The sequence below is a fragment of the Odontesthes bonariensis genome, chromosome 9 (assembly GCF_027942865.1).
Source record: "Odontesthes bonariensis isolate fOdoBon6 chromosome 9, fOdoBon6.hap1, whole genome shotgun sequence".
Classification (NCBI taxonomy): domain Eukaryota; kingdom Metazoa; phylum Chordata; class Actinopteri; order Atheriniformes; family Atherinopsidae; genus Odontesthes; species Odontesthes bonariensis.
In genome coordinates, this window is record NC_134514.1 from 23,030,331 (window position 1) to 23,102,419 (window position 72,089).

Below are 72,089 nucleotides of genomic sequence, written 5' to 3' on the forward strand. Positions count from 1 at the left end.
TGTCACAGCTAATATGTCCCTGGACTGCTCGGGGTAAGTCAGGAGAAATGGCACTGCGTGTGCACGTATGTGTGTGTGTGTGTGTGAGTGTGTGTGATGAAGTCAGATTTTGCGTGAATGTGTGAGGCAGGTGAGGGTCATCGTCATGGAGCAGTCTGAGTATTGTTGGATGTTAAGGGGGGGAAAAAAGGAGGGGGAGAAACTGACAAAGATACTCAGACTAACTCACTTATGAGGAGATGACCCTGAAGAAGTGTCTCTCCACAAACTGCAGGAAACATTGGAGGGGAAACACTGATAAGACTTTCCTACATTCTTACTAGGGATGGGTAATGATTTTCAATTTTTTGAATACTCATTGAACCATAAGAAATTGAATAGTTCATGCAACTACCATATTGCCGTGGACCTATTCTGATTTAACCGGCAGCTAGTAGTAACGTGTCCCTACGACCACAAGGTGACAGTATTGCACAGAGCTGTTTGCCAACAGAACTGAAAACAACAGAAGAGTGCTTCACCATTGCCAGACTACGGTGCATCGTATCTGGCACTGTAAGCTAAGATGCTAGTGGTGCATTAACAACAGAAACATGGAAAGCCATGGACCAAAGCCATCAAGCACTTCTGTGTGGAACAAATGGATGTCGTTCAGTATAAACGCTTCCAGCTGGCATGCCGAGTTTAACACGAGTATTCACTGTTATTTAAGTGCGAAGCGGCCAGCGCACTTTTTTCTTCATTTTTTTACTGGTGTATGAAACAGTTTGTGATAAGTATGACATTATGTGACACATTTAGCATGATATGAATTATACCACTGCATTTTGTAATAAGGTTGACTGGCGCATTTTTAAATAGTGTTTCATTTGAAATGCGCATAAAATGTACCCATCATATGCACAGTTAACTTGCGTTCTAACTAGTGTTTAGAAGCCATCCATCCCCCTGCATGAGATCTGGAGGCCTTAAAAGGATAAAACCTCCACGGCTTAAAGTTCTTCAGTTTAAGTATCTTTTCTTTTGTTAGTGTGTTGTTGGTTTTAAGGGGAGAGAAACATTTGGAGCATTAAGATGATAGATTGGTACATTTTCATCTGCCAGTTGCACCATTGGCTCTCTACTCTGGATTTTTTTATCCACTTGCTTCCATTCTGCTAACATGGGTGCATAGCAGGTATTGTTTCTCACAAAAGAGCCAGTTATGGCACAATGACAAAACCTGCACGACACCTCAACCTGTGTTTTTAGCAATGTGGGTGCTGTGGGAGAATTAGCGTGGAGACATATGGTCTGACACTGGCTAATCTTTTAAAGAGACACACAGGGGAGATGTTAAATGTAGCCTGTGTGAAAATCATCTCAGCATGCAGCATGTAGGGGGGTCAGCAGCTATTCAGTTAGAGTGCCACGGGAGAAATACTCAGAGCAGAGTTATCTGGGAAGCTGGGAGTCACGCTGCAAACATATGTTGTGTATCTTGTAGTTCTTTGCGTTATTTGGCTTGGATTGACATTATCCTTCGATGCGGTTTGCGTCAAAAAATACCAAAATTTGAGATCACTGGGTCGGTGCAGCTCTATCCAACTGACCAGACCCAATCTGTGTGACACAAACAGAGCAGCAAAACGATGTACTCCCTCTTAGTCAACCCCTCCAGCAACAGACATTGATACTGTTCAGTTATATGTACCTAATGTTAAAGCATTCAGGTGTTTTCACCCAAAAAAAAACAGAATTGGTAGGATACAAAAAAATTGCTTCCCAGCTGTAACTAAAGAGATAATAAACATAATACATGAGAAAAAAAAGTATTCTCCTAGCTCACAGTGATCAGAGTACATGCAACAAACTTCACAAATAAGTAACACATTGTGGATTATCGTGTTTCCACTTCAAAGTAATAATTCTAATATCTCCGGCTAAATTTAGATCAATTTTAGTCCTTATTACTTAATTCATATATCAAACAAATAGGAGTGAACATTTAAAATACATAACTGAAGTCTCTAAATCATATCAAAATCCACAAAAACACTAATCAGGTTGTCAGTGTTGAGATTTGTTTGAAAAAATGTTGGGTTCACTTTATAGACATATAAGAATTCTTTTTAAACACTTTTCAGTCACTGGTAGTGGGGTTATGGCATTATGTGTGTCAAATGCACACAATAACAAAAACCAAATCCATTGTTAAGATGATTTTGGAAGTACACCTCCAACTACTCCTCAAGCAGAATGTCCCACATCATCAGAAATATGATAGCCTTGCTGTACCTGATTGTTTCACAGTTATGGGAAGGATTAGTAAGGTCTTGAGTTCAGATACCGAATAGACAAGATGTCTATAGACATCTATTAAATTGTAACTTGTGAACTAAATTTAGCTCAGTTTGAGCATCGATGTCCGTGGGTCAATTAAATGTCTTTTAGACATCTTGTGTTTGAGAAAGGAGTGATCGAGGAGTTTATTCCTACAGCAGGGAGAGAATGTAGAGTAAGCTGCACAAGCAAGAGAGCAGGGAATTTACTTCACTCTCTTACAATGATGAATGCCAAAAGTGGACATGAGGGGCCAAAATGTCAACTGAACAATAACATTTTAATTCTTTCAAGCTGTTTGCTTGTGTGTGAAAATGGTTAATGGTAACAGTGGTAATAGTAGTAGCTCATATTAGAGGTAGAAAAAAAAAGCAATACATTTTTCCATCTATGAAAAATCCTAAATGCTTAGGCTTGGGAGACCCCCTGGCTTTCCCTACGCTGGTGGAAACTGCTTGTATCATTTCGAGAATGTTTTTGAATTCAAATCTTAGGGACCTTGTCTTGTGGTTGAGATCAATATCAATATCTAGCCATGCCCAACCAAGGTTGCATTTCAACCCCTTTGCCACAAGATTTGTCTTGGTGTGTGTGCTCACGCTGGTGCATTCGTCTCATTAAAATCGGAGTGCAATACTTGGGAGGGCCTGAGTGATTTATCATACTAATGAATATTTTTCAGAGGGGAGGGTGACACAGTTTCAGACCTAGGGAGGGAACATGTGTGTGAGCAAAGTGAGAGAAAACGTCAGAGGAACTAGGAAGAGTGTTTAATCGTTTACTTTAAGCAAAACCAAACAACAATGAACTTTGAGAGTAAGAGCCACAGTCCACGTTGCCATTGTACATTAACATATTTAACATTGTTATTCCTTGGTGATGAAACTTTCTCTTTGCTCATTTTTTTATAAAACATCTCTCTATAGATAACACCTTTTCTCACCTTGTTTTTCCTCGTGTTGATATAGTGAAACACAGACTCGATTTCTCTTGTTTCTGTTGTGAACTTGAAAGCAAGATGTGAATAAAATAAGGATGAAAAGTTGTTGGGAGGTCTAATCACTGCAACTGCCTTATTCTGACTGACTTCTATGTTGTCACAATTGTTCAGAGATGCAGACGTTTTTGCGCACAGTGCAGTATAAAAGAACTGCTCATACCCCGGTGAACACGTGTACACTTGAGATACAATACTTGCAGCACATGTGTGCATATTGTTTGTGACACTTAAGGGCTTTGGTGCTCATCACAAAATGAGTTCAACAGAAAAGAGCACGAGCAAGGCATTAAAAGATGACTGCCTCTGAAAAATAGAATTATTCAGTGAAGCAGACAAAAGGGCATCTTGGGACTGATAACATATTGCTGACCTTGCTGTAACTCCAGGTTCTGGTGTCACTGCAGTGGTGCAGGAAGTTCTGAAAGCGAGGTATTCTTCAAAAGCAGTATAACAAGTTATTTTTCTTTTTTGAAGGCAGTGGCAGAATGGAGTGTTGGTTACAAGACACCTCTGAGTTTAAGTTCAATCCCCACAACCAACTATGCTTCCTGAGAACACAGTGGCTGTATCTTAGATTGAATAAAAACTTTCCACTATATATAGCATGTGCCATAAAGTTTTATGTGAGAAGCAAACCTCATACACAATACATAAAACATCACGCCTTTAAAAAGGATAACAGAAGTACCTTTACTAGCAGATATAGAACTGGAAACCACTTGACTTTTAGTGTTCAAGTTTAAGTGCTTAAAAGTTAGACTATTGATTCAGTGGAACTATTTTTCCCTCTTGGCATCTTTACTATGACTTAAAGGTGGGGTCTGAGATCTTGGAAAAACGGTTCCTGCAAGCTATATTTTTGAAAATACACAACCTTGCCTCTCCCTTCAGCCCACCCCTCGAAACCACGCCTTCAAAACACATGAACGAGTCACGAGTCTGTGAACGCGCAGGGGGGAGGGGGGCTGACGGTTGATTGGCGTGTCAGAATCCAATAGAAGTAACTCTCATCATTACTTCTATTGCTCAGACATTTCCTCTTGCTACACTCTCTACAATGGACTAAAAGATTTTGTTTTTTTTCCAAACATTCTATTTTAGTGGGTGCAATGGGGTCGTGAGGAGGTTTTCAGACAATATGATAAAAAATGCTCCAGAAAACATCACAGACCCCACCTTTAAGAAGGGAAAGTTGTATTCAAACGTTCAAAATTGACTGTTGGGTTCTTAAATGCACTTCGTAAAATTTGATTTAGAAAAAAAAAAAAACTGCATTTTTTTTATCCAGTGTCAATGTGTATTGTGCAGCAAATCAGCTTAGTTTCATTTGACTGAATCAGAAGGTTCATCCCTAAATCACAGAATTCTTTCACTGCTTCAGTCTTTTGTCACTATAATCAATACACATTTGTGAACAGTAAAAGCAAGTCAGCCCATACCCTCACATGCCCTCAATGTTTCTCTTTACACATGATGTTGTATGCCTCAGATCCCGAGCTGCTCCTTCTTCATAATTTTAGTTTTAACTGTCCAAAGAATGCTATTCCAAATAAGCTCTGGCTTTTTACAAATACCTTCGACCAAATCCAGTCTAGCTTTCTATTGTTGAGGCTGAAATTATTGCATTCTGTCGTGCTCTTGTTGTATCCATTCTCGTAAACTCTTTATGGTAGATTCGGATAATTATATTTCCACCTCCTGGAGAGTGTTCTTCACACTGCTGGATGTCGTGGGGATTGTTTATCTTTACTATGAAAAAGATCCTGCAGTCATCTGCTGCTGTTGTCTTTCATCGACATCCACATTTTTTCATCCTGCAGAGCTCACTAGTACTTACAATTTTCCGCTGAATTTATCAAGCCCTTGCTTTAGTCACTCCTAATGTTTCTGCTATCCTGATGACAGATTTGTTTAGCTTTTGTAGCAGAAGGATGCTGTTTCATGTCCGCTGAGAGCTCCTTTAACCATATGTTTTGGGTTAAAGGAGAAAATGAAACCTTTTATTTGTCTGAATAATGAAGACCTAATGGGAAAATAGCCAAAACCTGTCCAGGAAAAAGCTTTTCAGTCAGCTGTCCAACTTCTTTTGGTGCGTTAAAAGAGATGTAACAAAAAAACTGTGCCGAGATTATATAGTCTAATTCATACACACTTTTCCAAGTCTGTAATTTAAGCCTGTATACTTCATTTCTAACAAATTTCATGGCTTTTTTTTTTTCAAATTTGTGCTTTTCTCCATCCAGATTTCAGGTTAACATTCCTGTAGCCTTCAAAGCTGTTGTTCCATCCACCTTGACCTGTTATGATATTGCCATCTAACCATCCAGTTAGCACCTATGCTTTCATAACCCTGTTTTTCTGCATTCATCCTCACTTTATTCTTAACTTCATTTGCCAAAACTGCCTACCCTATCATCCATCTTGGTAATTAGGTTCTGTGTCATTTTTCTGAACATCATCAGTCAAGGATGTTTAATTATCTTCATCCATTTTTGTTATTAAATTAATACACATGCAGCACATTAACTGCCCATTACAGTTTTCCTGCATGCACTGAATTGAAAGCATAAGACAAGCACTGTAAACATGATATGATATTTTTTTAAGGATTTTTTTTTTAATAGAATATGTGTTGCCAACTATAACTGTACCACCAAGTTTCAATGGACACGTTATTTCTCAAATATATGTTTAACCGCCTGAGGTTACATTTAATTCCATCTCACTGCTGAATAATGCTCCCGTCTAGTTCTCCATAGAAATGTACATCCTATCACTGCAATTGAAACAGCCTTCACCTTTATGTAAAAAAGAAGCTCTGCAAGCTGTTTAAAATTGAATCAATCAATGCCAACCTTTTACCAGTTACCTTTGGAGAAGAATAATTTTCAAAAACTTCACCATGACTTTCACTGTCTGTATTGCTTACCTCCCATGTTTGTCCTAGCTTTGTCCTGGAACATTACGTTGTGTTTACCATTGAGCATTTCACACAAAAAACCCAAAAGATACAAATCCACTTACAGGTACATAAGCACAGATCTGTTTTTATATGTGCCTTAAGCACTCAGCGGCAGATGCCTCTGGCCCTGGAGCATCAGGAATGGTAATCTTGGTGTGTAAACCAGCTTTCTGATGCTTCCTGAGATTAATCCCTGTCCTCTTCGTCACTCTAGGTCTCTCTTTGAAGCTCTAAGGGAAAATTGAATGTGAACGTGCATATATACTTTGTCTTTGAGATTTAGGGAAACAGAGGAAGAAAGAGAATGATAAGTGTGTGTCTATGCTTTAAGGGCAATGTAGATATGCATTATCTATCAATCTACTTGATCCACAGAGACAATTGCATTCACAAAGGGCTTTGATGTGAATGTGCCCTTTCATTGACTGTGGGCATCCACTTTTAAAGTTTCATTTTCTTGTACTTTATATTGCTTTGTTGAGAGCAGATAAAAGAGAGTGTTGCTCAAACATGTTGTGGCAACAAGGATGAGCCACTGTCACAGATGGGAAATGCTAAATGAAGGAAAGAGTTAATTATGTGTTATGAAAGGAGGCTTTAAAAAATCAATTTCAGAACTTGTCTTGGTCCTTATCATGCATGAATTAATCTGCCTCCTTCAGGGATCCGAAAAGTCTTGCCCAGAACCCTTCAAAGAGAAACTAATGGGTTTCATACTTACTGGTATTTAAACCTAAGTAGGGGATACTTTACTCTACTGATATAGGTAGGTGCATTGGTTGTATGGTACTCAAAAACTCATCCCAGAGGAAAAACCTAATCTTGATCCAATTTAGCCACAGTCTCACCCTTTGATTTCTTACTTGGGGCTGTACATATATGATTGAAGATAGCTGGAATTAAAATTGAACAGCTTTGTTTTATACCCTCGGTCTATTTTTTTATTTTAGCACGACAGTCTAATGCAAAGCAATACTGCAGCAACACCCCTAAGTTTCACTCAAAACTACGGTGCTACTTATCACCAGTCAATAATACCCCATTCACTCATTTTCTATACCTGCTTAATCCAACTCATGGGCATGGGGTGGTTGGCTGTAGCCTATCCCAGCTGTCATTAGGCGAGAGGCAGGGTACACCCTGGACAGGTTACCAGTCCATCACAGGGCCACAAGAAGACAAACGAGACACTCACCCCTAGGGTCAATTTAGAGTCACCAATTCGTACTAGGAACCCTCTTGCTGTGAGGTGACGGTGCTAACCACCAGCGACCCCTAATAGGATCTCAAGATACCTGAATCTATTCAAGATGTCTCCCTCACATTTGTTGAGCGGTATGGTCTCAGACTTTCAGGTGGGTGGCATTACAGTCAGCAGTAATCATCATGTCTTGTGCATATCGGTAGTTCTTGTGTCATCTTTGAAACTACAACCCTGTGATTCTACTTTATGTAATAACGCACACATGAAGTAGAGTTTGATATATTTGTAGATGGCTTTGGCAGTTTTAATGGCTCAATTTACTTCCAATGTCTTTGGATCAATCATCTTAAATTAAAGTTAGATGTACCTCAGTGGCCTCTTCTATGACATGTACATGTAGAATGGATCCAAGCATACTTGGATGTTGTCTTTAGCACATCTGCTTTAATTTAGACAAGATGTAAATGGTCCACATGGCATGAACAGTCCTGTTTTTCCACTGAGGAAAACAATGTAATGAACAGTGATAAAGTCGTCAAAAACCCAATTATAAGCATTTCACACAGGAGTCACCAATAGAGGTGAACATCCTTTAACATTGGCCATACCAGATTTTGCCTCAACAAAGTCTTCATAGTTCGTAGTCAAATCCGTTTTAATTTCTTAACAACTAAGTTGACCTTACACCTTTTTATGTTCTATGTTTTTGTCGACATGCCATCAAGGTATTCATGTTTTGTAATGGAACAGTTATTCCGTGCAAATATGAGCAGTTGTCCTCAATACAACCTCAGATGGACAACAGCTAATAACATTGTACAGTAAGTCAATATGTATTTAACAAGAACTCAGACAAAATACAGAAGCAGTGTGTGGAAAATACAATTACACCTCTATTGCTTTCATAGGAATTAAAAGCGTAAATAGCAGGATCGTGCTGCTAATCAAATAAACTTGATTAATTTATAATCAGCAAGTGTGAGCACCTCAATAAGAGCAGAAGTTTTTGCTGTTTGCTGGTCTGGATCATTCACGTGTGTGTTCATGCAATGCCTGGGAGGCAAGGCCAAAACCAAACCAAGCCAACTTTATATATAAAGCACAGCTGAAACAAAGTGCTGCACATATCTCAATATTAAATACTAAAAAAAATAAAGCATATAAAAACATCAGACATCCATATAAAAATGAGAATTCAAACATAAGAATAACTCAAATTCAACACAAGAATATAAACATAAGAATAACTCAAATTCAACCCAAAGAGACCAATTAAAACAAATAAGATTAAACAAAGAAACTAGGTCTCTCATTGCTAACGGTCTGTTTAAAATATGTTGTTAGGGGTCCCAAATCAACAGGTGGACTCACAGGGGCCATTTGGTCCAAACAGTATCACCTGTTTTCTTTTCATTAAAATTTAAAAAGTATCCACAGTTATATTACATAGGATTGCTGCTGCTTGTGCTTTTTTTTGTTTTTTCGTTTGCTTGTGTGTTTGTTCTCTGCTTGTCTGCCTACAGGTGCTCGTGGTGGCTCTAAGGCTGGATTCCCCACAAAAGCCGTGGATTGTCTTCAGTTTTGTTTTTACAGGTGTAGCAGCTGGTTGTCTGATTTTTCATTGTGTTCTATGTTTGTCTCTTCATATTTCTTTTCCTTTTTTTTGTGGTTCGGCACTATCACATGTTAAGTATTGTAACAAAAATAAATAAATAAATAAGGAGTTGATGGGCATCAAGGGGAGCTTTACATTCATAAAGCTTCCCTTGGCATAGCAAATGTGTTTGGCATAAACGGTATTCAGATTACAATTCTGCTGCCATAATGCTGGACAGGACAAGGGGTAAAAAAAATATATTAAAAAGTTTAGGGCCAACCAAGCTTTAAAGCTGCGGTCGGCAACTTTTTTTTAGTCATATTAGCTTGAACTGTCATGGGATTCTGGAAGTAGAATATTAAATAGGCTGTTTAGGAAAAATAACGAAATCTGCACCTCCCTCTGAAGCCTGTAATCATGCTTGCAAAAATCGAGCCCGCCCGGCTGTTTTTAACCAATCAAGTTAGGGTGGAAGAATCCTACCTGTCAATCACAGCTTGTGCACACGCTGCTGAGCATGAGTCTGCCCCAGTTTGTGTGCGCTCGCACTGGTGTGAACTCACGTGCACAACCTCGTCCACAGAGGAGGAGGGGTTTGGGGGGCGATTCGGAGCTTGTTAGAGGTTGGGGGAGGGACCTGAAAGTTGTATCAGTTCGAATTTTCCGACTTTAGACTCGGAAATTTGAAAACCTGCCGACGGCAGCTTTAATATCCTCCAAACAACTCAAGAGTGGTTTATTTGACAAATGGTCCTTTAGCTTTACAGCCAAGTAAACCTGACAATCAGCATAGCAGTAAAATGCAATTCCATGCCTTCCAAGGATTGAACCCAGAGGCAATAAATCCAGGGAAAACAGTGGTGGCCCTAGACCTGAGCCATGTGGGACCATACATTACAGAGGAGTGCAGGATGATTCTGAGCCTAAAATGTTGAAATAGAAGGACCAGCCAGATAAGACCTAAACCATTCAAGTGCTGTGTCACTGGCCACTAGGTGGTTTAAGAGGGATTTTACAATTTTGTGGTTCACTGTGCCAATACAACATGGTCTCCAGAATCACATGCCAAGAGGATATCATTAATTACCCTTAATAACAGTGAATATGTGCTATGGAGGGCTTTAAAACCTAATTTAAAGATCTCAGTGTGCCATTATCATCCATAAATGATTGTAGTTGACAGAATACAATCTTTTCTAAAAAAAAATTGAAACAAACGGCAGCTTTGAAATTGGCCTATGATTAGCCAACACGGAGTAGTCAAGACCAGGTTTCTTAAGAAGAGGTTGATACTGCATGTTTAAGTTTAGCAGGGACTTATTATCTTTCCTTAATAAGTAATATACTCGCTATACTTGGAAAAATCTCTTTAAAAAATTTTGGAGGAACAGGATCATGTGGAAAGCCTGAGGGCTTAAGACGTCACGCTGCACCATCTTAAAGAGAGAGTCAAAGGCTCAAACTGATTAAAGACAGCGGAGCAAGGTGCTGAGACAGAAGGGTCAGAGTCAGGAGATGTAATAAGAGCCCTTGTGGTGGCAACCTTTTCAATAAAAAATATAAAGAACTCATTGGACATTTCAGAAGATGCTTCCAAGCAGGTTCCAGAGAGTCTCCCGGCGCAAGTTGAGTAAGTGAGAAAGATTATTCACAAGTGATATAAACATTCAAGACCGTTGCAGATCCCAAAAGATTAAACAGATGAAATTCATCCCAAGGAGTATGAGTTTGCTTGTCTTTGTGTTGGCCCTGAGATGGACAGGTCGTCTATCCAGGGTGTACTTCACCCAATTAATCCGATCTACATTTGCCCTTGTCTAGGAGTATCATGCTGATCACGGTTTGGAACAGGGTTAACAAATTCCCACCAAAAAGGACTAGCACGGAACAGCCCTCGGAACTGATGGTTACAAACTTGGATTGCTAAATAAACTGCTAAACCTAACTTCTGTCAGGAAAAAGTAATTTTTTACTCATTAGTTACTCATACCTACCTAGGCAACAATATGAAGGTCAGGAGGGTAGGAATAGACTTTCCAGGATACGATGATGCTAGTCAGTGAGATGCATGATAACAGAAATCCAACACATGTATATAGAGCACCAGGAAAACCTTTGGCCGTAGAAATATGGTGTGGATTTTGATCTGGCTTGTACAATGATGAATTAACTAAATTATAAAGCTCCTCTGCCAATTTTATCTCTACTCACATCATAATATGGTCATATGAAACTGCAAAATTTGGAAGATTTTGCATTGTAAGCCATCAAGATTGAAACATTAAAATCTTCATTTTCGAAAAGTACTGATAAAAAACAGGCAGTGACACACAAGACTGATAAGCTACTGTCATCAGAAATAGACCATATAAAACGTAGAAGTCCTCTTGGCTCAGGGTAATGTGTGTAGTATTGAATGGGCTGAGTTTTTAGGAACCAGATGCCATTAATTTATCGTGGTGTACGTAATGGCAGCTATAAAATGGAAGCAAAAACCTTTTATACAAAATTTCTAGAACTATGCAGACTGCCTCATAAACACAATACGGCTGTAGTGATATGTGATTTAAAAAAAAGAAAAAAGACTATCTCAAAAAATATCACTATTCATTATTACTGCATCAGCTCCTGTGACCCCTATAAGATTGGAAACGGAAAACAACCATCTTCTTTTCTTTCTACGCCCCGTCTTCCAGCTCAAATCTCAAACCATAATTTTTTTCCCATACCAAGGTAAATAGTGTTGCACACGATCATACATTCATTATAGCTGTTTTCATCACTACGTTATAAATTACAATACACTCTGACTTAACTTTTCACAATAAATTAGGTGGCACTTTGAATTTCCTATTTTGAGGTTTGAAAAATGTTTAATTTATTTGCTGTCACCGTGTGTCTGCTGAGTTAATGAATTCTAATTGCTCCTCAAGGATACTGAGAGGTGTACTCTATCAGTCATTTCTCGTGCAAGGCGTCATCAGCTCGCAAAATAAAGCAATGGATCTTCTCTGAACATGTTGAATGCTATCTCACTTTTATGTGCTACCTGTGAGACTCATTCTGCTTAAAATGGTATAGATGCATAGATGCAACTGTGCTGCTCTTCACACAGAATTCTTACAGAATAAGTTTTCTTTGATTTTATCCTAAAAGCTTTTGTGGGATTCACAGTTTTCTTATTTCTTAACTATAGGTTAAAGAGCTTTCTAGGATTACGAAAAGCATATGTCAAGCTTGGGATGTTTGAAACAGTCACTAATTTGTCTTTTGTCTTACAGTGTCTTCGCAGATACAGTTCTGGCATTAAACAAGCTGCTTCTGCAGCAGACAGTGTAATGCAAGTTCACACTTCATAAGAACTAGTTCAAAGTTCACTTTAAACAGATTAAAACTGAATTAGTTGAAATTCATAATTCATAATTTGAAATTCTGAACCAAGCTCACAGTCCTAAAATGATGTAGTTAATTTTTTATGATCTCCCCTGATTTTCCCTCTTTGGTATAACGTAAAGCTTTAAAGCTTTGGAACATGGACTTCACGGCCATCTCAGCAGATGCATGTACACCTCTTCATTTATATATTTTATCATAACTGTAATCGAAAAAGAAAGATGCTTTTAGGGTGTAGCCCTCTGTATTTGATCGAGGTTAACGCAGAGTATTTGAGTCCTGAGAGTCAATATTGCAGGTTTCAATAAAAAAAAAATTGCTCTCAGATATCACATTTATTATACCATTCTTAACACGCAAATTCTGCTTCTGTCAAGTTAAATAAAACGTACTTATCATAAGCTGTAGAACTCAATCAGTGTACATTTGCCATGCATGAATTAGATTAAAACATTTTTAAAACACTCCATACTCTGGAATGCCAAAGAGATAAGGAATCTGCACTTTGCTCCCCTAAGATCGTCAGAGTTTGGATGCATACAAAGTATACAACCTTTCAAGTTGGCAGATAGCCTTCCTGTTGTCCCGCATCCTACTATCTTCGAAGTTGACATGTTGGCACACTGATTAAGGCTATGTACACACGTAGCCGGGTATTTTTAAAACCGAATATTTCCCCCCTCTGTTTATAAAATAATTTGTATCCACATTACCTCATTTTCGAAAAAAAAAACTTCCACACGTAACCGAACATCTGCGTTTTCAATCACATTCATAAGCATCCAAACCTGTAGATGGCATTATTTCATGCGGAAATTGTCACGCCATTCCTCTGGGAGTACGACTTGCATCTCAAAGTTTTCCCACCAGCTGGCAGTGCGTCCCGGTCTGATCCAAAACCGGCGTAGACGATTTTGGCGAAGAACGTGCCTACGTGCAGTTGTTATGAGGGGGTAAATCACCGACCGCAATGTTGCCCGTCGCCTGTGCTCTTGGAGCAGTAGTTGGGCGTGTAAAATCAAGACAGTAAACAGCGCCTGCACAATAATAACCACCACAGTTCTCAAGGCATCCATGCTTCTTCAGTAAACAAAGGTCGCACGTTTGACGTCAGAGCAGATTTGTTGTTGTTTTGGCGCATATTGTGATGTTCGAAAAGGCGAAACTCCGGTTATCTCTGTCTACACGCAAATGCATAAACTGAGTTTTCAAAATTCTTCACTTTGCCCGGAGTTTTTAAAAATATTCGTTTATGATGCGTTTTCATGTGGATGACAGGTCCAAACGTAGAAAAATATATTCGTTTTAGCAGATACCCGGCTACGTGTGGATGGGGCCTAAAGGAGATAAGCTAGTAGAGGCCTGTGACAAGCGCTTGAGTCGCACTAATAACATCACACAAACATAGGCTGAGGTAACTTAAGCAGCAGGTGAAAAATTCCAACTTAAAAAAAATCTGCATAAATGAAACAAAGAAAACAGACTAGCAGCTGTGTGACAAAATTTGTTGTGGGAACGCCACCTCAGACAAAATCATATGCAGTGATAGTGCATGACACATGAGGACAGCGTCGTTGTGCAGCTGTTTGAGCCAAGGCCAAATTAAAAAAATCTATTTTCATCTATCTGGCTTTCAGATTTCTATCTGTTCTATTTGTGGTATCTGCCGCAGCATCTTTTTTTGCGTAGTTCTGCGCATGTCAGTGGCCGCACGTCTGTATTGTCCTAAATCAGTTGCACTAGTTATATATATCGGTATCACCCACAGTGCTGCATGCAAATAAGCAAACATTTGCCCATGCAGAAAAAACCTGCAGCACTTTAACTATGCAGCTTCATATTTATTTTTCCTCCTATTTCCTTCATTTTCTGCAATTTTTCTGTCCTTTCCTCTCTCTGTGTCGTCATGTATCTTCGGGTGTCTGAGCTTGATGAAAAGGGACTGTGATGTCTCCAGGTGTCATTGACGGAAACAGGGTGATGACTCTCCTTAATGGACAGCCTGCAGCAACTTTCATCCAGACGCTCATTTGCATTCAAATTCATAACTTGTTTGTCTATGTATGTGTGTGTGTGTGTGTATAAATGTGCATACAGACTACATTTCAGCAGGTCCTACACATATCCTATGTATTGTGTCCTATACGGCATCAACATATTTCTTTGGCTGTGCATATCCTTGTCTAAATACATATGTGTATTGGTAGTACATGGCTGTGAAAATGCTAAGAGGTGAAAAGTTGTGTGCATTTTTCATGCTCATGCAAAATGCACAAAAACACACACACACACACACACACACACACACACATACACATGTCACAAGGTGTCAGCCTGCAAATTGGTTTCTCTCCTCTGGGCTGCCAGAGCTGACAAGCCCTTTATGAGAGGCATAAACAAGGCTGCCCCACCCCCCTCCCCAACTCACTTTCTTTTCAACTTAAAGCCTCAAATCTGCCTTCAAACTGATGAACCTCATGCTACTCTGCTCTGAGTGCCCACTTATCTGTGACACTCATACTTCAAATTAATCAGATTACACTTCCAAATAGTTTGTACTTGTTATCACACTGGAACATGAAATCAGTCGGATTCTATGCAGACATACAAATAATGTGCTCGTTGAGTAGTTGGTGATGAAAGCTGATAGCAGTGTATGACACTGTGGGTTGTCTCGATGTGATGGCGAGGCTTAGTCTGTGAATGTGTACCTTTAAGAAAGCAAGAATGAATTTACCAAAAAATTTTAATATGTCCTTTAAACTGAAAGTAAAACACAAATGGCTCAACTTTGTTTTAATTATATAACCCTAGCTCTGACCTGAGAAGATATTCCTCTTCATTTAATGGGATAAGAAAATGACATATTCTTCATATTTTTCATGTTTGAAACACATAATCAGCATTCCAGACTTGCTGTTCATCTAAAAAGAATATTTTATGGCTGATTTAATAGTTGCAGAGCAGCATGAGGTGAGCCTTCGTGTGTAATTGTAAGTGTGTGTGCTTGCGAACTCCTGCACATGTGTAGCCATCCCTCTATCCATCAGTAATGAACAGCCAGTTAATGAAGGAGCCCTTGCTCTTTCTATTCCACCAGCCAGGAAATAATTACCTTGTGTCTGAAGCCATTCTCCATTTGTTCCACACTCTGTGGCTTCATTTAGCTGCCATATCTCCAAAAATCAAATTCTTTCCTTTCTTCTCTTTTCTTACTGTTTTGTTACACTTTCTCACACTAACTACCCGTCTCTCTTGTTTCAAATATGGTAAATCAATTCACAAGTGGCAGATGATTGCAAGATGGATCTGACTTTTGATGGTTTGATAAAGCCTTTTAACAAAGTTTTCCATCAGTGGACACTTGTAACACACTGTGTGTGTACTGGCGCGCGTTTGCTTTCGCAAGAACATATTCATCACAGAATAAAAGAGATCTCCCCTTTACACCCCAGAGGCTCAACATGACTCTATTCAGTCACCTTCTCTGTCTGTTTACCATTTTCTCCACTCTTTAAATATACCTCCTGCATAAACACTTGATCTGTTAATACCTCTCACTCGTATTTTATGTGCTCCTCTTTTGTCAACTCATTGTCTTTGTTCAAAGCCATCACTTCACTTTGTCTTGCTTTTAACACCTCATCCTGTATTTTTCACAAGTGATGAAATAAGTATCTGTGTGAAAAGGAACAGCTGTGTGTACATTTGGGTGCAGGTATGTTGCGTTTCTTGCTTTTCAGTATGAATTTTTAGGATTTTGTTTTAAAGGCTGTCTTGTGTTTTTTTGTGGTTTTATGAGAATAGATAAATAAATACGAATAGAAGTCAATTAAAACCAAACTGATGATGAGAATGGGCTGTTCATTTTCATATCTGTTTAGTTAGTTGTAAATATTATTATCATATGCCAAAGTATAATAAGGGGGAAGTGTCCTTATCTATTCATAGCTAAAAAATGGCAATTTTTGTGCATGTGCATATACTGTAATTTATGCATTGCTTTATGAATATGAAGAAAAGAGAGTGGTTGCTATATTTCAATGAGTGGGGTTACATGGCACTGAAAGGATCAGATAATTGGCTAAATTACAATAAGAATGAGTTGAGCAAGGGTAATTATCCTTGGATATATGGCGGTGAATGAATCGGATCAGAGGCACAAAGCATGTCATACTCCGATACGATCGGTGGCGCTCTACCCATTTCAACTATTGCTAATAGAGCCACTTCCGGTTGATCGCTTCAACACCAAACTCAGGCATTCGAGAAAATGGCGAATGAAGAGCAAGACGAAGGTACGTACCTCTATATTTCGTTTGTGATGAGCTGCTTACTGCACAAACGCGATGCACAATGGCACATTCTCCATCGCGGTGTTTTTCTTTCCGATGGCGACTACAACAGTAATATCGTCTCTTCCAACTTCCGGTTCCCAACCCCGGGAAAACATCCATAGGATGCGCATCGTCTACAAGCAGGTTTATTTTGACTTTCAACCCCGAGTTATCTCGGGGTCTTAATCCGATCGCGAGTAACTCGATTCGACCCAATTTCTTGTCAGATTAAGGTGTCTACATGCACTTAATAACTCAATCTTATTGTAATTTAGCCAATTATATGATCCTTTCAGTGCCATGTAACCCCACTGAGTGTTTGTAATCAGGGCAGTAATGGTATGATTATACTCTTTATTTTGATAATGTAGGTACATGTGTATATACTGTTGGTCACATTACAGTAAACTGAATGAATACGTCATGCAGAGTGGTTTTGGGTGCATTGCTAACTAAACAGCTTTTTTTCTTCTTTGAATGAAGTGAACACTATGGAAAGATTTGGCGGCAGGCGGATTTGCCTCACTCTTGCTTTTACACAGAACTGGGCTGTCCTGTCCTGGGCTCACTAAAGTGCTCTGTGCCTTATCACCGACTCATACTTTTCAGTTCTACTTTGTTTTCATGTTTTATTGAAATTTATGCTGTTTTCTTTGGGCTTCCTTATGTTTCATCTGCCTTTTATATGCCAAGTCATGCTTCCTGGTGTCCTCTCTCATCACATACGTTGGGAATCATTTCCTTTCACCCATCTTGCAGAATTGTCCCACCCCTCAGATCCACCGCAAGGTTCCGAAGAGAAATGAGGTTTATGGGGAAAATTTTAGAGAGGACCACAGGTGAAACTTTTCTTGCATCCATCTCTCATATCCTCACTGGTGGGACCTATGAAGGAAGAGAGGAGAGCTAGGGAGTTGAGGGACCATCTTAATATAATGAAAACAACCCACGTGTTCCCTTTTTTTCCCCCTCCAGATTGTATTTGTTGTACCTCGTGTATTCATCACTTTAAATCATGTACCAGGTGTCAGTCTTCTTTGTTTCTTTTTTTTGCCTTGTTTTTTCAGTTTTAGATGTTTGCCTGCTCTCTACCAGGATGTTTTTGCATGGTTATGACTAATTGTGTATGCGTGACTGCTTAGACTCTTTGAAATTTACCTTGTGTCCCAAGTCTGTCTCTGCATACGTCCCTCTGATTTGCCCACAATGACTGCAGTAGCACTGTCATTAACCAGACAGAAAATATCAAAGAATAAAGATGCCTCTGTGGATAAACCTCTCAGTCACAGGGCTCATCTCTTTTTTCTTTCGTTCCACCTCATCTCCTCTCTCCTCCATCATCCTACCTGTGACCTGGAAGTCATCGTTGGCGCACCACGTTGAAGGATGTTGCAGATCCTAAAATGCATCTGGAGGAGTGGGGTACAAGGAGAAGGAAGACATGCCACAGGAGCTATCATGCACAATGTGGCTGCAGCTGTATCATTTATAGAGGTCGTTTCCATCACCTAGGTGGTAGAGGATCTGTGAAACACATGACTTGAAAGTAAATCATGAATGATACTATGCTTACAATACAGGGGTAGGGTGTAACTAAACAATGGCCTGCTGATTGACCTGGGCAACATTATATATAACAGATGTTGGTTTGTATGGATGCCTCATTTTGGTAAATGCTTGTTTCCATTGTTTCCTCGTCTTGCCTCTCCTTCACCTATTTTTGATCAAATTTCAGGTAAACAAGATTAAGATGCAAAGGGAACCAAGGATTAACCGGTAATTTTAAGAAAATAGCTTTAGGGATTGCTTAGATTCAATAGGAATACAGGAACCACACAGTGGTCAAACTCACAGACGCAATGATTAAGAAATTAGTTCAAGTCAGAGCAAAAATGTCAACTGATGTAGAAATGGCATTTCCTGTTGATAAGTTATACAATTTCTTAAGTCAAATTTAACCTTGCACAACTCTATCACTTCATTTATCAGTTCATTCCATTTTCTTCTTTCCTTTGTTCTCTTGGTTCATTATTCATACTTGACCCTAGCCCTGCAATGCAGAGGCTGCGAAAATCTCCTAAACCTTTCTTTCGCCCACACTTCTCCTTCTCACTCTTTCATATCTGCTTACATATATCTCTGCTACACCTGAAGTACTGCTGCCATATTCACCACTCTCCTCTTTATCGCTCTATACATCCTATTCAACCTCTTACATCCAGCCCCACCCCCATCTTTTAATTGAACAGTCTTTATTTCCATGTGTCTCAGTCTATTTATTCATACTTTCCTCCCTCCTCTCTAATTCAGATCCCTCTATTAATGCTCTAAGGGGAAAACCTGGGGGAAACTAAAATGGAGGAGGTCTGTTTGTTCAACCTACAAGTGTGCCTGAAGTGCAGGTGTTTAGGGGAGGTGTTCCAGTTTTTGTTTCAGACTAGGATTTTCAAGATGGGCGCTTCACCAGTGTGCAATGTCTAGAAGTCCTCTTTGCCTGTTTTAAAGACAACTTTAAATTCATTAGGAGGCATGAAAACATCTTTTTAAATGTCATCGAACCTGGCAAAGCTTAAAATAATGACTCACCAGCTGCTTCCATTCTGAAAGGGGCAAACAATAAACTTACTGACAAGCACCTTCCCAGCTATCCCAGTGTAATTACTATATAAAGTAATTCATGAAGAAGAACTCTCTCCATTCTCCTCTTGTGGATGTCTACCACAGCTGCTGTTTTTTCTTTCCTTTTGTCAACTTAATATTCGTTTCTAGTTAGACCAAATACTTCTGTTACAGAATTACAATCACAAAATGCAGCCTATACCGTCATCGTGTGGCAACACGACACAGCCAGGTTTGCTTGTTTTAAATCATTGAACGGAAAGGTGTCCCATTTCGTCTTTTGTGGCTCTTCTTTAATGACTTTGAATGTTTTCACTACTTTCAACAGTGTTTGTGTCTGATGCTTCAAATTATGGGAAAAAAAAAAGAAGTTGTTTCCTCAACCAAGCGGTTTTTACCATACACTTAAGGATTTTTCATAAGCGTAAAATTTCTATTTACAGTGTGTTACTTCCTGTAACAGCATTAGTCATCAACTCTTTCAAGGTATGATTGGTCTATGATTGATCAGTCAGTTTTATATTCCAGGTGACATGTGTTGGAACCTATGAAAGGTCAAATGTCACGGCTTACATGTATTCACTCAGACTCTGGATCAGAAGCTGCAGCCCCCTCACATGGATGAATCATACGCAAATCCTGATCGGCCTATTTCAGCTCACTCTGACAGCTTTGCTACTCAGCACTACAGTAATAGTCCCTCATCAGCTGAAGGATAGATGATAAGAAACTTAATTTATGTAAGGAAACTGGTAAAGCGGGTCAAGAGAGCAGTTGATCTAAATGAGGAACAGAAGCTGATTTTCCAAAATCCGTTATTTTAATGTTTTCTAGTAAGATTCAGACCAATTTCCCTTCACAATAGTTCATATTTTGGTCTCCATTTGGTCTGCTGTATGAATATTTTACATGTTCTAAATCTATTTCAATTACTTTGGACCACATTCTCTTTAATTACTATTTTTCAAACCTAATTAAAGATTAAATGCTGGAAAGAAATATATTCAATGTCTCGCTAAAGGGTCTAAGTGTGTTTTTTGTGTGTGTGTGTGTGTTTTTTTGCCAACATGAGTCAGTGCTTAACAGGTAGCAGGTCAGTGAGGACAAGAATAAGAAATATGCTTTAAAAGTTTAATGTACTAAAAGCTGCTGGAGCTGCATAACCTTTGAACTCAAGTGGTTTAGCTCCAGACTCTACTCTCACTGTGTCAAAGAGTCCGTTACTTATAAATGTGCCTGGAATAACACAAAAACTGTATATTATTAAAATAGTAAGACTGTACCTTATGACACATTTATGATTATGTAGCGTGTATGCATACAAAAATCACATGTGTGACATACCACTGTTAAAACATTCTTCCTTGGTCACAAGAAGTAAAAACCAAAACCAGCATTCATATAAACTCTGTATAGCAAAAAAAAAAGAAAAAACAGAAGCATCAATTGAAATAGTACATTTATGTAAAGACTATTATCAAACTTATACGCTTGCAATTTCATGCATCTCTTGACACTCGTATATTCATATTGCCATATAAACATTCTGAGAGTGATTTATTACAGCAAATTGTCCCTCTGTACATAACTTATAGGTTGGTAGGGAAGCACATGTTAAGAAGCAAAACAGTGAAAAAGAAGAGATGTGTTTTTTTTTTATACTCAGTATGTTTTTTTTTTTAATATATATATATATGTTTTCAGTTTACAACATCTAACAATCATTCATTTGGATACAATCAAATACCATAAAACTGTAGATTGCTTCAGGTGCTGTTTTTAGGAGTTATTCGTCATGTACTCTGTTCATTCTTTTATATTCACAGAGCTTCCAGTATGAAACATTTTTGAAATTCAAAACTTACCTTGACTAACTAAATAGCACTTAAGATTCTTTTCAAACAAATGACGAAACCGTAGTATAATAGAAAATTCTTCTTTGTGTTGAGGAGAGACTAAAGGAAAAAGCCTGTTTATCCTTATTTGTTAAGACGCACACTTGTATCATAGCAGTGAATATAACATTTTTATAATATTAGTTTATTGTTATATTTTTGACAAAAATATAAAAAAGCCAAACTGGTGGCAAATGTGCATTTTGAACCCAGTAATATATTAAGGAAGTTCTTGTGAGAGGAATGAAACAGCGTTCCCTTGAAAGGTCACACAATGTGTAACTAGGTGTTAAACTACATGTGATATCAATAATACTGCTATTTGTAAAGCACAGCTGTTGTCTTTTTCATTTTGTGACAAAAAAAGAAGAATTAAAGGATAACTGCGGTATTTTCAACATTAAGCCTCTTTTCTGAGTCGTCTGCAATGTTTTAGAACCCCCCTCATCGCTTTTTTGATGTTTACTGCTGTCTCCGGTATTTGCCTAATTTTGATTCATCTCAACCTGCTTCAGAATGGCAAGTCATGCGCATGTCCAAAAAGGTCCGTAAAAGCACCATAAACGTCCGTTTTCAAAATCATCAACTCACCGGAGTGGTTACTGGTGTGCACTGGTAATCCATATCAAATTTTGTTGCGAAAAGTTGCTTCTGTCGTGTTTTATTTGACATTTTGTAAATCCCTTTGAGTTCTATAGAAGACTGGATGTTCGTTGATATCACCGAAACCATCAAGTGGTGTGGAGTATAGCAAGTCAGATTCAACTGCTGAGCGGAAGTTTATCCACGGCTGTGAGGTGGCTAAGAAAATAGTTTGAGCATGAACGAGCTGCCAAATAAAACACGCAGTGAATTGAGAACAATCAATTACCTTAAAACGTAGGATTTCGGAGTGTGGAATGAAACCAGAACACCAGGGGCCTCATGTACAAAGACTTGCATGGATTTCCGACTGAAACATGGCGTACCTTCAAATCCAGAAAAATATCCAAATGTATGAATCTGTGCGCATGCATGAATCCAAGCACATTTTCTTAGTACATCCCATTCAACATGGAATTGAGCGCACATGTTGGACCCCTCTCTGTCCACGCCCCCACTTAAATATGCAAATCATATTTAAATAAGCCCAGCACCTGCGATTCCCCCCTGATTCCCCAATCAGAAAATAAAGAAAAAAAAAGAATGATGGGAAGAAAAAAGAATTTCCTATGTATTTGTGTAATTCACAACAAACATGTTCATACAGTAACCTAGTGCAGATGTGCGCCGCAGAAAAGGTGAGCCTGATTAGGACATTTCACACCTTATGCAAAGGATTATTAAGATGAGTACTTTGCACAATCAGAGTCAATCAGGGGCTTGTTAGAAATATCTTAAGCTGTAGTTCAACCAGCAAAAAAACAGGAAGACACTAACTTTACCGACAAGTATTGGGGGCGCACATGTGCAGTGCACGTCACAGGGAATAATGTTAGGACATTTACACGAATAAAGTTAAACCAAGTTAAACCTCACCAAGAAGTCACCCATAGTGTACAGTACCAGCTTGAAGTCTGTTCCCAACAATACTCTTACTCAGAATGTATGAATCGTGCGTTGGACCAGGCCACCTTGCCACAATGTTGGTTAAGTGCATTTACGCATTACGTATGATCTGTACATTAATCTAATGGAAATGTTTCCTGTTGACATATACAGATTCATCATGTAATGGCTTTTATAGCAATGTGTATGCAGTCAACAGCTCTGATGACATTAGGAAAACCGGCTCTCGCTGCAAATTGTGCTTTAACGTTGGCCTCTTCCACTGAATTGTGTGGGAATTTGATAAACCCGGCTGAGATGAGGATAATTCCATCCCACATGCCTGGCATGGCTCAGCCCATGGTCAACTAGCACAATGTCGATCAGTTGGCCAGCTCCCTCTGGATCTGCTTTAATGACAGCATTCTTATGGAGACTTTGACAGTAAGTTGTAGAATTTAAAGTGAAAGCTTTTGTGGGCCGTCCAAGGAGGGTCTGTTACTCTTAAAATCCAAAATCAAACTGATGTTACGCAACGCTCTTGGCTTCCCCATACTGCCACTATGTACACTATGTAGTGTGCATGCGAACACTATTTCTTCAAACTCCGCTAATACAAGAGAACAAAGTGTCCCTTTTTTCAGTGCTGGATCTGCTTTAATGTTAGCATTCTTATAGAGACTGTAACAGTAGGTCATAGAATTTGAAGTGAAAGCTTTCGCGGGCCGTCCACTGGCTTCAATTCTAGAACACATTTGCTGTTAAGGCACCCCAAAAACAGGCCAGTTAGCTCAGCTGGTCAGAGAATGGTGCTACTAATGCCAAGGTCATGGGTTCAATCCCCATACTGGCAAAGACTCCACAAACATCAGCAATAAAATCAGATGTGTAGTACCCAGGCTCCACCCTCACAGAGACGCAACACCTTTGGCTCTGCTACACTTACTCAGGCAAACTGCTTATTCAGGTGGATTCGAGTTCCCGAAAAAATGGGAACTCCACCCACTTTTTCGGAAAGCAATCAACTTTGAGCAGCGCCAACGGCCCAGGGTAGAGGCGTGTTCAAGGTAGTGACGTGGTTGAACTGCCACTCAACCCATGGATTGTACACGGAAGCGCTTCATTCAATATCAACATGGAGCAGCGTCAAGCTTTTGACACTGCTGTAGATGCTGTAATGAAAGTGTTCGACGGGAGATTCTCGTTAAAAATCGAGCAAAGAACAGCCCTTGAATCATTTCTTGACAGGAAAGACGTTTTCGCCTTGCTCCCTACTGGCTTTGGTAAGAGTTTAATCTACCAGTTAGCCCCGCTGGTAGCTAAATCATACGTCAGAGGAAAGAGTGGTGTGATTGGCTTAAGCTTAGGCACAGCCTTTTCTGGCCACAACCAGTAGCAACCCGAGGGAGGCGGGTTGACCAGGCCATTTCGAATCGTATTCGTTATGGTCTTGGTCAGACCAGAATCTCGAAGAGATTTGAAAGTCTATGTTAATCAGGCTAGATGTGTAGAGTCCTTTCCAGAACACATGACTTTTGAAGAACCTTGCAAATATTCTTTCACCACTTGCAGCATTCAGTGCTGTTTAAGCATCCAAATCTTTTAAACTCAGCTCTGATGGAAACAGTCATTCATGCATCAATATATTTTCTGCTGCTTCTCCTGGACCGGTTCCCAAGCTAACACAGGACATCACAAGGGATATGGTTGTAAGACTTCTCCAAGTCTATAAAACACATTTAGACTGGTTTGGCAAACTCACAAGCACACTTGTGTTTCTTAGCAAATGTAAGGAGCTGTTTCAGTGATCCACCACTAGGGCCAAAACCAAACTATTCTTCCTGAGTCTGAGACTCTACTTTCCGCCTGACACTTCACTCCAGCACCCTGTCACAAACTTCCCCAGGGAGACTGAAAAGCGAGTTACCCCTTTAGCATGAACACACCTTTTAGGGGATACCAGCCCGATCTGCAAATCCAGAGGCACTTTCTGCTACTTTCACATTATGTTGTGCAGGCATGTCAATTGAGACGGTTGTGGAACACCAGTGTTGTCCCAGTTACAACGAGATGACAATCAGTTTGCATACGCTTGAGACCACGTGGCCTAATGGATAAGGTGTCAGACTTCAGCTCAGAAGATTGAGGGTTCAAGTCCCTTTGTGGTTGTGCTGATGAGCTAGATGCTGTCATTGCTGCATAGAAATAAGGGCTTCAAGAGCACTGTACCAAGTACTCAGGAAATGACATCATGGTGGAAGCTGGAAAATGCTTCACTAGTTCTAGCAGGAATCCTCTTAAAAGCATTCTATTTAAGTCCAAGGAGGGTCTGTTACTCTTAAAATCCAAATTCAAACTGATGTTACGCGATGCTCTTGGCTTCCCCATACTGACACTATGTACACTATGTAGTGTCCATGCGAGCTCTAGTTCTTCAAACTACCCTAATACAAGAGAACATAGTGTCCCTTTTTTCAGTGCTGGATCTGCTTTAATTTTAGCATTCTTATAGAGACTGTAACAGTAGGTCATAGAATTTAAAGTGAAAGCTTTCGCGGGCCGTCCACTGGCTTCAATTCTGGGACAAATTTGCTGTTAGGGCACCCCAAAAATAGGCAGGTTAGCTCAGCTGGTTAGAGCGTGGTGCTAATAACACCAAGGTCATGGGTTCAATCCCCATACTGGCCAAAACTCCACAAACATCAGTAACAAAATCACACGTGTAGAGTCCTTTCCAGAACACATGACTTTTGAAGAACCTTGCAAATATTCTTTGCACTTAAACCACTTTCAGCATTCAGTGCTGTCTAAGCATCCAAATCTTTTGAACTCAGCTCTGATGGCAACAGTCATTCATGCATCAATATATTTTCTGCTGCTTGTCCTGGACCGGTTCCTAAGCTACCACAGGACATCACAAGGGATATGGTTGTAAGACTTCTCCAAGTCTATAAAACACATTTAGACTGGTTTGGCAAACTCACAAGCACCCTTGTGTTTCTTAGCAAACGTAAGGAGCTGTTTCAGTGATCCACCACTAGGGCCAAAACCAAACTATTCTTCCTGAGCCTGAGACTCTACTTTCCGCCTGACACTTCACTCCAGCACCCTGTCACAAACTTCCCCAGGGAGACTGAAAAGCGAGTTACCCCTTTAGCATGAACACACCTTTTAGGGGATAATAGCCCGATCTGCAAATCCAGAGGCACTTTCTGCTACTTTCACATTATTTTGCCCAGGCATATCAATTGAGACGGTTGTGCAACACCAGTGTTGTCCCAGTTACGATGAGATGACAATCAGTTTGCATACGCTTGAGACCACGTGGCCTAATGGATAAGGCATCTGACTTAGGCTCAGAAGATTGAGGGTTCAAGTCGCTTTGGGGTTGTGCTGATGAGCTGGATGCTGTCATTGCTGCATAGAAATAAGGGCTTCAAGAGCACTGTACCAAGTACTCAGCAAATGACATCATGGTGGAAGCTGGAAAATGCTTCGCTAGTTCTAGCAGAAATCCTCTTAAAAGCATGCTATTTAAGTCCAAGGAGGGTCTGTTACTCTTAAAATCCAAAATCAAACTGATGTTACGCGATGCTCTTGGCTTCCCCATACTGACACTATGTACACTATGTAGTGTCCATGCGAGCTTTAGTTCTTCAAACTACCCTAATACAAGAGAACATAGTGTCCCTTTTTTCAGTGCTGGATCTGCTTTAATTTTAGCATTCTTATAGAGACTGTAACAGTAGGTCATAGAATTTGAAGTAAAAGCTTTCGCGGGCCGTCCACTGGTTTCAATTCATGAACAAATTTGCTGTTAGGGCACCCCAAAAATAGGCTGGTTAGCTCAGCTGGTCAGAGCGTGGTGCTAATAACGCCAAGGTCATGGGTTCAATCCCCATACTGGCCAAGACTCCACAAATATCAGCAACAAAATCAGATGTGTAGAGTCCTTTCCAGAACACATGCCTTTTGAAGAACCTTGCAAATATTCTTTGCACTTAAACCACTTGCAGCATTCAGTGCTGTTTAGAGCACTGTACCAAGTACTCAGCAAATAACATCATGGGGAAAGATTGAAAATGCTTCGCTAGTTCTAGCAGAAATCCTCTTAAAAGCATGCTATTTAAGTCCAAGGAGGGTCTGTTACTCTTAAAATCCAAATTCAAACTGATGTTACGCGACGTTCTTGGCTTCCCATACTGACACTATGTACACTATGTAGTGTCCATGCGAGCTCTAGTTCTTCAAACTGCCCTAACACAAGAGAACATAGTGTCCCTTTTTTCAGTGCTGGATCTGCTTTAATTTTAGCATTCTTATAGAGACTGTAACAGTAGGTCATAGAATTTGAAGTGAAAGCTTTCGCGGGCCGTTCACTGGCTTCAATTCTGGGACAAATTTGCTGTTAGGGCACCCCAAAAATAGGCAGGTTAGCTCAGCTGGTCAGAGCGTGGTGCTAATAATGCCAAGGTTATGGGTTCAATCAACATATTGGCCAAGACACAAGCACCCTTGTGTTTCTTAGCAAAATTAAGGAGCTGTTTCAGTGATCCACCACTAGCGCCAAAGCCAAAATATTCTTCCTGAGTCTGAGACTCTACTTTCTGCCTGACACTTCACTCCAGCACCTTGTCACAAACTTCCCCAGGGAGACTGAAAAGCGAGATACCCGTTTAGCATGAACACACCTTTTGGGGGATACCAGCCCATTCTGCAAATCCAGAGGCACTTTCTGCTACTTTCACATTATGCTGAGCATGCATGTCAATTGAGACGGTTGTGCAACACCAGTGTTGTCCCAGTTGATGAGATGACAATCAGTTTGCACACACTTGAGACCACGTGGTCTAATGGATAAGGCGTCTGACTTCGTATCAGAAGATTGAGGGTTCGAGTCCCTTCGTGGTTGAGCTGGATGCTGTCATTGCTGCATAGAAATAAGGGCTTCAAGAGCACTGTACCAAGTACTCAGCAAATAACATAATCGTGGAAGCTGGAAAATGCTTTGCTAGTTCTAGCACAAATCCTCTTAAGAGCATTCTATTTAAGTCCAAGGAGGGTCTGTTACTCTTAAAATTCAAACTGATGTTACGCGACGCTCTTGGCTTCCCCATACTGACACTATGTACACTATGTAGTGTGCATGCGAGATCTAGTTCTTCAAACTACCCTAATACAAGAGAGCATAGTGTCCCTTTTTTCAGTGCTGGATCTGCTTTAATTTTAGCATTCTTATAGAGACTGTAACAGTAGGTCATAGAATTTGAAGTGAAAGCTTTCACGGGCTGTCCACTGGTTTCAATTCATGAACAAATTTGCTGTTAGGGCACCCCAAAAATAGGTCGGTTAGCTCAGCTGGTCAGAGCGTGGTGCTAATAATGCCAAGGTCATGGGTTCAATCCCCATACTGGTCAAGACTCCACAAACATCAGCAACAAAAGCACATGTGTAGAGTCCTTTCCAGAACACATGACTTTTGAAGAACCTTGCAAATATTCTTTGCACTTAAACCACTTGCAGCATTCAGTGCTGTTTAAGCATCCAAATCTTTTGAACTCAGTTCTTAGGGCTTCAAGAGCACTGTACCAAGTACTCAGCAAATAACATAATGGTGGAAGCTGGAAAATGCTTCGCTAGTTCTAGCATAAATCCTCTTAAAAGCATTCTATTTAAGTCCAAGGAGGGTCTGTTACTCTTAAAATTCAAACTGATGTTACGCGACGCTCTTGGCTTCCCCATACTGACACTATGTACGTTATGTAGTGTGCATGCGAACACTATTTCTTCAAACTACCCTAATACAAGAGAACATAGTGTCCCTTTTTTCAGTGCTGGATCTGCTTTAATTTTAGCATTCTTATCAGTTCTTGATTCTTGGATCTTCCGAGCATCCTCACTGGCACAGAGATTTGCACAAGGCGCAAGAATTTTACTTACCTGAAGGAGTGTACTTTTGAAGTAAGGTGTAGCATAGGCAGAATTTTGGTAATCTAATGAGAGGTCAGGTGTAGAGGTCATCTTAAGGAATTTAAAGTGCTCGCCATACTTTATTATAGATAGCCATATAAGGCACATATTGCATCAAATTGCCAAGTCTTCACACCAGTGTTGTTTTTGACAACCATCTTAGATTTAGTCTTAGTCTTAGGCTGCGGCTACACGAAAACGTTTTTCACTGTAAACGATACTTTTTCTTATCGTTTGGCTGTCGCGGCCACACGGAGCCGGCGTTCCCACTACCCCAAAACGATAGTTTTTGAGAACGGGTTCCAGAGTGGGAAAGTTTGAAAACGGCCTCGTTTCGTTTCCATTGTTACAGCTAAAACGTTTTTGCGTCAGTCACGCGTTGACGCTGGGAGCCAATTTTAACACTTCTCTATTGTCTCACAGCGTGGCGTGACACAGTGGCGTGTGTACTGCATCGTTTCATCGTTTTCGTCTGGACAGCAGCGCGTTTCCGTGTGGTCGCAAGAATTTTCGAACACGTTTTCAAAAAAAACCTCGTTTCGTTTTCGTGTAGCCGTAGCCTTAGTCTTTTGGACTAAAATGCTTATTAGTTTTAGTCACATTTTAGTCACTTCTATATGTGAGTTTTAGTCCAGTTTTAGTCGACGAAAACTCAAAAGGGTTTTAGTCTAGTTTTAGTCGACGAAAAGTCAAAAAGGTTCTAGTCTAGTTTCAGTCAAAAAAAAAAAGAAAAAATAAGTATAGTCTACCGTGTTAAACAAGCAGAACAAAAATACATAGCTTATTAACTGACCCTGTACTAAATCTTTCTAATTTTTCATTCTGTACTGTGCGTGTGTCCCAACTTTACTGTAAGCGTACTAAACGCACAGGTCCTGGTTAGGGCTGCACAATCTCACTTGTGGCTTTTAGGCTAAAGCCAGCAGACTCTACGTATAACAGTAACTCGACCTGTTTAACATATCAAGTTACGTGCTGACAGAACGTACACACAAAGAGATAACCACACCGTCACTGAATGTAAACATGGCTAAACATGCTGCTAAAGTAACACACACATAATGAATTGACGTTAGCGTAACAAAAGCTAACTTTAGCCTGAAGTTAGCAGCCCATTTGCGCCAGGAGTATGTGGAAAACGTACTAATGTATTAGCTTACTATGAAATTTATCGATTATGTTAACAGCATTTGTAACTTACCTTCGAAAAAATATCCCTGTGGCGAGCCTTAAGGTGCCTCAGCAGATACTTTTTAGGTTTTAATTGACACACACAATAAGCAGAAATGTCATGCATTTTAAACGTCTGACAGATCACCCACTAACATTTTCGTCCATTATCGTCTCGTCAACGAAAACTCACACACGTCTCGTCATGTTTTCTTCATCAGAGAGCTATGTTTATCTCGTCACCGTCTCGTTATCATCATGAAAAGAAGTGGCGTCAACGAAATGATTTCGTCATCGTCATCGTTGACGAAAACAACACTGCTTAACACATGTATATCCATCCAACATTTCTCTTATTCTGCAGGAGAGTTCAATGGTGTCCTGCTTGGGGACAGAGGCTATGCATGCTGGCCGTACCTCCTCACGCCATATCCTGATCCAGGAACAAGGGCGGAGAGGGCATTCCACCATGCACATGCTACAACAAGGGCACGGATAGAAATGACCTTTGGCCAAATTAAATACAGGTTCAATGCTTAAAGTTCTCAGGCACCATGGCTGACTTCTGACAGAGCCATCTTAAATTAATAGTATACTTCATATTTTATACATTTTCAGGCTCAAGTCTTTTCTTCGTTGAGTCCCTGGAGGTTCTAGTGCCTGAAAGGACTCAGTTTCTCCTGACACAGTGAGGGACCTATACAGGGACACATATTTCCTTTGATCCTTATTGTTGTGACCTTTGAGTTAGAACTTCTTTTCATAATTTAGCATTGACACAGTAGCAGTTTAAGTCAGAGCAAGTGTAAGAAGGCTGAATGGACAGAGATGATTTATAACTTTCCACACGTTTAGGTCATGGCACCCCACTGTGAATATAAATGTAAAAAACACATTTCTAACACGTTGCATGAACCGTACAATAATGACAAGTTTAAGTTCAAGTTGTGTTGAATTGTTTAATTATTATTACATGTTTCTCAAGCTGTGGAGAGAAAACAGAATTAAATACAGTTCACAACACGAAATTCTCCTTTATCTGAATTTATACTAACATCCCTCTCCAGTTTCATAATCTCTAGCTTGATCTTTTTTATTTGCAGTTTCTTGTGCTCTCTTTATTGGACAAACACATTTCTTCAAAGGCTACTTACCACTCAGAAATATTTTCCTGTACTTTACCTTCACCTGCTGCCAGGTACGCTTTTGGCTGTTAAGATTGCTCCAGTTGAGATGTAACAGTGAAAAATTAATATGTGGGTCACACACACAGGATAATATAGTCACAAAGTATGATGATGCGTGTCGATTATTGGGTTATTAATAAAGTGAGCAGGGTCAGTATATTTGAGCTGTACATCTCATACAGAGACAATTCAGCATGCTTTATGTAAACAAATTATAACACAAAGAGGAGAGCATAAATACATGAGGACAGTAATATAAATGTCTAACAATTGACAATGGTATGAAACTTTCATCACTTTAGTCTTTCTGCAGCTGTTTGCCATGCCGTTTCTTCGCTTTTTTGATCGCAGCTGTATTACCATTTCTGGTGATGACACTTTTAAAATCCTCCTACAGCTCCATCAGCATTATTTGTTCAGCTGCCGAAAAAATAACAGCTCTTGTCTTGCTCTCCTTTTCACACAGATCTCCGTTTTTCCACCATCCACTCGTCAGGGCTTCTTACGTTCCTCGTGCACTCGCACTTAGCCAGGCTATGTAAGCCTCGCTTGGATTAGCCTCACCGAGATGCAGCTAAAATGTCTTCGTGGAACGACTTGAGGCTTAATTGGGAGATGGCGCTAGTTCAAGCGACGCTTTCCGGCTATAGCCTGGCTTTCTTTAGCTACTTTCGTGGAATACCCCCCAGGTTTAAACAGCATTCAGTGCTGTTTAAGCACCCAAATCTTTTAAACTCCACTCTGATGGCAACAGTCATTCTGAGTAGACATCCCTAGCCCCCCTTCTCACAGGACATAATCTGTGGGGACCTCATGTACAAAGGGTGCGTACGCACAAAAACGTGGCATACACTCTTTTAGATGTATCAAGAGTAGATGACTGTGGCATACGCACATTTCTACAGCTGTTGATTCTTTGGCGACACGTAGAGGTGATGTTGGAAAACTGTTATAATAAATAAATGTGAAAACAATTAGTCCTCAGACTGCGTGATGTGCACTTTGAGACACATGAACAATTAACACACCCATGTGTCTGCAATTACACGAGTGGATATAAAAGCATGCCCAAAGTGGTGCATACTATTAAAAACAATGGCTGCTTTAGCAGTATTAGAAGACATTGCAAATGGTGCAATTCAAAGAGCACGTGTGTTCAGAGACAGAGAGGATTTGCTGGCACATGATGACATCTGGCTCATCAGGCGTTTTAGAGGGCAATCCTCGAACTGTGCACAGACCTGTGGCAGGCGTTGGAGCGCAGCACAGCGAGGAGCCATGCTCTGCCTGTGCCCATGATGACCACACTGGGGTACAATGCTGGGATACATCGTCTCAACAGGTTGAGATGACATCACTCCCTCTCCTCTTTTGCAGGCACAGTGATGACCTAAAAACTTCCTGGCTGTGTGTTTAGTTTCTTTAGCTGCCTTTTCCTGTCAGTGTGACCATGATGTTTGAACTAAGGTGCATTCATATGTCTAATGCTAACAAAAAATAGGCACATGAAACTGTTTCACGCAATGCTTGTGGATCAGATTTGTGCCCTTTTAGTGATGGAACAGCCTCATATTTTTAGCTTGAGTATCCAGTGTTGTATTGGGTCTTCTTCATAAAACTGTCACCCATGAAGTGTAACTAAAAATTCCAAACCTTTTCTTGACTTTTTTGCTGGCTAAAAAACAAACTGATCCAAGATTACTGGGTCTCTGGGGAAGTGGAAAAAGGTCAACTTGCTCCCATGGGAGATAGAGAATGCTCTGCACACTGTCAAGAGAATTCCACCATAAAAGGAGATTTTTTTATTTTATTTTTTTTTTTTTATGTCTGTTTGTGTGTATGTGCTGGGGTGGGGATGGGGGCTGCTTTTAAACATGTATAGCACTTTGTGCTACATTTTAATGTGTGAAAAGTGCTTTATAATTAAAGTTTGATTTGATTTGATATTGACTGGTTTGAGACTGCTGGATAAAATGAGTTCATGAAAAAAACAAAACTTAAACATGCATATATCTTGTTCCTTTATTTTTTTTTCTCATTTTAAGTGACACTTAGAGTGATAATAACTAAACTGTACAATAATACTATACTGTATGCTACAGATGAAACTTACTGTATGCATAGTACAACTTTGCAAGCTACAACATTGCAAATGGTTTCCCAAATTTTGTGGAGGTCCCTACATTCGGCTACTTTAAACTCCAAGGTAATACCATCAAATCTTTATGATGTTCCTCAAAGCGTTCCTGAACAATTTTATACCATTGTCATGCTGGGGTTTTGTTTCTTTTAAGAGTCTTTCAATAGATGGTAAGTCTGTCAACATAACAACTACTTGATGTTTGAGTGCTCCGCACTTGATCTAGTAAGACATTGCAGAGAGCATTGTACTGTTGGCTTCTTCCCATAGTGCCTCCAGCTGCCATTTCTTCCTCTTCCTCGGAACAATCCACATATATTCAGCTGTCCACATGACGTGAACAAAACCTGACTTTGTCACATAGATACCTTGTACTAGTTAACTTCATGCATGCTGCCTCATTGTCACCATCAGCAACAGCTGGTTTCCGAGACCAGGGTGTGGGGATATTAGCCATCTCTTGGCTACGCAGCAGCACTTGCGTTTTACTAGACACACACAGTGAAGAACTTAACCGACTAGCTACTTGCTGGTAAAAATACACGGAGACCTTCTCTCTTTGGCTGAACACACTCACGCTCACTGCTGAGTCAGCCGTTTATTCAACATAATATACATGGTGGTGGCGCTGACGTTACTACGTCATATATACCTCATTGGATGCGCTGTATAACTTGGCTTTGCCTAAATAACAAAATATGCTTAACACTCCCACTCAAAGACATGTTTACAGCTCTCTCTACTGTATAGTGGAAACCAAAAACAAAATTACAAAACTAATTTGTACTGTGCTCAGTTACAGTATAACTCGTAAAACAAAACCATTTCACATACTGACAGTTCTGAAAACCTAAATAAAAGAAAAATACATTCTTTACTTCATTTCTTCTGCCAGCTATCATTACTCTCCAAACAAATAACCCATGAATTTCTCAAATTTGACCTTTGACACTGGTTTGGTAAGTACATCAGCTACCATGTCTGCAGTAGGACAGTAAACAACATTAATTTTCCCCTCTGTGTGTGCAGACCATACAAAATGATATTTTATATCCACATGCTTGCTTCTCTGTCTGCATACTGGGTTCTTGGATAACGCTATCGCCCCCTGGTTGTCCTCAAAGAGTTTGACTGGTAAATGCTGATTACTCCCATCCATTCCTTTCAGTAGTTGAACAAGGTACATGCTCTCCTGAGTAGCTGCTGCTAGAGCCTTGTACTCTGCTTCACAGCTAGATAGCGCCACTGTTGACTGCTTCCTGCTCTTCCATGAGATTACTGCACCAGTCTCAGTTAAGCTGAAACAATATCCAGTGGTGCTTCTCCTGTCATTTTTGTCATTTGCCCAATCAGCGTCACTGTGTCCTTCAAGCTGTAAGCTTTTCTCACATTTCCTGTAGTGTAATTCCTGATCCATAGTACCCTTTAAATACCTCAGTAAGTGTTTTGCAGCTGTCCAATTCTGTTGCTTTGGTTCTGCCAGGTGTTGTGATAGTTTACTAACTATCCAACTCAAGTCGGGTCTGGTACATGTCATAATGTATATTAAGCTACCCACTATCTCTCTGTAACCTGTTGGATCAATTACATCACCTCCACTGTCAAAATGTAATTTCTGCTCAGATGGGGTGGATCTCGGTTTGCATTCAGACATTCCGAATCTGGCTAACATTTCCTCAATGTGCCTCTTTTGTGTCATTTTGATTTCTCCATCACTGTAGTTAAAATCGATACCTAGGAAGTGTCTAAGAGGACCCATATCCTTCATCTTAAACCTTCTCTTCAGCATTTCTTTCACATCTTTCAGTATGGTGTTGTTGCTCGCTGCTATGATTAAATCATCAACCCACACTAACAGTGTGACTTCCTCGTTCCCAGATTCCCTGGTGTAGACACAGTGGTCAGCATCATTTTGCACAAAACCATTCCCTGTAAGGTGATCATGCAGTAACATATTCCAGTTGCGACCGGACTGTTTTAACCCATACAATGATTTGTTGAGTTTACACACAAGATGTTCACCTGTTTTTGACTTAACCTCAAAACCTTCCGGTTGCTCCATATATACCTCACAGTCCATGGGAGCATGCAAGTAAGCAGTCTTTACATCCATTTGGTGAAGGATAAGATCCTCCTTCACAGCTACCTGCATCAAAGCTCGGACAGAGGTCATATTAGCAGTGGGTGAAAAAGTCTCTTTGTAGTCAATCCCTTCCACCTGACCGTACCCCTTTGCCACATATCTGGCTTTACAAGTCTCAGATCCATCTGGGCCTTCTTTCACTGCATATACCCAGCGACCTCCCACTGCTTGTTTGCCCCGTGGCAGTGGTGTCAGAGTGAACGTTTCATTCTCAGTTAAGGATTGCATCTCATCTTTCATCGCATCACCCCACAATTTTGATTTTTGTGAATTAATTGCCTCATTAAACGTTTTAGGCACACCATAGGTCACTCTGTAGAAATAATCCACATTTTCTGTTTCATCACAATCTGCTTTGCACTGGTACTCTTTCAGGTATTCAGGGGCCTTTCTCTCCCTCACAGGATATCTCTGTTCTACCTGCTCTTTCTCTGTACCATCTACCTGGGTTGGACCTGCCTCAGCCTCCACACTAGGCTCTTCCGTCTCTTCAGACTGTCCCTGACCCTGCCTCACTACCTTTGGTGTCGCATCTCCATAGCTCTCTGTGTCTTCTTCCATGTCATAACTGGTCTGTGTCTGGCTATCGGTGCTGCCTTTAGTGATCGATTTCACTAGCCTATGTTTTAGGACTTTTCCTGTTTCCGGATAGTAGATGTTGTAAGCTGGGCTATATTTATCGTAGCCGACAAAAATCCCTTTGTCACACCTAGCATCCAGCTTCTTTTTGTCCTGCTTATACGTGTAACATTCTGATCCGAATACCTTCATATTAGACAGGTTGGGTGTTTTCCCTGTGAAAACACAGTAAGGTGTCTGCTCTAGACGCTTACTGTAACACCTGTTGCGAATCTGAGCTGCTGTTTGCACTGCATATGTCCACAAATGCTTTGGGAGGTTACTCTCTAACAGCATGCATCGCGCCATCTCAAATAATGTTCTCCATCCCCTTTCGGTCGTTCCATTCTGATGGGGCGAGTAGGGTGCACTTGTCTCGTGCTTTATCCCATTACTCCTAAGTAAGGACTGGAACTCCTGCCCGGTAAACTCTGTACCGTTGTCAGACCTTATACACTTAATCTTCCCATAGGGAGCTACATCTGCTTTGAATTTTTCTGTAGCTTGCGCTGCATAGCTTTTCGCCTTCAGAAAATAGGGAAAAATCATCCCACTGTAATCATCAGTAAACGCTATTGCATACTTGTACCCATCTTTACCTGTTGGTTCTATGGGGCCGCACAAGTCTGTGTGCACTAGCTCAAGTATGGATGTAGCTTTTGCATCTGCCTGTCTGTTTCTGCTTTGTGTGAATTTGCCCTGCGTGCATATTTCACAGTTTTGGTTTGACTTATCATTTTTGCCCTTAATAGACATCCCTTCAACCACATTCTCTAACTTTGCAATGTCATCAAAGTTACAATGGCCTAAGATTTTGTGCCACATTTTCATATCATGACAACCATACACTTCATCCATATTTTCATTCTCAACTGTGCTAAGGTAATACAGCCTACCATACACATCCATTTTGAATTTTGTACCGTCCCTGTTGACCAGCCAGTCATCGCCGTCTTTGAATCGGACCTCGGCGCCGTTGCCTGTTGCTGCCTTGACAGAAAATATGTTCTGTGGGAACGATGGGATGTAGAGCGCCTGCTTGAGTCTCGTTCTCACTCGTCGTCCCTCGCTGTCCAGCAAGTAGACCTCGGCGTCTCCCCTCATCTTCGCCATTCCGCTCACCTTGCTTCCGTCGGCCAGCTCGATCACGTGGCCCTCGGGTCTGAAGCTCTTGTCCACCGTTTTGAACTTGGTGGGGTCGTTGATCATGTGCGATGTGGCTCCGCAGTCAACCATGAGCCCTTTCTTGTTTTCTCCTTGCACTTGACAGTCACTCACCCTAAAGAAAAATGACGACTGTGTATCTGTCTGTTCATCAGCTTTCTTGAGTTGGTCACGACCTCGGCCTCGTCCACGACCGCGCCCTTTTCCTCGCTGTGGTGTGTCCCATGCTCGATCATCTCTCCTCTGTTGCACGTCGTTGGGGCATGCCCGGGCCATGTGACCTCTTTTCCCGCACACGTAGCATTCCATGTCAGCCAAGTCCACCTTCTTCCCTCGGCCTCTCCCGCGCGCTCTCGTTGCCCCGCTTGTTCTCATCACGTTGTCCTCGGTCACTTCTCCTCTTCCATATTTTTCTGTGCTTTCATAGCTGCGCAGTTTACTTTTAAACTCGCCAAACGTCACGACTTCATCTGTCTGTGTAACGTGCACAACGAACGGTTTGTAGGACTCGGGTAGCCCTTTCACTACCATTGCAATCATAAGTCCATCACTGATTTGTTCGTCTGCTCTCTTTAATGCCATGAAAATAGTCTCTGCTCGAATTATGTACTCGGTAATTGTCTCATCGCTAGCTTTGCAGAGTGAGGACAGTTCACAATAAAGACTCACGACACGTGGCTTGTCCTTGCCAACGTAATGCTTTCGCAGAATCGCCAATGCCTTTCTTCCGTCTCGTTCCGCTTCTCTCATCACCAACGATAAACTTTTGTTGTCCAAAACTTGCACAAGTTCCGCATAGGCCTCACCATTCTTTGCCTCATCTTCGGCGAGAGCTCCTTCATCCCCCTCGTCGATATCAGGCGTCTCCGCGATGGTCTCCCTGAGACTCCGGAGCTCCATGTGAGCGAGGAACCTTATTTCCCAAAGTTCATCATTTCTCTCTTCGCCGTCGAATAAAAGTCTGCTCCACCTGTGGCCTAAGTGACTGGGCCCATAACCTGTGGGGATATTAGCCATCTCTTGGCTACGCAGCAGCACTTGCGTTTTACTAGACACACACAGTGAAGAACTTAACCGGCTAGCTACTTGCTGGTAAGAATACACGGAGACCTTCTCTCTTTGGCTGAACACACTCACGCTCACTGCTGAGTCAGCCGTTTATTCAACATAATATACATGGTGGTGGCGCTGACGTCACTACGTCATATATACCTCATTGGATGCGCTGTATAACTTGGCTTTGCCTAAATAACAAAATATGCTTAACACAGGGAACCCTGGTTACAGGGTGTGACGATGACAGGACCTATGGGCTGTCTGTTCCCCCAAGATATTATTATGAACATAAAGGTTATTTTTGTTTATTTTTTCAAGCATTGCACATTATCTAGTCCTTTACAGCTTGACACGTTCCACTGTGCATCTTCGTCTTTACAATACACAATTATGCATTCTTGCAGATGCAGATCTTTTTTTGCTCTTCTTTAGAATTTGTGACAGTGAACCGCTGTTCTTTTTCACCCTTCTGTCTATGGGTAAATACCATGACATTTAATTGTACCTAAGAAGTTATTGTTTTCAAAACGTTTTATTTTTAATTTAGGTTTTTGTAATGCAGAAGAACACATGGGAACACAATATACTGAAGCAACAGCAATGCCGTTCAGCCTTTTCAAAACCAATATCAGATTAAGCAATTCACAGTTGAACTGATAAATGTGGAACTGTAGACAAATTATAACTCACACAAAAACGCATCACACATAATTTCTTGTGTGACTACATGTTACACTGTGCGTGTGTACTGTGAGTAACTCGAGATGGGCTGCTGGGACTTGTTAAAGATTGCTAGACCTAGAAAGTGGAGGGCTAAGATCCATTACAGGAGGTGCAGAAAAAGGCATCAGTTAGCTGTGGATCAAGAAGACAGATCCATGGGGGCCTTCTGCTGGGATTTAAGTCAGGACTTGATGAACTGACTCTTTCAGAAGGTATACTTTGAAATAGCACTGCACTTACAGTGAAAATCTCATCAAAATGTAATTTTCTGTAATGGTACAATTACATGGAAACATAATGTCTATGTTGTAGTTTTAATTTGAAACCAACATTTAACCCTCTAACCGCCAAAGTCGCAGAATTGCAACATGACGTCACCATAAACAAAACAATCTGCAGATAAAATAAACGGGCTTTAAGGTGTTCAGTCCTCCTACCACTAGTTGGCAAACATGTTACCCTTTCAAACAAGACCAAGCTCACGTCATTTTGTGGTCATTTTGTAGTTCACAGTGTTTTTATAAGGCAGTGCAAAAAAGCCGCGCTAGCTCAGACACGGAAGCAGTTATTCAGAGCTTTTCTGTAGAGACGTGCGAGTCGAATTTTTATTGTCAGCGAACTATTAGTGAGTTTTTAACACCATGGCTTGTAAGAAGTTGAACCGTGCGGAAGTATTGAGCATGCTATTTGCCGATTCCGACTCCGAAGGAGAGTTTTTACCTCGTGAGGAGGAGGATCGGACGAGCGCTCATGCTTCCCACCGTGAAACTTCCGAAGGCAATGGTGCCGGCATGCGAAGCGAGGCTGTTCTCCAAGCACACACACACACTCCAACTCATTCGGTGCCGTTATCCAACCTCAATGGAGTGGGTGGTAGTGGGGAACGCGGTCACAGTGTCCGAAGAGGTGTTGGTCGAGGAATCAGGGGTGGGAGAAGTGGGTCTGGTATCTTTAGCATGCGCTCTCTCCATCCAGCCCCCGGTGCCGCGGCGCGCCTATCCGCCAGCGCAATGATCCTGACATTTTACCACTTGTTTTATTATTGTATTCCTCATTCCTGATCATTATGAATAAGGTTGAACAGGTTAAAAAAAAAAAAAAATCAATTCAATGTCTTCCACTTCTTGCATGTGTTTTCCTACTCTATGGTAGCCTAATGATGACAGTATTTTACCACTTTCTCCTGTTTTATTGTTGGTTTCCTCCTTATGAATTATGGTAAAAGACAGAAAAATGAAAATAAGTTCAAACATCAAGTCAATATCCACCATTTCCTGAAAAAATATAGGCAACTTTTCGCATGTGTTTTCCTACTATATGGTAATGATGATATAGTAATATTTTACTACATTATTCTGTTTTATTGTTGCTTTCCTGTTCCCTGATCATTATAGATGATGATAAATAGACAAAAAGAAAAAAAAGTTTTAAAAAAACAAGTTCATAATCACTCAATTCCAATATTTCCTGAACATAATGAGATTCAAAATGGCTGCCACCTGATGACGTCATAATATGCAAATTAGATCAATAATTTCATACCCCACATAAACTATGGATCATGGGCAACATTTTTCTAATGTACAGTAGGCATCTATCTTTAACCCCCTTTCAGCCACCAGCTTTGGAAATATTAATGTCAAAATCCAGTATTTTCAAAAAACAATCTTGGTGCATAAAGGGTTAACTAAACCCCACTGTTGTGAAGGACTAGGGACTGTGAACATGATCAGGTAGTCTCCTGCTGGCCATCCATGCGTTCTGTGCGTGCAACCCTTATGGTTACACTTGTGTAGTTAATTGGAGTGCGAGTCTGAGGGTTCCGTGCACAGACGCCAGTGGATGGAGAGGGAGAGGTCAGAAAAGAACCCCTTGTCTTCCGTGGACTGTTTATGCTGTTGGGCGTTGTTGTGTGTTCAGAAACTGTAAGTCTTTGACATTTCCCGTTTGTGTGTGACCTGTTTAATGTTAGATTGTAGAATGTTATGATTAATGTCTTTATATTTCGCCGACGTTTAGTTTATAGCGTGTAATGCGATTACCGCGCTAACCGCGTGTAAGTTAACTTAGAAGTGATAACTATTCCTGCCGTGTGAAACGGAGATGATGTTTCTAATTTGGTAGTTTGTTGACTATTACAGTGTAGCGTGTCAGTATAATAACGTGTATGTGTAGATTTAGGTATCTATTTGGTAATGTCAGGTAGTAGTGTCTGGTTAGCTATTTCCCATGTGTGTTAGTGTATGATTAGCCATTAAAGCTGCAGTCTGCAAGATTTGTTGTTGTCATACGTAAAGTCCTACTTTTTGGCATTTTAAGAGTTTACATGATCTATCAGAACGCTTGAAGTTGAAAACGGTGACCTCCGTAGTCGCAAAATGCAAGAAATGCTTATTTTTTAACCGAAAAATAAAAAGTTATTCAACTTCCTGTCCCGCCCCTTCAAAACACATGAGAACTCGTGCACGTCTACGTGCACACCAGATGCGCTTACACGACTCCTCATTCATCAACTCACCTGTCATTTGCGATCATGGAAGACACAGTAAGTAGACTAGCCCGTAATGAAGTTCAATAGTCTAGATAAATAAGCGTGGGGACGAGCCTACCTTGTATCGCGCGTGCACAATCGGTGATTGACAGGCAGCAGAGCCCAGCTCGTAACCTGATTGGTTACCTTTTACCGGTCCGGTCTGGCTTTGGAGGGACCTAGCGGGACATATAGGGGACCTAGAGAACTCTTTTTTTTTTGTATTGGGGTATTTAATGTACTACTTTCAGAATCCCCGGACAGTTCCAGGCATTATGCTTGAAAAAGAGTTGCAGACTGCAGCTTCAATGCTGTAGTCACTATGCATACGTTTCTAAGGGGCACTGTGCATTTTGTTTACTTTATAGAAACCACAATTACAACCTCCATCATCACAATAACAAGTACAAATGTGAAGAACATAGGACCATAACCTCCCAACTGTGAACTCCACAAACTACAATAAATACTCTGGATATGTTCATCATGTCTGCATTTTAATCAGATGCCCCACGGTGATTTCTACACATTTAACTAACTAGGAGCAATCAAAACATATGGTGCCGAAACCCGGGAGGAGAAGTTGCCGTGGAAATTAGTTCATGATGTACACTGATCAATCCAGCCATCCAGCAGATGTTAGGCCAAGGCGTGAGAGGAGGCCACCAGCTTGGTTTAATGACTATGATGTTGAGTATCCAGATTATGGTCAGTATCCTCTTCCATCCCTTCGAGTAGCTGGAGCCCAAGCCAGAGGCGCGGAGAGGGCAGCCGAGACGGACCCTCTTGCTCTCTACTTACCCACACAGTAGTCTGATTATGCTGGTGCCGCCTCAAGAAGCCCAAGCCGGCCTAGGCTACTCAGACCACTGTACCAGAGCACTCCAGCCTACCCTGCTGCAGCAGCACTAGAGGCTACATCTGCAATATTGGATGCGCTTAGACAGCTTCAAGAGGATAATCAGAAACTACATCACACAGTCACTCAGATGCAGCTACAAATAAATACCAGAGCTTCAGAACCCGAAACGCTGCCACCCCCTCCTCCACCTGCTGTGGACCACTCCGCTTACCCTCAACTATACGACATGCTTCCTCCCCCTCCTCCCCCACCTGCTGAAGACCACTCTGCTCACCCTCAATCATACGACATGCTTCCTTCCCCCCCACCCCCCACCCCACACCTGCTGAGGACTACTCTGCTCCCCCTCAACCATTCCTAGGACTAAGAGATATAAGTTTAACATTGCCACCTCCACCACCCTTACGGGCGCGGTACTCGGGTACACAAGATGGCGCACTTAAAGAGGAGAAGACAGAGGGGCCTCTATTACCACCATCGCAGCCTCCAGCTAGGCCATATGGTGCTATGAAAGAGGAGCCATACTTCCCCCCTCTGCCACCACTGCCAGTTGTTGGGCCTGCTCAGCCCACTCGCCCCTCAAGGAACTACAGTAATGTAGTAGATGAGCTCACAAAGCACATGCAGAGGATGGGACTGCCACCCCAGCACCGACAGCCTGTCACACCAGAGTACTGTGAACCAGACGCAGGTTCTGAATGGGATTTAGTCAGCAATGCGGCATCATACAGAGGACGGCCTATGCCTTCAGTTCCAGCTCAGCACCCCAGAGATTACCAGCAAGAGCGGGTGTACCGTGGACCGAAGCCTAAGATCCCCCATTTCACGAAACCTGACCCCAGAGAGTTCAACAGGCTTAAGACAGCGTTGGATAACCTATTGCCTGATAATGCAACAGAGCGATTTAAATATCAAATATTGGTGGATCATTTAAAATTTGAAGAAGCTTTGCTAATTGCAGATTCATATACCAACTCCAAGACGTCGTATTCAGACACTATGGCATCCCTCACTGACCACTGTGGACAGCCTCACCAATTAGCCCTGCGCCATATCGCTGAAATGATGGATGCTGCCAATATCCGCGCTAATGACACTGGTGCGTTCAAGAGGTTTGCACTTCGCGTCCGGGCTTTACATGGGATGCTTGACCAGTTAGGTGACAGTGGTCAGGTCGAGATGCAATGTGGGTTGCACTTGACAAGATTGCTGCTGAAGCTACCACAAGACCTGAGAGCGCAGTTTAAGCGTTATCTGTACCCTAAAAACATCCGCATCTCCACCCTGCACCATTTCGCTGAGTGGTTAGATTTTGAGCTGAAAATGCAGGAGACTGTGTTCGAGACACTCAGCGTGATAGGGGCTGCTGACGACTCCAAGAAAGAGAAGCGAAGGGAGCCAAAGTCCAACCGCGCCACCAGTATTCTCCATGGGGCAGAACAGCAAGTCAGCACAGCTGTGAGTGAGAAACCCCCGGCACCCAGCAGCAGGCAAGGTGAGAGACAGGCCTACTGCCCTTACTGTTCTAATGATCAGCATTACCTGAGTCAGTGCTCCAACTTCAGCCAGCTAGCCACTGAACAGAAGAGCAGCTGGATAAAGGCAAACAAGAAGTGCTGGCGATGTGGGCGTGCCCACCAGGCCTCTCAGTGTCGCCTCAAGACCACCTGCAAGAAGTGTAAAGGGAGGCATCTGGAAATTCTGCATGACGTCAATGCCAGGCCAACCTCTGATGAGAGCACCAATGCAGTCAGTAAGCCAAGTGATGTGTTCTACCTCGATCGACGGGCAGGTGGCAGTCCAGTGATGCTAAAGGTGAGCAAAGTAATCCTGCGCAATGGAAAGCAAAGCATGGAGACATATGCCATATTGGACGATGGCTCTGAGCGCACAATTCTACTTGCTACAGCTGCGCGAACACTGAAGCTGCACGGCATACCAGAAGGCCTAGCCCTGAGAACAGTGCGCCAAGAGGTGAAAGTCATACAGGGTCATTCTGTATCATTCTCCATATCCCCTGTCGACCAACCAAACAAGTAATTCCGGATACGTGGAGCCTTCACAGCAGAGCCATTAGGCCTAGCAGAGCATACTTACCCTGTGAAGGCGCTGCAGCAGAAGTACAAACACCTCAAAGGGCTGCCTATTGAAGACCTTAACCGTGTCCACCCAGTCATCCTGATTGGTTCAGACTACCCCGAGCTGATCACACCGATCGAGCCTGTGCGACTAGGTCCCCCTGGTGGACCAGCTGCAGTGAAGACCAAGCTTGGATGGACACTGCAGGGGCCAACCAAGTTAGTTCAGCAGCAGCTCCAGTCAAGCCAGTGTTTGCACGTGTCCACCTTTTCACCCTCCACTGAGCTGTTCCAGAATGTTGAAAGGCTTTGGCAATTAGACGTTCTACCATACAGGAGCGAAAAGCTTGTGACTCGGTCACGCCAGGATAAGGAGGCCATTGCCCTGCTGGAGCAGAAAACTGTGCGAGTAGAGGTGGAGGGGACACAGCGCTATGCCACACCGTTGCTCAGAGTCAAGAATATGCCCAAGCTGCAAGCTCATAAGGAGGCAGTACTACCCCTACTGCGCAATACCGAGCGTCGCTTGGCAAAGGACCCAGAGCGGGCGACTGCCTACCGAGAGGAGATAGTTAAGCTGGAACGAGCAGGGTACATTGTGAAAGTCAAGGAAGAAGAGCTGAGCAGTGATGGTGAGTCATGGTTCATCCCTCACCATATGGTATCCCATAATGGGAAGAACCGTATTGTGTTCAATTGCTCCTTTGCACATAATGGAGCCTAATTGAATGACCTGATTCTCCCTGGCCCAACCTTGACTTCCAGCCTGCTCGGTGTGCTCCTGAGATTTCGTGAGCATTCCATCGCTATTAGTACCGATATAAAGGGAATGTTCCACCAGGTGAGGTTACTGCCCCAAGACAAAGCACTGCTCCGGTTCCTGTGGAGGGACTTGCACAAAGACACCCCCCTTGGCATATACGAGTGGCAGGTTCTCCCATTTGGGACTACGTGTAGTCCGTGCTGCGCCACATTTGCACTGCTGAAACACGTGAGTGACCACAGCCAGCCTGAGGAAGATGTCCGTGTAGCTGTGGAAAGATGTTTCTACGTGGACAATTGTCTTCGAAGCGTGCAAACTGTGGACGAAGCAAAGTTATTGGTGGACAAACTGCAGTCCCTCCTGGCAGAGGGAGGATTTCAGCTGCGCCAGTGACAAGCAACACTCCTGAGACCATCAGCCACCTTCCCAAGGACCTAAGGTCAGAAAGCAATGAGCTGTGGCTGAACTCCACCGAGACTGATCCCCAGGAGCTAGCACTGGGCCTACGGTGGTACTGCAACTCTGACACCCTCGGTTATAAATGTCGTCTGCTGGGCCACGAAGTACCAACCATGCGAAACATCTATCGGGCGCTAGCTAGCCTCTACGACCCGCTGTGATTCATCATTCCCTTCACCACAAGGGCCAAAGTCTTAGTCCAGTGCCTGTGGAGCAAAGCAAGGGACTGGGATGACCCAGCGCTGCCCGAAGATGCCATGCTGATGTGGACAGAGTGGCAGGAAGAGTCACAGCGACTGCCTCAGATATCCCTGCCACGCTGCTATGTGAGCCCTCAGATGGACAGAGAGGCTTGCACCAGAACAGTTCACATCTTCTGTGACGCCTCCGAGCGTGCCTACGGCGCTGTTGCTTACCTGCGCTCTGAGGGTCGATATGGACCAGTGGAGATGTCATTCCTCACTGCACGTTCCAGAGTGGCTCCTAAGAAGCAACAGTCCATGCCACGCTTGGAACTTTGTGCAGCGCTGACAGGAGCCCAGGTAGCCGCTTTACTTCGAAGGGAACTCACATTGCCCCTCCATGATGTCAACCTCTGGTCAGACTCCACAACTGTCCTGACCTGGATCCAGTCGGAATCTTGCAGGTTTAAAGTTTTCGTTGGTACAAGAGTGGCTGAGATCCAAGAACTGACGAGTGAATGCTCCTGGCGCTATGTCGATTCTGGTAACAACCCTGCAGATGACATCACTCGTGGCAAGACCTTGATGGAAATAGCGGAGGATGGCAGATGGAAGGATGGACCACCATTCCTGTTGCAGTCACCTGAGTTCTGGCCCACAAAGCCTTCAGGGGCTGTAGCAGACGACGAAGCGGAGACACGGAAAATGATGTTCTGTAGCCAGCCTGGTCACCACCACTGCGCCTCCAGCCCTCCCTGACCTAGACCAGTTCTCCTCATTCCGAGATCTGGTCCATGCGGTTGCATTTTCTCGCCATGGGGCGGCCGCAGGTCAAAGTAGTCCAACAGCAGAGGACTATAGGGCAATAGAGATGGAAATGCTCCAACGAGCACAGCAGGACAGCTTTGGAGAACAGTATGCCCTCCTATCTGCCGGTAAACCCTTAACATCTACCAATAGGCTGCTCACACTTGCTCTGGAGTTGGACCAGGCTACTGGACTGATAAGAGTTGGAGGACGTCTTCGTCGCAGCCAAGAGCTAAAACCAGAGACAGTCCATCCAGTGGTCTTAGATCCAGCACACAAGTTCACGAGACTTGTAGTGCATGACGTAGATGAAGACCTAAGACACCCTGGCACAGAGCGCCTCTTTGCCGAGCTTAGGAGGAGATTCTGGATATTATATGGCCGCGAGGCAGTTAAACGGCATCAACAGTTCTGTCCAGAATGCAAGCGGTGGAGAGCTCAGCCCAAAGTCCCCCTCATGGCAGACCTCCCTGAAGCCAGACTGCGCTTGTTTAAGGCAGTCCACATTGATGTTCTCACAAGTCTGGACCAGCCATTGCACCCTGACCTGAAAGAGCAGTTGTCACAGCACCAGATCAGCTTCAAGTTCAACCCCCCCAGTGCACCTCACTTCTGTGGCATTTGGGAAAGAGAAATAAGATCAGTCAAAGCTGCCCTGTACGCCACTGTACAACCCCACGCCATGCCAGAAGAGGTATTGCGTACTATCTTGATCGAGGTGGAGGGAATCTTGAATTCCAAGCTACTTGGATATGTGTCAAGTGACGTGGCGGATGCAGACCCTGTAACCCCAAACTTGCTGCTGATGGGGCGGCTAGACCCGTCTCTGCCCCAGGCTGTTTATGAGGAGTCGGAGCTCCTAAGCAGGAAGAGATGGAAACACTCACAAATCCTTGCTGATCAGTTCTGGACTCATTTCATTCGCCACTACCTCCCAACACTCCAGACACGGGCTAAGTGGCATAAGGAAACGCCAGCCTATCAGACTAGAGACATCGTCCTGGTGATAGACCCCCTGCTGCCCAGGGCCCTCTGGCCTGTGGGTCGGATCACTAAGGTGCTTCCCGGAGTCGATGGCCGCATCCGGACAGCCGAGGTCAACGTCAAGGACAGGCACTACATTAGGCCTGTTGCCCGACTCATCCCACTGCCTGCCGTACCGGACATGGAGTCCCGCCCGGTCCCGTCGCGTCCTTCAGATGAGGACAAACTGGACCAGTGACCAGTTTGGGGGCGGCTGTTGTGAAGGACTAGGGACTGTGTACATGATCAGGTAGTCTCCTGCTGGCCATCCATGCGTTCTGTGCGTGCAACCCTTATGGTTACACTTGTGTAGTTAATTGGAGTGCGAGTCTGAGGGTTCCGTGCACAGACGCCAGTGGATGGAGAGGGAGAGGTCAGAAAAGAACCCCTTGTCTTCCGTGGACTGTTTATGCTGTTGGGCGTTGTTGTGTGTTCAGAAACTGTAAGTCTTTGACATTTCCTGTTTGTGTGTGACCTGTTTAATGTTATGATTAATGTCTTTATAAATCGCCGACGTTTAGTTTATAGCGTGTAATGCGATTACCGCGCTAACCGCGTGTAAGTTAACTTAGAAGTGATAACTATTCCTGCCGTGTGAAACGGAAATCCCTCTTTGATGTATGACCAGACTTTTATGTGCTTTCAGGCTTTGCTTCATGGATTCTCACAGAATTTAGGTCCATGTAAGCATTGGGATACCAGTTTCTGGCTAGAGGTGAATGTCTGTGGTCCAAAGATTCTTAGCACTTTACTCGTTGTCAGTCACAAAGATTCCAGTCAAGACCGACAGCCTGTAATACGGTTTTAATTTTTGATACTCCCAATCACACAAGTGGTTGGTAGCTATGTTAAAGGTTTAGCTACGAAGGGCACCAATTGAAGCACTCTAACATGTCTAAATAGAACAATGAAGTCGGTGGATACCCTCTATTTGAAACATCAAATGTTTAAAGTTTGACATTTCACTGCTTCACAAAAAATATAAGCTTATCTTGAATTTAATGGTAGAAACAAGCCTAAAAAAAAATTTTGAATGGGGGCAACAAATGGCTTGAAAAGGAAGTGGAACGAAAAAAAAGAAAACGCTGGAGGATCATGGTACAACTTGTCTGGTTCATTGGCAACAGGTCAGAAACATGAGTGGGGATATAAAAGCATGCAAGAATGCATTCTAGAATGCTCTCAGAAAAAGAGATGGGCAGAGGTTTAGAAATTTGCAAAACACTATATCTACAAATTTTGGAGACATTTCAGAATAAACATGAATTTGCAAAGACACTGAATATTCCATCTTCTACAGCACATAATGTCATCAAAAGATTCCAAATGACATGGCCGAAAATCAGTTTTGAATGTCCTTGTTCTTCAGGCCCTCAGGGCCTGCACTGAAAACAGGCGTGATTCTGTCGTGGAAATCACTTCATTGGCTCACTGAGCACTGTTCATCACGCCATCCACAAATGCTAAAGATCTATCATGCAAGAATGAGCCATGTGTGATCATGTCCCAGAAACACCTCAGTCCTATCTGGGCCAGAGCTCATTGAATATGGACTGATGCAAAGTGGAAAACTTTTCTGTGGTAAGAGGAATGGTAATCTCTTTTGGGAATAATGGACGTCTAGTCTCTCAGACTATAGAGACCAGGACAAGCTGGCTTGTTATCAGCACTCAGCCATCATCTCTGATGACATAGGGGTGCATTAATGCCAATAGAACTGGAAAACTTGCACATCTGGAAAGACACCAACAGTGCTAAAAGGTATATGCCAGTTTTAAAACATTCAGATTCAGATGATATCTCTTCCAGGAAAGGCCTTGTCTCATTCTGCAAGACAATGCTAAACTGAATTCTGCATCTATTACAACAGCAAGGCTTTATAATAGAAGGTATTGGGTGCCTAGACTGGTCTAATATTTTTCATTTAGTAGTAAATGTCGGGCTTTCAATATTAGATATTTTCTTTGATTTATTGAGACTAAAACATTGGTTTGTTATATTGTAAAGACACTGCAATGCGTTTTTATTTAGATTTTACCCAGTGTAGGTTGGTTTAAGGTTAATAGGTATTCACAAGCCATGTCAATTCAGATCTTGTGTGTTAACATAAAAGATGTTATGTTGAAAAATGTACTGTACTGTACTGGTGCAGTGGGAATTACAAAATCGGAGTCTTTTAGGACATATTTCCCAGAGTCAGACTGGGAATAAAACGCAGACCTTTCAGTGTTCGTCTGAGCCTCGTTTTTCTGTTGATATTAAAAATCACTTATGGCTTAGAAGTAGAGTGTGGATTTCAATATGGGCTCTCACAAGAGCCAGAGAAAAACTGTTGTCTTTTTCCCAAAGTGAATGTGATGGACAGATTAGCTCAGCAGTATTTACATGCAAAGTTCATCTTGTTCTTCCTTGGCAGCAGTGAGTTCTGCTCTTCACAAGAATCAGACCCCATCAAGGCTTTTTTCTCCAGTTATTCTTGCACCAGTTGACTATCAAAGTCATTATTCCTTAAGGCTTATCAGAGCTTTAGTATCAGTCATGTTGATTTTGAACACACTCTTTATATCTAAACATTGTACAACATCCCTAGCACCCCCTAACTACACCGGGTTTTTAAATTACTGGCCTTCTAGCATTTGCCAGAATTAACAGATTGCTAGTCTGAGAATGCGTGAGAATTTGGGGACACAATCCGACTTGTCTCTGTTAATTGTAAAGATGAACAACATGAATGGCGTGGATGATTGTCAGGTTTAAAATAGTGAAAGTCAAAAGCCCTGTGAAAACAGTTAACATTAACTAAAACTTTAAACAAGGTGAAGTAAATCATAATTTATTGAAACATTAAGTGATACTGAATCAATAAAAAAAGATACATGGCATCAGTGCAAAATGATTATCATCTCAGATCATCACTGTGTGGTCTTCCAATCTTGTAGCCCAGAGAGATATCAGTATTTCAAAGTTTTAATTATCTCTTACAATATATCTTTTGACTCACCCTGCAGAGAGTGTGTTTGTGAACTCTTTATAGTGTAAGGAAGGAATTTTAGTCTTTTTATTTATTTTTACAAGCTATATTTGTGATGACAGCAGTGTCATTTTCAGTATGTCTTTATTCTGTTACTTTGTTCATTTTGGCGAAAATGTGTTCATATCTAGTTGCTGCGTCGTGCCTGGCAGGATAATTGACTGGCAAAGATCTGAAGTGTGCTCCTGGGCAGTTTCAGGCATGGGAATGTTTATAACAGAGAGTTAAAAATCAAGCCAGAAGCAAGTAGTTTTAAAGTTACCAAACTTCTCTCGTGTAGCTTAAAGATGGTGGTTTGCAAGGAAAAAAACACTGTGATCTGTGACAGAAATTGAAAATAGACTACAGGGAGGCTCAAACATGTATTGTAAGAGGCAAAGTGATGAAATGACGTTATTATCTGACTGTTGAAAATCAAACCAAATTTTAGCAGTTTTTTTTATAGAACCAAAACAGAACCGACTCTTGCAATAAGCCTGAAATATCACGGGAACCGCTTGAGTCAAAAAGCTTCATCACTGTGTTAAAAGACACGTTTTTTCTAAACATACATAAATCAAGCCATCTGTAATGGAGTCATGATATATCGGTGTTGTTGTCTTCATTGTTTTCATTGTGTAACCTTTGTTTTTTATTTACTATTTTCCACATCCGAGTAACTTTCTTTCTCTTATATCCTGGGTGCATTTTTCCTTTTCCTACGTCTCAGTTCGCCTAAATTCCTTTCTTACTTTGTAGAGCCTCCTTTGGGCTGCTCTCTGTTAATAATCACCTCCCTCGACATATGCTAATCGTTTTTTCTTTGTACAATGCCAGATCACTGTTGTTATTTGGATAGTTAATTTTCCACCATGCCAAGTCTTGCTCAATTCTTAACACATTCGTCTCTCTTTTCTTGTGGACACCCTTGCCAAAGCAAAGTATTGTTTTGATCAAATTTCATTATCTTCTTCACATGCCTGCCTCCTGCCTACAGCCTGCATTTGGGGCCTCTGCAAAACACATCTTGACAATTGGACATTCAAATTATATCTTCAGCAAAATAATTACGGTTTGCCATTTGGCAATCGAGCAAAATTTTGTTTGTTCTCTGAAGACGGCTTTGCTTACTATTCGTCCGGCTAGAGGGAGCACTACAGCGTAGGCAAGTAACTCTCCACAAAACAGATGATAATACAGAGGTTTCTGGCTATTTATAACATATTCATCTCAACAGTCCTTATTTCCATTTGAAGTATGTGCATTAAAAAATTCCATTTAGGTTTTTTGTTCAGGCTGATTTATTTCTACTGAGATTTCAGATATCTCTGCTAAACATTACTTTACAGTGCACAGGAGTAATTAACAGTTTGAGGTAAGCTTAATTATGTTTTACCTAAAGCATGTTTTTGAGTCTTAATATGGATATACTTAGTGTAGACAGTGGCATAGCAAACACTGACCTTATTTTAAAGCGGCAGTCGGCAACTTTTTTTTAGTCATATTAGCTTGAACTGTCATGGGATTCTGGAAGTAGAATATTAAATAGGCTGTTTAGGAAAAATAACGAATTCTGTACACTGCACGAAAAGAGGGATTTGTGTCACTGTGGACGGCAGTGAACATCCGCGAATTTGCCTAATTTTCGGACGCACCTGGGCGCTTGCAGGCAGACAAACTTTAAGTTTGTTGAGCGAGAAAATAGTCAGAAACGAACCCGACTCGCGGCGGGCTCTCACAGCGGGGTGCTAATGGCCCAGCGATTAGCACCCCGCTGTGAGAGTGCCTGGACCTCTCACTGGCCTCGCTGGTATTGGACGAAAAAGGCACGTGATTACATGAAAAAGCTCCTGCAAAGCTGACCGCCCATTGGCCAATAAGGTTAATATATGCATACTTTATATGGGCATATCACTCAGCAATTATGATTAATAATTGTGATTATGATTACTAATATTCCTGGGATGTTTGTGTACTTCATATATTCACGTCATTCTTATAAGCTGCACTATGACTAGGCTATGAATGCAGGCATGAATGACGTGAATTTATTGAGGAAATGAAAAAGGAAACTTTTTTTTTTTAAGCGCTTTTATTGCCACACCACACAATGTACATAGCTTACATTGTAATAAGAACCATATTGATAATAAAGAATTGAAAACTATATACACACACACTGCTGTAGCCTACAATATACAAAATAAGCCGTTAGCGTGGAGGAATCCTACCTGTCAATCACAGCTTGTGCACACGCTGCTGAGCGTGAGTCTGCCCCAGCTTGTGTGCGCTCACACTGGTGTGAACTCACGTGCACAACCTCGTCCACAGAGGGGGAGGGGTTTGGGGGGCGATTCGGAGCTTGTTAGAGGCAGAGCTATTAGAGGTTGGGGGAGGGACCTGAACAGTGTTGCCAAAAAAAAAAAATCAAAAAAAAAATCACAAGAAGTCGCTATTGACTCTCTGAAAAGTTGCTAAAAGTCGCTAGATTGCGTCATGACCTCATAAGTGACATAACCACGCCCATATTATATATTTTCGCTCCTATATATTTAATCATTTTTTTAAATTTTATTTTAAGGCGGATCAAATGCATGCCACCATCCGGTCTGCCCGGGTGACGTATTTATCCGGGTTGAAAACCGGATAACCCGGATTTTGTTACAGCTCTAGAAATCAGCCACAGCCCTTTTACAGACAGCCGTTCCACTTCCTATTCGCCCCATTATAAAAAAATTGGCTGCAGTTCAGTTGATTTTCGCTGGGGGCGCTGGCGAGCGAGTGCAGAATGACCATTTTCCATAGGGCTGGCGCTAATAACTCAAAAAATGTCCCCGCTAGCGACTGAAACCTGAAAATATTACTGTGATTTCTGACAGCGGGATGTAGATTTATATCAAAAGTACAATAACCTGGGAGTTATATCTTTCTGTTTTCTTACAGGTCTGGCATTTGCGAGTCAGTCTCCGCTAGCATTTTGCTAACGGAATCTGATGAACGCACGGCAGATTACGACCGGCTGCTTTACGGCACTCGTCCACTGTGCCAGAGTGCTAACCTGGTGCTGCTAACAACAACCAAAGCTAAACCAGAGGCTAGTCAGAGAGTATGTAAAAGGGATGTGCTGAAATCTGTAACTATTTGAGCTAACACCTCTCTGCTAGCTCAGCGCTAGGACTGACCATGCCGTAAAGTGATGCCACATGCCTGACGTCACTCGTGAGGCAATACTGACAATAAATGTGTATTTTAAAAAGATCTAGCGAGTCTAAAAAAATCAAACCAAGTGCCGTTTGAAAGGATAATTTATCCTTCCTTTAGGAAAATGAAAATAAAAAAATATAAAAAATTCTATCGAAAGCAATGGCTGGATCTAAGGTGGATTTCATAGTACCACCATAGAGTTCGGCGTGCTCTGCACTGCTTCGTTGGCGCCCCTAGAGTGCAGTACCACCCGGAAATAGCCGCCAGTTTTCCCTCTCCTCATAATAGAGACTCTCTGAATCAGCCGGCCTGAAGCTGATTTAAGCTCTAAACTCTGTAAACTTTAGCAACATTTGAAACTTTTCAGGCCAGAAAGTAGTCGTTGAGATCCCCAACGTGTTAAAAACCTGCCAAAATACCGGCTATTTACAATTTTGTTCCCACGAATTCGGCGCTACTAAAGCTAGCCACAGTGAGCAACGCACTTCCGGTTATTTTCACAAAATAAAATACCCGTTGCCTTTTATCATAGGGAAAGCCATTACGATTAAAAAGGTGCTTTTGTTTTGAAAACAGGAAGTGAACCTACCCTCGTTGTAGCTAGCTTGAAACTGCCGTTTTGACAGGAAATGACGGTATGCCGCGTTGCCGCCGTCCTGCAGCGCTTCTGTCTCGGCTTGTATGGTGTCGCGGGGCAACTGATTTGTCACTCACAAAACAAGTTAAATTGTCGCTAGATTCAGCCAGATTGAGCCCGAAAATCGCTAAATCGCTAGATTATTTTTTTTCTTCGCCAGAGATGGCCAAAAGTCGCTAAATCTAGCGACAAAGTCGCTAAATTGGCAACACTGGACCTGAAAGTTGAGTCAGTTCGAATTTTCCGACTTTAGACTCGCAATTTTGAAAACTTGCCGACTGCAACTTTAAGGCTTGAGAGAAAAAAAAGATTATATATGCAGTCTGCAAATAAAAAAGTAAATAAAAATTTGATTTGGGTATTTCCCAGTCTTCACAATGAGTTAAGGCAGTAACTCCATTTTCCCTCTAAGTGATCGATGGTTTGACCTGTACAGAGACAGCAGTTCTTCACAGTCTTCCACACACTCTAAATCCTGCATATATTTGGGCTCATATTAAATAGAAGTGGTTCAACCAGAGGACAGTAAAGTTTTTTGGATAGAATGAGGAGTAATATGGAAAGCAGTGGCAGAGGAGCCTGAATAGAGCGGAAGACGAGTCTTCAGTCAAACTTGAACTGTCTTTGGTACAGACTAACAAAACTACTGTAGCTTTATTTACATCTAACTTTCAACTTCACTATAAGAAGAAGCCAGAGGGCAGAGAAAGGAACAGAGAGAGAATGGTGCTCATGCGTGGTCTGTGACAGACATGCGCTAAACTAAAAGAAAGTGAGTTGTTGGAAGACAAATGTACTTGTTGTCTCAAAGCCAGAAATGAAAACAATATCATTTTTGTTTTCCCAATGTTGTACAATCTAAGAAAAATAAACCGAATTTATATTCAGCTAAAGACTTAAAATTCCTGCTTTTAGTAGATTTTTTTTGTGCATTTTCAGATGGCCCCTAATGTGAAATTTGGTAAATCGTTTTCATTCTCCACAGTTGATATTCAATGCCCTACTCTTGTGCTACCTGAAGTGCCAAAATTTGTTTAATTCGTCTAGCCTTGGTCTTGACCAAGCCTTTTTTCCTGGGTATGCAACCGGCATTCCGACATCCCGTCACTCAGACATGACACCACTGCGACATCCCGCCATTCCGACACTTTGATACCACCATTCCGACACTTTGATACCACCATTCCGACACTTGTTGGGAGCTGTCAGGGTCGGACTGGGAAAAAAAAAAAAAAAAAAAAAAAGACGAACAGCGGCTGGTGGAGTCCCAGTGCCACAGGGCGGCCGGTGGGGACCCACCTCCACCACAGCGGCGCAAGTGGAGGCAACTGGAGGAGCGCCTTCAGCGGCTACGCAGACAGTACAGACGGGGAGGCAGGACGCTGAAGCAGTACTGGAGCGCTGCCCAGCGCTGCATCGTAAATTTGGAATAGTAGACCTTGTTTTAACATCGTTGGGTTTTGTGTCCCTGATGTTTGTAGATGTTAATAGATGTTTATATAGGGACAAAAGAAAGCCTACAGTTTAGGCGAAATTAATTATTATTATTGTTTTTTTGTTGCTAATTTTAGTTGTATTTACCTCATTTTGAATGAAAAGTTAATAAAATGCTGTTGTTGATGTGGATCTTGTTGTTGTGTTGTTTGTTTGCATAGTGATTGTATGAGGATGTGTGTGTCGGTGTGTTGGAATCCAGGTAAGTTCGACTTACAACTGCGACTGTAATGCATTGTTTTGTTGACGAATATATTTATTTAGATTCGTTTTCTACTTTCAGCATGCACTCCCTGAGCATTGCTGAAGAAGAGCAGGATGACTCTCTGGATGAGGAGGAGGCGAATGATATGAGGAATAGCATGTAAGTATTGCACATGAAACTATCTTAGTTCGTGTTTTTTTTTTGTATGTACCAGTCTATGGTGGTGTGTGGGTACACTGTAAGAAATTGATGTAATTTTTACAGCAATTTTTACAACAACGTGTTGTATTCGCATTTTTACTGTAGATGGCAATGCATTGTGGGAAAATTAAAGACACTGTTGTAGTTTTACTGTAACCTTACTGTAGGTATGGGGATTACAGCGTTTGCATTGCATTATGGGATACTTCAGTTTGAATTTTTTTGGCGGAATTCGGACTTGGACTGACTTCCCTGGGATTAAGGTAAGCTAACTAAACATTATAACCTAACTGACTGTATAATACTTTGTAGTTTTATATCTATATGATAGGCTAGCTGAGTTCTAATGGCAGGGTTAGAGGACGTTATCAATGATGTAGAATACCTAGGTCTGAAAGTCTAGTCCAAAAGATTTCCAGCCGTAGCTAACTCAGTAAGCATTGCTTGTCAGCTAGTTTACTTGAATAGAGGCTGCCAGGCTACCCCCTATATACCGTCCAGTGTTTCCCGCAGGAAATTGCTTAACCTTGACTAAGGTGGTGAGTCGTCGGCCGGGAGCAGGGGTAATGGGACGGGGGCTGTTAGAGCAATAACGAAGCTGTTTAAGAGCTAACACTTTTTTATTTGCATTATTAACTATTTACATTAACAACCGGTAGGTGTTGCAATTCAACGTTATCAATGCTGTCTTTTAATGTCTGAGCCTGGCAAAGCATTATTACTTCTGTTTAAAAAAAAATATATATATATATATATATATATATATATATATATATATATTTTTTTTTTTTTTTTTTGGGCGGGGAACGTTAGCTAGGCGGCAGTGCGAGTTTGCTAGCGGCCGCCTTAACTATAATGCGCTGCGGGAAACACTGCCGTCATAGAAAAGCAATTGAGTGGTACCCTCTTTTGGACAATTAATGAACATATTTTGGATTTTTTTTCTTTCCACAGCATATTTTGAGCTGTACAGTAGCCTTGGCTACCACCACGTCCATCAACCTGTAAGTTTGACGTTTACTACTTTCCTACTTTGCTGACTAGTGATACGCAATACGCATGTGTGCCTGACCCAGTAAGGCTCTGGAATCTTGCAGACCGCACTCCATTCTCCTCTTAACTTCAGATAGGAACGTTCACGTTTGCTTTCTGAAGTTGCGCTAACGCTAGTGGTGCGTGCCTTTGTGATAATCCTTCTGTTTTGTTGTTGTGTATTGATGCATTATATTAACTGTTTCTACGTTTGTATTATTCCTCTTTATTTTAACAACCGGTAGGTCTTGCAATTCAACGTTATCAATGCTGTCTTTTAATGTCTGAGCGAGCCTGGCAAAGCATTATTACTTCGGTTTAAAAAAAAAAAAAATATATATATATATTTTTTTTTTGGGCGGGGAACGTTAGCTAGGCGGCAGTGCGAGTTTGCTAGCGGCCGCCTTAACTATAATGCGCTGCGGGAAACACTGCCGTCATAGAAAAGCAATTGAGTGGTACCCTCTTTTGGACAATTAATGAACATATTTTGGATTTTTTTTTCTTTCCACAGCATATTTGGAGCTGTACAGTAGCCTTGGCTACCACCACGTCCATCAACCTGTAAGTTTGACGTTTACTACTTTCCTACTTTGCTGACTAGTGATACGCAATACGCATGTGTGCCTGACCCAGTAAGGCTCTGGAATCTTGCAGACCGCACTCCATTCTCCTCTTAACTTCAGATAGGAACGCTCACGTTTGCTTTCTGAAGTTGCGCTAACGCTAGTGGTGCGTGCCTTTGTGATAATCCTTCTGTTTTGTTGTTGTGTATTGATGCATTATATTAACTGTTTCTACATTTGTATTATTCCTCTTTATTTTAACAACCGGTAGGTCTTGCAATTCAACGTTATCAATGCTGTCTTTTAATGTCTGAGCGAGCCTGGCAAAGCATTATTACTTCGGTTTAAAAAAAAAAAAAAAAATTTTTTTTTTTTTTTTTGGGCGGGGAACGTTAGCTAGGCGGCAGTGCGAGTGTATTATTCCTCTTTATTTTTCCCGCCCGGTCGAATATGAAAATGTACAGTAAGTGCTAACCCACCACTCCACGTGTGAAGTTGAGCTTGCACTTGGGTAGTGCTATTTAGGGAGCTGTTTTCCATTTCTTGCAATGTTTCAATGCAAGTTAAGTTCGTGTGGGAAGATATTTGATAAAGTCTGTGAATATGCACAGCACATTAAGTTGCACATCAATAGTGCAAATTTTAGATATGCATGTGGAATGCCTGAATGTTGCAGACGGTATGCAAAACTCCCTGCTCTCAAGACTCACATGTACCGAGACCACAAGGCTGTCCCACCCTCTAGTAGAAGTGATGATACTCCTTTAGCGTGCGATATCTGTGCAGTAACTTGTGAATCGTCATCTTCACTTGTAATTCACTTGAGGTCTCATTTGCGCAGTGGATTACACGTTGAATGCCCCTTTAAAGGATGCAATGCACGGTTTTCAGTTTTGTCCAGTTTTGCGTCTCATGTCTCCAAGAAGCACCGCAATGACTGTGTTGAACCTGAAAATCCCTGTAGTGTTGAAAGACCCCATGCCAGTGAATCGATGAGAGATATTGAAATATCTGTTAGCCGTTGTTCTGATGAGCAAGAAGTACCTCATGCTGTTGATGAATCCCTCTTTCTACAGAATATTACACTTTTCTATTTAAAACTCCAGGGTAAGCTGCTCTTGCCAGCACCTGTGATTCAAGCCATTATTGACGGATACCAAGATGTCCATGATTTCAGTCTGATTAATATGCTGAACACATTGAGTCACAAGTTAACTGCCCTGGGTATCCCAGACACCACAATTGTTGACATTATTGAAGAAATGAAAAAAGATGACATTTTAACAGTCTGTAATAGTGGTCTGAGCACAGATCAGAGGAGAAAGACAGCTTTTAAAAAGCATTTTAATTATGTTGAGCCGGTGTCTCATTTATTAGGAATGAATGAGAAAGGTAAGGAATCTTTTGCCCAGTATGTTCCCATTAAAGAGACTTTGGCAACACTTTTTAAAAGCAAGTCAATGCAAGAGCAGTATGCTGCAACACGTTGCAAACAATCACCACAAGGCATTTTACAGGACGTAGATGATGGTAAGGGAGTTCAGTGCAACCCCTTATTTAAAACAGATCCATCCTCTCTTGGCATAATCCTGTATCAGGACGCGTTTGAGGTGGTGAATCCGCTTGGATCATCTAAAAAGAAGCACAAGATCCTCTCTGTGTACCTCACCCTAACTGATATCTTGCCGCACAACAGATCTGCCATCGATAACATGCAGCTTGTTCTCCTGTGTAAGGAGCAAGATTTTAGGTATTTTGGGATGGACAAGGTGTTTGAGCCCCTTATTAAAGATCTTAAGGCACTTGAGGAGTCTGGCGTGGAGCTCAACAATGGTCTGGTTGTCAGAGGTCGCCTCTGTGCGATTTCGGGTGACAATTTAGGGTCTCACGGTATTGGTGGATTTGTGGAAAACTTTAGTGTAAGCCACTACTTTTGTCGGTACTGTGACGTTAAAAGATCACAATTTGAGGATTCCCCATTGGTTTGTGGCAACAACCGTACGCCAGAATCTTACTTGAAACATGTAGAGGAATTAGCAAAGGGTGACCTAATGTCTGAATGTGGAATCAAATGTGATTCTCCCTTTAACCAGTTGGCATTCTTTCATGTTTGCCAGCCTGGATTGCCCCCATGTCTGGGCCATGACCTTTTCGAGGGCATCGTTTCCAATGACCTTTGTTTGTTGATTGGCCTTCTAGTGTCTGAGAAACATTTCACCTACACCCAGCTCAATAGGTGCAAAGACCAATTCCACTACAAAGGAAACGATGCCCTGGACAAACCAGCCGATGTTTCACCAGGTAGCAAAAGGCTTTCGGGTCATGCAGTCCAGAACTGGTGTTTTCTGCGTCTGCTCCCTCTACTGATTGGCGATCGCATCCAAAATCCCTGTAATAATAAAGCCTGGCAACTTGTGCTGCTCCTCAGGGAAATTGTTGAACTGATTTGTGCACCACTAATCACCACGCATCAAGTGTCATACCTGAAAATACTCATTGAGGAGTATGTTTTCTTTCGCCGGCAGCTTTTCCCTAACGAACCGCTAAAACCAAAACATCATTACTTGCTCCACTACCCAGAACTCATCATTCAATTTGGCCCACTAATTCGGCTTTGGACGCTACGTTTTGAGAGCAAGCACACATTCTTCAAAAGATGTGCTCGAAAATTACACAATTTCAAGAACATCTGCAAGACTGTTGCTGAGAGACATCAGCTCTTGCAGGCATACCTGAGTGCAGGTGAACTTTTTCCAAAGTGTGTGTTGCTGGAAAAAGAAATGGCATTCCATGTGAGTGATTTTAGTGAAAAAATCCAAGAGGCGGTTAGTGGTTCACATTTCGATTCTAGCCATACAGTTGCATCTCATGCAGTCACAGTGAAGGGCACTGTGTACAAAAAGGGGATGTTTGTTTTGCTGCAGAAAATTGATGATGAACTTGAGGTTGGCAAGATAGAGCTGGTCATTGTGGACGGTGACTCTGTGTCTTTTGTGGCAGAAAAGCACTGCTTTGTGAAGTTGAGGGATATGGGGGTGTACAGTGTTCTGGGGACACCCCAAGATGCATTGGCTTGTATAATGTATGATGATCTGCTTGATTATTATCCTTTGCCTGCGTACAGTGTGTGTGGCGTAACCATGATCTCTCTCCATCACTCTTTTGCAGAGACATATGGCGTCTAATGATCTTAGGACGGCTGTCCTGTCAGTGCTCCCCGACCTCACCTCTGCAACACTGTCTTCCCTGATGGTAGGCCTTGAAGACCTCGGGGTTGAGGTGAAAGAAGACCTCAGTCTTCTTAATGAAGAACATCTTTTGCCCTTTCTAAGATTAATTCAATCTAAAAAACTTATCCGTGCCTTTTCCGTGCCTCAAGGTAAGAATAATCATAATAATAATCTTACATTCTTATATGGTTCTATTTCGTTTATTATTTCAAAAAGACAAAAAAGACAAAAAAAAAACAAAAAAAAAACAAACAAACAAAAAAACAAACAAAAAAAAAAAACAAACAAACAAACAAAAAAAAACTAATCCTGTTGAGCTGGCACCTTGCCGTGGTGGATTAGCTTGCGTGTCTCTTTCCATGACCAGCTGTTGACATTTGACATTTTTGATTCACTATTGGTGAATTGATTTGGTAGAGACCAGACAAAGATCAGCTCTTAATCATTTTTTATATTTGCCATAATCCCATCTCATTACATGTTTTAAACAAATATCTGCATGTATGTGGCTAATAAATGTTCTTGAATTTTTGGTTGAATTTATGGAGACTAGTGATTCAGAGTACACCCCCAATCTTAGCAGTGCATATTGTACACTTATTTTATGGTACATTTCGTAAACATTTGTATGGTGAAAATGGGATTCGTGTTTAATACACCATAGCATGTATGGGTCATCATGGAGTAACCATAAATATTTTTTCTGATTCCATCTCGGTCCTATCTCCTCCTGGGTCTCCAGAACCATCAACGTCAACCCATTCACCTGCAGGGAGCCCACATGTTACCACACCTGGGACCCCCTGTTCATCAAGCCCAACCATTCTACCATCACCTCGCACATCATGGCCTACAAATTTCAAGGTTTGTGGAGGGCGAATCTTAAAATGTTTTACTTGTTAGGTATGCACATACTTTAGATGCGGTTGGTTCTACGTTATCTTGTCATGAAGAGGAAGGAAGGCTGCAGCGACTCCAAGATTTTTTTTATAAGGCTTTCCGCACTGTGACCTTTTGACTGCAGCACCTCCTTTCCTCTTCACCTTGTTTCAGGTTGCCAGCATCTGTTCATTTGTTTTGCGTGCAGATGCCTAGAAATGTTCCCTTTTGTGAAGTAAACTTCATAGTTACATTCGATTACAGTTCAAATAGGCCCAATTGTACTACCACACCAAACATATAAAATGTGCTATATTCCCGGCAGTAAAATATTTTTAAATTTGTTTTGATTTTAGGCAGGCACTTTCGATTTTATTTAGATTTTAGGCACTTACACAATGAATGCGACACCTTATTTCCTTTGCAGAATCAGCTATAATGTCATAATAGTTCCATGATAGTTGAAATGCTGCATGTTGGCTGGTATTCTCCTTTAAGAGAATAATTTTTCAGTCTCTCACAGCAGGTTACGCTACATTATCAGTTGGCTTTTACTGATACTATAACATTTGTATCCTTGTATTCTATTTATGCCATATTTTTGTTTGCATTCTCCAAGGTTAACTGGGCAAAGATGCCACAAGAAGTCAGGTCTGCAATCACTACTTCCACCAGGCCAAATCCTGCCGCCAGAAGAGCCATGATAAGAGAGCTGGTGACCCAAATGAGAGTACACAATATGAATCCAAAGAGAGCAATCTGCGTGCAAGTGGTGAATGACATTATACATCAGTATCCTGCATGCTTTAGAGATGTGACTGATGACGACGCTGTTGCTGGAGCTTCACTCGTTCAGCAATTAAAGACGAGAATAGAACATGTAAACCGGAATCTGACATTGGCACGAGTAAGACAGTCTAAGAAGAGCAGTCCCCAGGCCCAAGCAGTTGGTAGACAACCTGATCAGTATGGATGTGTCCAGTGGGCACCTCAACAACTCCCCTCTGACGAGACAGAAGAAACATTGCAAGACATCAAGGTTCAGATGCAGCAGCTATATGCCCAGGTAGATGTAGTGGAAATTGATGTTAATAGGGACATACTACATACTAATGGGGACATACAAATTTCACTTTTGTGGGGCTTTCATGTGCATATTTGGGTCTCTACTGATAACTTTACTGATATACACGGCAAGCATGAACAAAAAAACTGAGTTACTCAAATGCTGCTGTGAGCTATTGGGATTTTCCTGCTGTGTAGTGTAAGACTTTAATTGTGTCAGTCCATTTTTTTACCAGCTCTGGTGCAAACCATTTCACATCTGACTGCTTTGTTAGGGTGGGGAGGAGTGATCGGAAACAATTCATGGAATCTCTTTCATGTTTGGATGATTTTGTGCAAATAACTTGGACATGTTTTGCATAGCCCATTGACCAATTCCAACTAGCTTATGAACGAAGAGGTTTAATGCATATGCCCGCTTTAATAATTGATATCTTAAATCCAGAATCCACAAACTTATATTTTCTTTTTGTTTTTACCCCCCACAACCAGGAAGGAATGCCAGGTGTGGAGAGAGGAGCACTGCAAACCTGGCTAAAAAAAACCTACATTCTCCAGCGCCGGGACCTAAATTGTGACCCACCACACAGTATCTCGAAGCTGAAAGAAGAGTGGCCATATCTCTTCTCCATGCATGGCCTCTTCCAGCATTTCACCGAGCTGACGGGAGTCCCCATCCAAGAAAAGATGGCAGCTGCCATAAGAGACAAGCAGCAAAATTATTTGGAGTACTTTGCACAGCAGAAGTCGGCAAGTGTGGTGAAGGCTCTACAAAAATATCAAAGTGGCAACCAGTCAATTTGCTTGGTCATGTGCCTGCTGGCCCACTTTAAGGAACAGGATGATGGCATCTTCCTCATAGTTGATGTGAGTATAACTTGCATCACAAATTCAGCCACTCCCTCCCTTCACTCTCTCCGCCCACTTTTTAATTGTTAATACAGCTCAGGATTGTGACACTATCACCACTGTGGGGGACATGTTGCCAACTTGCTCCTTTGTTAACTGAGCAAGGCACTGTTCATAAACAGACTATCTCTCATGCGGCCTAATTTTTACTTAGGTCTACTGTTTTCTATCTTTACTATGATTATTATTATCCTAACTGTTGGGGAGCAACTACAGAAACCAAGTATATGTAAATAAATGTGATTTAATAAGTAAATATAAATGCTAAATAAATTGCTATCCGTACTTAACATAATCAGATTACCAATGACGGGTCTTGTTTTCTTTGTTTTGGTGTACTCAACTTACTCAAACTTTATCGTTTTTCTTCTCCAGCCCTCTGCCACAATTGCTGATATACAGATGGCAAGCCTACCATGCACACCTAAACTAATTGTGCCAGGTATAATTTTAAGTTCTTAAAAGAATACCTGTGGTTGAGGGAAGCTCTTTTTAGTGTTGAGTGTTTCAGGGAATCGTACAGTACATGTGTGAGATGAAAGGATTCATTTTAGGTAGCTCTCGTGTGCTGTGAAGTTATATTGTTGATGTATTTCAGGAGAAGTTCTACATGCCAACACGTGGTTCTTATCCATCGAAGGTGTGTGCGTGATGGGGCCCCATAGCAACCTACTCCATGGGTTGACTGCAGTCTTCGCATCCTACTACATATTCAACCTCCAGTACCCGGCAGAAGCAGGAGCGACACTGGAATTCATACAGAGGTGTGTTTCAACTGCACCAGCATTAAAATGGCAAAACTTGATGTACTGCACATACGTACATGCACACCACATTTCCCTCTTCCTAACTGTCACACTAATGCACGTGCGAGCACACACAAACACTCACACTCACACAATAATCTCTTCCATTGAAATGCATCAGTGTTGAGTGTAATTGTATAGTAACCTGATTTTTGCCAGCTGGTATATTTCGCCTCTTCACCATACCATCTGGGAACCCCCCGCAACCCACACCTTTTCGAATGATGCTCATAAAGATTTAACGCTAGAATTCTCGTAGAATAATTAACGTGAACACTACATGTCATTTCCAAACCTGACTAACATTGAAATATATTACTGACTTGCAGGAAGATCCATTTTTGGTTCATCTCATGGTTACGACTATGTCCTTCTTAAATGAAAATGTCCTAAATGTTAACTGTTGTTTTTTTTCCCCTCTGTCTTTTCAGAGCCTTTTGTGGTATTCAATCACAGACAGGCAGCAAGACTGGGCAAAAAAGAGGGCTGAACGCACCAGTTTGTACTCTATTGAGGCGAATGCTGGACTTTCAGTTGGTGGGTTGCCTGTAACACACTGGTGAGTGCATATTTAGCCACCACCACTCTGGTATAGCCACTAGGCATGGTACGGTTTTGGTGGACGCTCCGAACCGTACGGTTTGCTTCTCACGGGGCGGGGCGTGTGCAAACCGTACGGGGTCCACGGTTTAATTTATTTTTTTTATTTTTTTGTGTCCAGATGTTCGACGTTCGCATTGTAGCCCGTATGTTAGCACGCGGGCTCATTTACATATAACTAACAGAGTTGCGAGCGCAGAGACAGAGCCGCGAGCGAGCAGAGAGATAGCGCTGAGCGCGAGCAGAGCCGTTCGAGCGAGCAGTTTGTCAGAGTTGAGCGCGTGTCCGAGCACCTATGAGCGAGCGTGTGTGAGATTCATACGCACACGCTTAAAATTATTGTTCCTTCAGATAGATCTGTGCCCTCAAATCAGTGTCACTGCGCGCTCAACCTGGTGGCACAAAGATCACGCCATAGCCAAAGCCCTTTACACTCAGCGCTGCATTTAAACAGCCTCTGGCTGAGGACACCACAAAAGCAAAATCAAAATCAATTTCCAAAGCCATTGGTTTATTCATTGCAAAGGACATGCAGCCCTATAGCGTGGTGGAGGCTGAAAGCGATACTTCGGAGTAGATTCAAGCTGGGGTCATTTGAACCGTGACATCCAGCCAAGTAGCCCACCCGCAGTTTTTCGATATTGGCTGAACATCAGCTGAGTTACTGAGTTATCCCGAATAGCTTCGTACAAGGGTTAATGGATCCTGGTCCGTATCTCCAAAATTACCACACTAAAATCACATGCCATGACACCAAACTTCTACAGTAGAACAAATATGGTCTGTACTCACCAAACGATGCATTTGGAAGTTTGAAAATAGTCCAGGAGTTAATTATTATCAACACAAGCCTGATAGCTTCTCTGCTGCTAAAGCTGCGTCGACGTCACTTCCTTGATCTGGGAGCTTCAAAGTAAGATGAGGGTTGATCTACTACTGTAGACAACAAAGCAAGGCTGCTCAATTTCTCCATTGATAAAATAATTTCACAATTCTACAACATAAAAATTCATAAAAAAACATGTAGAATATAGCATATACTTTGTTGTCTAGTAGCAGATCAACCCTCATCTTACTTTGAAGCTCCCAGATCAAGGAAGTGACGTCGACGCAGCTTTAGCAGCAGAAAAGCTATCAGGCTTGTAATGGTGTGTATTATGGGACTAAAAGTTAAAAAAAAGTTTAAAAAAAAAAACAAAAAAAAACATACTAAACCGTAGACCTCAAACCGTGATACACACTGAACCGTGAGTTTTGTGATCCGTGCCACCCCTACTACACACTCAATGACAACAGTGTTAAAACTGTGCGATTTTAGAAAAAGGAAAAGAAAACTCATCCACACGCCAAACCATTTGTAGACCGATAGAGAACATTTGTAATGTTTATGTTTATGAAGTTCAACCTTTTGTCTTTAAATGATTTTATTCATTTGACATATTATTAACTGAGGCTACCATACTTTTTTTCTCTCCCAAATATGATAATCTCGTTCCAGGTTTTTAATGAGAATTTATTATTTCATTTTTTTTCCAAACTTCTAAAGTTAGTAATATATTCAATTATTCATATCTTCGGGCCCGTAAAACTTTCTTGCCTCAAAACTTCACTTTACAGTACGGATGGCTAATAAGAACAAAGAAACGAACAACAAAACATTCTTAAAAAGTAAAAAGTAAGGTGGCTATTAGGGGTGGCACGGATCACAAAACTCACGGTTCGGTGTGTATCACGGTTTGAGGTCTACGGTTTACGTTTTTTTCCTTTTTTTTTTTTTTTTTAAACTTTTTTTAACTTTTAGTCCCATAATACACACCATTACAAGCCTGATAGCTTCTCTGCTGCTAAAGCTGCGTCGACGTCACTTCTGGGAGCTTCAAAGTAAGATGAGGGTTGATCTACTACTAGACAACAAAGTATATGCTATATTCTACATGGTTTTTTATGAATTTTTATGTTGTAGAGTTGTGAAATTATTTTATCAATGGAGAAATTGAGCAGCCTTGCTTTGTTGTCTACAGTAGTAGATCAACCCTCATCTTACTTTGAAGCTCCCAGCTCACTGAAGTGACGTCGACGCAGCTTTAGCAGCAGAGAAGCTATCAGGCTTGTGTTGATAATAATAAACTCCTGGACTATTTTCAAACTTCCAAATGCATCGTTTTGTGAGTACAGACCATATTTGTACTATTGTAGAAGTTTGGTGTCATGGCATGTGATTTTAGTGTGGTAATTTTGGAGATACTGCCAGGGTCCGTTAACCCTTGTACGAAGCTATTCGGGATAACTCAGTAACTCAGCTGCACTGTAAACCCGGATAAGTTGATTGTACTTAAACCATTTGTGTCAAGTGATTGCTTCAAATGGTTTAAGTTATTGACAGTAGAGAAACTTAATCTGTTTAAGTATAGTCAACTTAAATGTAAAATAGTTTTTTAAAGTTACATACACTTAAATGGTTTAAGTAATCACAATAGAAAAGTACAGTGGAGTCTACTTAAAAGTACAATGGTCAAAACTTAATATTATAAGTCAAATACACTTAAAATTCTAGTTTTATTAAATCTATGACTATATTAAATTTTTAAATATTATATATGGAATAATAAATTCCAATTAAATTCTTTTGTCAATGACCACACAATGCAGTACATTTTATTTATTTTATTTAAACGCATATCAAAGCAACAAATATGTATTAACAATGATGCTGTGCGAAATAGTTGTGGCGATGCTGGGCTTGCAGCGCTGGTGTCCTCATAGCAGAGGATTCCCACAGGAATGTCCACAGAGTCTCCCTCATTAAGATTCTATAGTGCAAGAAACAAGACAAAAGGAGAATATTCAGGTTAACAGCAATTTGTCTGCAATCAGCTGTGTGGTCCAAAGCCAAATATGATTTTCATAATTTCATAATTCACAGTGGATTTATTTGAGATAATGTTGTTTAAACAAGCTATTAGAGGCATTTTTTGTGTGTATAGGTGTCTGTTGTGGTGTAGATCCCATGTTTTGACAATAGGTGGTATATTGGACAATGTGATAGAGAAATAGAGAATAGAGAAAGGTTTAATTTCTCTTCAAAGAGATATAACACAAGAAATATATCTTATATCAGTTCATTTGTTCATAGAGAAATACCACAAGGGGAGGCGGGAGAAGTATTAGTTTTTGTAATATGTAAGAACTAACCATCAATATCATTACAAGAAAAAACAGAAATATCAACCCACCGTTGTCTGTTGTAACAGGTCAGCTAACTGCTTGCCTATCCGACCTGTCTTCCTCTTGAAGATTTCCATCAAGCTTGGACACAAACCATCAAGAACACCAAATAACTCTTCTTTAAGATTCCAACCAACAACCCTGTTAAACTCCAAGTACACCGGAAAAATATGAAAATGAAATTTTGACATTCAGGCAGAGTTACTTATAACACAGGGTTCAAGAAATTCACAATTGCAATTGTCCAACGCTCAAAATTTACCTAAGCCATCCTCAAATTTACACACATTCAAATGTACACATTTCAAACTAACAATGTTCCAGCAGTTTCTAATACTAGAACAGAGAATTCAATTCAATTCATTTTTATTTATATAGCGCCAAATACAACAAATGTCATCTCAAGGCACTTAGATAGTAAGTCCAATTCAAGCCAATTGGAATTCAATTAATATACAACTTACCTCATTCAGACAGAAATTATATCCTCTTGACGGCAGGCAAATGTCCTTTAAAAGCGTCCAAACTTGCTTAAAACAGAAAAATGCAGGCCTGTATTGTCCAAGGAGCAAGCAAAGTGCAAAGACCTTAAATTGCTCTGTGTAAATTAGAAAATGGCGCAACTTTCTCTGTCGCTGTCAACGGACAAGCACAGACTTGTCTTGAGTTTTGAGCCAATCACAACAGGGCAGCATGTGGTGTGAGGTAAAACTTGATAGTTTAAGTTTGTTAAACTTACAAAAATGAGTACACCTATTGACTGTCTCATACACTCTTCATATACTCATACTGTTTAAGTAATGCAATAAAACTAACCTTTAAAAGTGGTATTCACTCAAACTGTTTGCATAGAATGAACTTTCGGGTTAACAGTGTGATGTTCAGCCAATATCGAAAAACTGCGGGTGGGCTACTTGGCTGGATGTCACGGTTCAAATGACCCCAGCTTGAATCTACTCCGAAGTATCGCTTTCAGCCTCCACCACGCTATAGGGCTGCATGTCCTTTGCAATGAATAAACCAATGGCTTTGGAAATTGATTTTGCTTTTGCGGTGTCCTAAGCCAGAGGCTGTTTAAATGCAGCGCTGAGTGTAAAGGGCTTTGGCTATGGCGTGATCTTTGTGCCACCAGGTTGAGCGCGCAGTGACACTGATTTGAGGGCACAGATCTATCTGAAGGAACAATAATTTTAAGCGTGTGCGTATGAATCTCACACACGCTCGCTCATAGGTGCTCGGACACGCGCTCAACTCTGACAAACTGCTCGCTCGAACGGCTCTGCTCGCGCTCAGCGCTATCTCTCTGCTCGCTCGCGGCTCTGTCTCTGCGCTCGCAACTCTGTTAGTTATATGTAAATGAGCCCGCGTGCTAACATACGGGCTACAATGCGAACGTCGAACGTCTGGACACAAAAAAATAAAAAAATAAATTAAACCGTGGACCCCGTACGGTTCGGAGCGTCCACCAAAACCGTACCATGCCTAGTGTGTAGTTGTTTGCTTTTTAAAAAATCTAGTTTTCCTCCATAAAATAAAGGCTTATGGAGGTTTAAGGAGGCAAAGGCGTAAACGTAACCGAGATAAATATACAAGTGGCAGTGGCAGCTATCTGCCTTGCATCTTGCTGAGCGTGAAGACGCACAGAGAAAAAAGATCCACAAAACACAACTCCTCATATATTGTCTCTACATATATTTCATATTGTCCACCTTGACAGCCATACTTAGTATGTGAATGTGGGGCCTTATTGGAGAAAAAAAGAAAGTCTGCACAATTCGCACTGCTGAAGGGTCCTTGAGCAGCACAGTAACCCAAAGCCTGCTATGCTTGTTTCACAGGGTGCTTTCAAAGCAAAACGTTGTGTGCACATTTTCAGCCTTTGTGTAATTTTGCAGGTTGTGCAGTCGAACTGTGAGGAGGGTATAGGCCTCATTTTAAGCAAGTTATTGCTGTTATTATTAGTTGCAATCCACTGGTTTAAAAAACGTTTACAAACGTACCACACTCTGGGGCCATTATAGTTACATAATGGCTTTTTGTTACTTTCTTTTATATATGGTGCACAAAGAGCAGCCAATGTTGGCTTATAAGTTGTTTATTTTTGTAAATTGTTTTACTGTATTATTGTAAATTGTGATACTGCATTTTAAATAAAATAAAAAATGGATAACATTTTGATAACAGTTTTTGTGTTTTCTGTTACACCATGTAATTGTAATATTTACAATATTTCACCTGTACATTTACTGGAAATACTTACAATATTCTACCTGTAAAATTACCTTAAAATACAGGAGATTCCTGGCTAATAACTTGTCTCAAAATGAAGCATTTTGCTGTAATATTTACAATATTTATCCTGTAAATTTACTGGAAATACTTACAATATTCTACCTGTAAAATTACCTTAAAATACAGGAAATTCCTGGCTAATAAGTTGCCGCAAAATGAAGCTGTTTGCTGTAATATTTACAATATTAATCCTGTAAATTTACAAGAAGATATTGTTATTTATTACAGTAGTGTGTTGTTTTAAATACAGTACCTTGTTGTTTTTATTCTACAACAATAGTCCTGTAACCTATTTACAGTAAATTTACGGCAACTATTAGCCAGGAATTTCCTGTAAAATTTACAGGAAATTTGTTACAGTGTATTTTGTAACTATTTTTATGTACAGTATTGACATGGATGATGGCTGGGAAGATCCTGGTCAGAAGAGCTTGGAAGAAGATGGTGACACCTCTGATGAAGACTATAGTCCTTTTCTTCATCTAAGGTATGTTTCAGCTTCTAGTTGCCCTTCAGGTGGATCTACTGCTATGTTGAAAGGTGGTTACTAGAAATAATGTTTTGGTCTGTCAGGTGTAAGCAATGTTTTAGGAGAAAAAGATGCAGTTGTTCCTTTTTGATCTTCAAATTGATTCAATGTACATATCTTGCTGCTTTGCACAGTGCCCCAGCTATGACTGCCAACATCAACCAACTCCTGGAGATGAGCATGGATGAAGCCGTACTTGATGTGGCAACACCTGATCCTCCAGTTGAGGACATGCAAGTAACTGTTGGACAAGAAAAAGTTCTCTGCGAGGGAGACTTGGTGGGGAAAAGTACCAGTATCTCCTACAATGACAATCTGCACAGACTGGTCATGCATCTGCAGTTACCAATGCAGAGGTGCAATTACACAGACTGGGTAACTGGGGTAGCATGCCCTGGTAAGCCACCATTTCAGGTGACCCTGAAACCTCGGGGCACTGGAGTTGCATTGGAATGGGTATGATGAGCCTAATTA

General features: G+C 41.4%; 4 non-coding genes across 4 annotated transcripts; all 4 read left to right on the forward strand.

Annotated features, from left to right (window-relative positions):
* Positions 1 to 23,636: 23,636 nt before the first annotated feature.
* Positions 23,637 to 23,710, forward strand: trnas-acu (transfer RNA serine (anticodon ACU)). The gene has a single exon. It is a non-coding gene; the product is annotated as a tRNA-Ser (tRNA).
* A 1,760-nt stretch (positions 23,711 to 25,470) lies between these two features.
* Positions 25,471 to 25,544, forward strand: trnai-aau (transfer RNA isoleucine (anticodon AAU)). Its single transcript has one exon. It is a non-coding gene; the product is annotated as a tRNA-Ile (tRNA).
* Positions 25,545 to 26,692: 1,148 nt separating this feature from the next.
* On the forward strand, positions 26,693 to 26,766 carry trnai-aau (transfer RNA isoleucine (anticodon AAU)). The gene has a single exon. It is a non-coding gene; the product is annotated as a tRNA-Ile (tRNA).
* A 1,433-nt stretch (positions 26,767 to 28,199) lies between these two features.
* On the forward strand, positions 28,200 to 28,273 carry trnai-aau (transfer RNA isoleucine (anticodon AAU)). The gene has a single exon. It is a non-coding gene; the product is annotated as a tRNA-Ile (tRNA).
* Positions 28,274 to 72,089: the final 43,816 nt, after the last annotated feature.